At 40.4% G+C, this 72,089-nt stretch overlaps 1 protein-coding gene across 1 annotated transcript; it reads left to right on the top strand.

The window, feature by feature from the left end:
* Nucleotides 1-23,061: 23,061 nt before the first annotated feature.
* LOC112103267 (probable methyltransferase-like protein 15) lies at nt 23,062-50,665 on the top strand. Its single transcript, XM_029911544.1, has 4 exons — nt 23,062-23,258; nt 31,374-31,565; nt 33,635-33,813; nt 50,107-50,665. Exons 1-4 carry the CDS (start codon nt 23,062-23,064, stop codon nt 50,547-50,549), a joined length of 1,011 nt encoding a protein of 336 aa, XP_029767404.1. The 3' UTR covers nt 50,550-50,665.
* The last annotated feature ends 21,424 nt before the right edge of the window (nt 50,666-72,089 follow it).

Genomic DNA, 72,089 nt, shown 5'->3' with positions numbered 1-72,089 from the left:
CAAAGAAGAGGCATTGAACAGACAAAGGCTGATAACTAATCTGTCAGCAGATAAACATATCTGAGAGGTACCTGAACCACTGACTCCTGCAGAAATCCAGGAAAATGGCTGAATCTATTTCTTTACACATTTCCTCCCTCCTTCGTAAGAAGAATGCTTCAAAAGATCAGAAAGGAGAAAGTTACTGTAATTCTCAAATTGTCCAGACATAGTGGATATGTCTCAGAAGTCCCCAAACCATCCTCCTAGAAGACAGGATCTTTATATATAATTGTATTTATCTAGTAATAGAAATTCTGTGTAAGGAAGTAATTATCAGGCTTGTGGACAGAAGGGGTGTGACCAAACCTTGAAGTATCATGGATAAGTCTGAGCTGCTTCCAATGTTCTCAGGAAGAGAGGCACAGACCAAACATCTCAGACTGCAGAGGTCAGTCTCAGAGAGGAAATTTTCAGATAATAAAGTTTCCATATTTCTTCTAGATACAAAATAGTAAATATTGGGGTTAAATTTCTAGATCAAATGTTACTAAACACAGTGGGCCAAATTCTGCTCTATTTACACAGCATGAGCCCCACTGAAGTCAATGGGGGTGCACAGAGTATCAATGAGGACAGAGTATCAGAGGGGTAGCCGTGTTAGTTTGGATCTGTAAAAGCAGCAAAGAGTCCTATGGCACCTTATAGACTAACAGACGTATTGGGGCATAAGCTTTCGGGGGTGAATGCCCACTTCAGAATTCATTATGCTAAATTCATCACTGTGATAATTCCATTAATTTCAAGAGTTACATCAGTCATAAATTTGTCTGAATAGAAATTGTATTTGAGGCTTTGTATTTCAGTTATGCAAGTACTACCCCTTTTTAGTGTGTCTTTTTTATAGAAACCTTTCAAAGGGAGTTGTATATAATATCAGTATACATGGTAATTGCATTTCAGGGAAGAGTACGTTTTAGATAAAACATATTTTACACAACTGAAATAAAATGCTAAGGTATTTCTCCAGTATTTCCCAAAGGTGAATTGAAAACATTACCAGACCACATTGCGAGAACATTAATGGAGCCACCTAGTCTCTCTCTGTAGGTGGTTTTTGTAATAGAATACCCATGGTTCTTCCCTGGCAAAGAGCAATTTATTCAAAACAAAGTGGTGAGGTTTTTTTCCTGTGAAGTGTCATTATTTGGAATTATGTTGGTGCTGATAATCCAGCGTTCAAACACCAACATAGGCACTTTTGTTAGGGCTGTACAATAACAAAAACTGAACTTTGAAGTCTGGGCATTACTCTTATCAGTTGTTTATTATAGAGTTATGCTGCAATAAGGAGCTTGTGGCAAGTGCAGAACAATGAAAGGCACAACCTTATGAACGCTCACAAAGTTGACCTCACAAAGTGAAAAGCAGTAATTTTGAAAACATGCATAAATGCAGAATTCTAAAAATAAAAATGTTCTCTAAATACATTTTCTTTCGTTCCCACAGCTAACAGTAAGTGCTTATTTTAGTAAGTGTGCTCCCTTAGGCACATAGATTCATAGATTCAAAGATTCTAGGACTGGAAGGGACCTCGAGAGGTCATCGAGTCCAGTCCCCTGCCCGCATGGCAGGACCAAATACTGTCTAGACCATCCCTGATAGACATTTATCTAACCTACTCTTAAATATCTCCAGAGATGGAGATTCCACAACCTCCCTAGGCAATTTATTCCAGTGTTTAACCACCCTGACAGTTAGGAACTTTTTCCTAATGTCCAACCTAGACCTCCCTTGCTGCAGTTTCAGCCCATTGCTTCTTGTTCTATCCTTAGAGGCTAAGGTGAACAAGTTTTCTCCCTCCTCCTTATGACACCCTTTTAGATACCTGAAAACTGCTATCATGTCCCCTCTCAGTCTTCTCTTTTCCAAACTAAACCAACCCAATTCTTTCAGCCTTCCTTCATAGGTCATGTTCTCAAGACCTTTAATCATTCTTGTTGCTCTTCTCTGGACACTTTCCAATTTCTCCACATCTTTCTTGAAATGCGGTGCCCAGAACTGGACACAATACTCCAGCTGAGGCCTAACCAGAGCAGAGTAGAGCGGAAGAATGACTTCTCGTGTCTTGCTCACAACACACCTGTTAATACATCCCAGAATCACGTTTGCTTTTTTTGCAACAGCATCACACTGTTGACTCATATTTAGCTTGTGGTCCACTATAACCCCTAGATCCCTTTCTGCCGTACTCCTTCCTAGACAGTCTCTTCCCATTCTGTATGTGTGAAACTGATTTTTACTTCCTAAGTGGAGCACTTTGCATTTGTCTTTGTTAAACTTCATCCTGTTTAACTCAGACCATTTCTCCGATTTGTCCAGATCATTTTGAATTATGACCCTGTCCTCCAAAGCAGTTGCAATCCCTCTCAGTTTGGTATCATCCGCAAACTTAATAAGCGTACTTTCTATGCCAACATCTAAGTCGTTAATGAAGATATTGAACAGAGCCGGTCCCAAAACAGACCCCTGTGGAACCCCACTCGTTATGCCTTTCCAGCAGGATTGGGAACCATTAATAACAACTCTCTGCGTACGGTTATCCAGCCAGTTATGCACCCACCTTATAGTAGCCCCATCTAAATTGTATTTGCCTAGTTTATCGATAAGAATATCATGCGAGACCGTATCATGTCAGCAAGAACTTTAGGTGGCTTACCTTAACCCAGAGAATGCTTTCCATGTTATGGAAAGTGGGCGTGCGTGATGGAAATATTTAAATAATTTGGGTTTGGTATGGTTTTTTTAATTTTGTGATTCAGCTTTCTCTATGTCAAAGATTAACATAGGGTGATTTGTCTCAGAAACAATTACTTTACTACAAGGGTAAAGCTGCGGCTGCCCTCTGGTTTTAATTTGAAGAATGCCCACTATAGTTTTGAAAAACTCCTAGTCTCAAAGTAATAATGCCTTACGGTGATATTGCACTATTCATTCTAAAGTATTCAAAGTCCTTTACCAACTTTATAAGCTAAATATTTTCTAGGTGTTCATCTGCCAATGAGATGCAGCAATCTCTTGTTACATAAAAGCAGACAGCAAGAGTACAGGACAAGAAATGAATACATCTAATCAAACTACAGGGGGAATTTAGAGAAGTGTAACAGCCCCTTCTCTTGTAAAAACTGTCATGAGATATTTAAAGACCAAAATTGATCAGGACTTCAGTTTTATGTAAATTGAAAAGATGGCACCTGTAGGAGCACTGTATCCCATAATGCCATGCTGGGGTGTCACTAAATCCCAGGGAAGAGTACCCCTTTGTTGACTCACCAAGATCACTTCTTATATCACCCTGGCTTCTTTTTGGAAATCTCCTGCTTAAATAATACTTACGCTCACCATACTTATCTTATGAAACCTGATGAGATCGTACACTGTGTATTTACTGACAGTCTCAGAGGATATTCTGCTGTACATGGAAGATATTAGCTGTGTTACCACCTTAAATTATTTGGATCATAAACTATTTCTCCCTTGATCAGGATATAAAATTAATTATCCAAAATTACAAAAACTACTTAAACTGTAGGAGGAGCACTGCACTAAACAAGCCTGCATTTTATCCTCTTCCGGCTCTCGCTCTCTCTTTGTTGGTAGATATCAAAGCTACCCATATATTTAAAGATACATAATCCTCAAACTACAAAGTAATAGACCAGACACTAAAAATAGACTTAAAAGATAGGCACATCCTCCTTTATCCAGGATCGGAAAAAATATAGTCAAAATGACAGTTATGACAAGAATTCTTCGTGTATTACCGAAGCTCACTTTTATATAACAAGAAATCTTTTCTCTTGCAACTCATTTTGTTCAATGTCTGGAAAAAGAGATCAATTTTAAATACCTACTTCCCTCAAATGCACAAGAGCAGAGTGTGACGTTTACTCCATATTCTTTATGAAAATATGCTTATAATATGGATATGACATAACTGAGATATACTTCATGCAAGATGGCTCATGTAAGATATCATTAGAAAGGTTATGATTTACTGAATGTGACTATCCGCTTTGTATGCTTGTACCATTTCTGTATCTGAAGTTAGGAATATTAACTATGTATCTGTATTTTAAATGAATTACTTTGGGGGTCACCCCCAATTAGCCCTTCAGGTACAACAGTGAGAAAGCCAGACAGGGCTAATGGGCCATTAGCAAAGACAATTGACTGTAAAAGAGCTTAGTCTTCCTGTGGACCTTGGTGACAGCTTACGAGCAATGGCTGCCACAGCCCTGCAGAGACATGGGTCCGAGTCACTTGGTGCTGGATGTCCCTCCTCCCCTTTTGGAATGCCAGTGGTTTTCCACTGGAAGACAAAGGGTTCCCGCTTTACACAAGAGCTATATAAGGCAGGGGAGTGACATCTTCATTGTTCTCCTCTGCCTCCCCACCCTAAGAGACACTGAACAACAACTGGAAGCAAGACCTGAACTGTGAGGAGAAGGGTTGAGCCCAAGTTGGAAGGGCGTCCAGCTTGTTAGTAATAATAACAGGTTTCAAGCTGGAGACCGGTGCATCTGCCTTTCAAGACTTTCATTAATTTGCCTGCAACAATATCTAGGGTGAGAAATTACTACTTGTAATCTGTTTAGTGAAACAAGCTTAGTTTGCATGTTTGATTTTATATGCTTAGTAATCTGCTTTGTTCTGTTTGCTATCTCTTTAACCACTTAAAATTCACCTTTTCTAGTTAATAAACTTATTTTGTTTATTATTGAACCCAGTTTATGTAATTTCTAACTGGGGGGCAGGCAAGAAGTCGTGCACATCTCTCTTCACATTGAGGAAGAGGGCAGATTTTTATAAGCTTGCGCTTTGCAATTTTTTCTATACTGTATACAGTGCAGGACAGTATTATTTTGGATTTATCTCCCAAAAGAGGTGTGCACGTGAGTGCTGGGGCAAGTCCCTTAAGATGAGCCTTCCCAGAACTGATCTCAGTGTCTGTTTTGTTCTGCAATTGGGTGTGGCCCTGCCTGTGTGTTTGCTGGAGGGGGCTTAATAGCCTTGCTCAGCAAGACAGGTAGAAAGGGTGCCCAAGCTGGCATAACAGGCAGACTCAGTGGTATCTCAGCACATCAGGTGGCATCCTAAGGGGGATAACCTGTCACACAGAGGTCCTCAGCCCGACCCTCACAGGAGTTACAGCCTCCTTCCCTTTGTTTATGGCTAGAAATGATTGGAAGTTCTGATTTTTTCCCCTTATAATATGGAGCCACAATATGATATCTTTCCCAAGCTGAAACATTAGAAGTGAACCTGTGATTTACAGTACCATTCTCCTGTTCACTGTGGATAGTCCCAGATAATCTCTCATGGTTACAAAAATTGAGAGAAAACAGCCTTCCCTTTATCATTGTTAAATTTGATCATCCAATTTCAAGGGGACTTGGGAGCTTAACTCCTTTAGGATTTTGAAAATACCAGTTTTAGAAGGGTGTGTGTGTGTGTGTGTGTGTGTGTGTGTGTGTGTGTGTGTGTGTGTGTGTGTGTGTGTGTATATATATATATATAAATGTGGGTTTAGAACCTATTGTCAAACAAGCACTAGACAAATTATCTGGGTAAATGCCACAGTGCAGATTTCTGCATGAGGATTAATCATCACAAAGATGTTAATAGGCCTGATATTACCATTTTCTCTAGGTAACCAACTTTTATAAAAGAAAAAAGACTTTGTTATATTTTCTGCTTATGATCACTCCTGAAATATTTTGTCATGTTATATAGGACTGGGAGTTGCTTAAGGTAACTGCCGTTGATGATCTAGTAGCCCTGGAGCCATCTTTCAGCTTTATACTTCATTTCTTCTCTACTGCATCTTTGTTTTAAACTAGCAGCCTTTTGTCCCTGCCTTTACCAAAATCCTCAACCAAAATTAGAGATCCCTTTTATTTCTTAATGCAATCACATATTAAAGAAAGGTTAAGTACGTGCTCCTGAAAATCAGTAAATTTTATACAAAAAATGTAACTTTATTCAGTCACCACGCTACTCTGGGTAAACACTGAAGGATTGAGGATTGTGGAGGGTTTTGGTTTATAGATGTGCGCACTGCTCTTAGATCTTCTTTTCTTCCTCGTTCCTTAGATCTTTCGGCAGTGGATGCTTAAGAGTACAGACACTGACAAGTTTGATGATACCTGTATGTTTCTTTGTATTTCACAGGAATACTGCATTTTGCAAAATACAAACCCCGTAAGGTCAAAAAATAGTTTTAAAAACATGTTAAATGGTATCTCAACATTATAACACACAACAGAATTTATATTTACCCAGTAGATGATAATTAAGCTGTTTATAATTAATTAGATAATAATTAGGATGCCGAGTATATTTAATTTAATACTATGCTTACTTATGCAAGGAAGGGGTTGCAGGATTACTAATTTAAGGCTAGATCTGGACATTATGGCCTAGCCCCAAGCAAGGGGCAGCATGTTGTTGCACTGCCCCGGAGCGACTTGAAAAAGGGGTTTATGATTTCCAATGTCACAATCTCCTCCTCGTTTTCTGAAGAGGGATCATACTGGAGCAGACCTATAGGTGATGTTGCATTTGTTCCTCAGTGTGCCAGTGTAGTTACACTATCAGACGTAATGGGGAAATGGAGTCAAGGCTCTGCTCCTTCCAACCCACCTGCTAACTAAACCTCCACACTCCGGAAGCAGCAGTATGGTGGATGAGCACAAGGGAATAAAAGGGCACTTTACACCTATGCACAGAATTGGCTACCATCTGGCCCTAAAATAGTTTTTCAGGTCTTGGGATCAGTGTCAAGTTTTTGTATAAAACTTGGTATTGGTATGTCAGACTGTATGTTACTGGAATGGGAACATGCCATATATTTCAGTAACATCTTTGATTTAATCCATGACCTGTATGTCACTAGGAAATCATTATCCATTTAGCTGCAGTACAAACAAACAGTATATTTTTGTAGACTTGTTAATACACCTCTACCTCAATATAATGCTACCCGATATAACACGAATTCGGATATAACGTGGTAAAGCTGCGCACTCCGGTGGATCAAAGCAAGTTCAATATAACACGGTTTCACCTATAACGCGGTAAGATTTTTTGGCTCCCAAGGACAGCGTTATATCGAGGTAGAGGTATATTTTATTAATTTACAAGAACAAACTTGATTTGTAAAAATTCATTACATTCTCAAATATAATTTATTCACACTAACTATATCCATTCCGTGGGCATATAGTTCCACTAGTTCAGCAGATACAGTACAAGCTGATTAACCTTCCTTAAGTTTTTTTTCTTTATCTTAAGGGGAGAAAAATAATTGTTGTAAATTAACATCAAAGCTATGATGCAAAGAATTAAAAACAAATAAGCCCTTTTTTAAAAACCTGTTTGAATCAAGGATGGAATTTCATCTTTAAGTGAATTCCCTGCCCATGTTGGTATGTCACATGTTATGCTCTTTGAACATGTGCAGTAGCGTATTTAAACTCTGCTCTGTGACAGTATACTGCAAAATTTGATTAATAAAACTGGATTAAAAAAAAAAACTGATGGCCAAAAGTAGAAAACCATACAATACAGTTAAAAGTACTAAGACCAAATTGTGCTCAGTTTACTCACAAAAGTAACTCCACTGACTTCAGGGAGGCAGGATTGGGCACTGGGGACCTGATTCTCAGTTACACTAAAGCCCTTTTCTACTGCTCTGGCAATGTAACAGGTCCTTAGAGTAGGCATAAATGTAAATTTGCACACACTTTATGGCCCTTTACTCTGTCAGAGCAGCATACAGGGACATTAGTATAGCTGAGAATCAAATCCACAGTGTATTGTAAAGAAAATTAACACCAGTAGCTTTGCTGTATAAGATAGAAATACATCTTGTGATAATAAACAGCTGTCCTATCAAGCTTATGAAACATATAGCAGCCTTTGTCAAGTTCTGGGGAACCTTTCTCACGCTTCACTACCTCCACCTCAATTAACCACCTCACAGTGGCTAGCAGTCCACCCTTTCCTCACATCCTATTGCATTTTTTCCTTCCTAAGTAATAATGGTACAAGTCACATTTTTTATATCTATATTGTGACAGACCCAGACCAGTGGGGTACAGGAGTCTGGTAGAGGGCAAATATACTGGTCACTGGATGAGTAGTTTTCTGTTCCCTGAGTGACCAGAGCAGGGGCTGCACTAGAGTAATCAGGAACCTGCTAGAATCAGTTAAGACAGGCAGGCTAATTAGGACACCTGGAGCCAATTAAGAAGAAACTGCTAGAATCAATTAAGGCAGGCTAATCAGGACACCTGGGCTTTAAAAAGGAGCTCACTTCAGTTTGTGGTGTGAGTGTGAGGAGCTGGGAGCAAGAGGCGCAAGGAGCTGAGAGTGAGCTTCTGGACGACTGAGGAGCATAAGCGTTATCAGACACTAGGAGGAAGGTCCTGTGGTGGGAACAAGGAAGGTGTTTGGAGGAGGCCATGGGGAAGTAGCCCAGGGAGTTGTAGCTGTCATGCAGCTATTACAGGAGGTACTATAGACAGCTGCAGTCCACAGGGCCCTGGGCTGGAACCCGGAGTAGAGGGCGGGCCCGGGTTCCCCCCAAACTTCCCAATTGACCTGGACTGTGGGTTCTTCCAGAGGGGAAGGTCTCTGGGCTGTTCCCCAACCCACATGGTGAATCTCTGAGGCAAGAAAATTCACCAATAAACGCAGGACCCACCAAGATAGAGGAGGAACTTTGTCACAATATGTACATATTTCCATATCTAAATAAAAAATTGTGTGTTGATTTAATATTTGTGCAAGATGTGAGCGTGTCAGGGCTGGATACTGAACTCTTCTAGCTGCAGAACAGGTATGACAAGGGCAATTACAGTCAAAGATTCCCATGAGGGTGCCTTCACTGTGACCAGCAGGATGAGAAGTTAGGCTCTTTCAGAATGTGCATTCATTTCTTGGTCTTGCTTTTGAGACTTCCAACAATCATGCCAGTTCTTGTGATGTATTTCGCAAGCTGAACACGTCTCCACTTTGGGTAGCAAGTCACCGAACAGCCATCAACAAGTAAGTACTATAGAGCTGGATCCTGTTCCTATAAGAAAAGGATTAGGTACTACTTAGGCCAACCACAACTGGATTTGAATGTAACATCCTAAAGTTGAAAGATTCCATATCCTGTTACCAGCCATGAGTCATTCAGTCCCTTGCAATCCCAAGTCACACATTTTAAAAAGAGCAACTGCTGTAAACTGTTAGATGTTCCCAGAAACTGTCTCCTGATATCATAGTAATCCAAAATAATGTTGTTCTTGTTCATAGAAGACTTTTTTTCCAAGCATGATATTTTCAGCAGCTTTGACTTCCATAGCATTAATAGCTATTGTTTGATCTGTCTTGGTAGCATCTTAGAGAAAGTTTTTTATGTTAGTTGGGTCATTTGTTGGTACAAGTTCAGGATCTAAATTTAGATGCATTTAGGTAAGTGGAACCTCCTAAGAATATATAAAACCTCAAATTGTTAAAGTGGTGTAATAGGTTTAAGTAGTGTTGTCTTATATTTCCACAATTTATAAATATGTACATGTATTACCAGAGATGGGCAGGAAATGGTTTTCCCGTCCGATGACAATCTTACAGATTTCAAAACTTGTCCTGTTCAACATTGGGATGAAACTGAGACCTTTTTAAGTTGTTTTCTTTTTTATGAAGAGACAGTGAAAGACTGAGGCCTGGTCTACACTACAGTTAGGTCAATGTAAGGCTCCTGGCTCACTGCTCCCAGCTGGGCTGCTGCCTGGGCTCCCTGCTCCCAACCGGACTACTGCCCATGCTCCCGGCTCCCCACTGAGAGCCCGGCTGCACCAAGGCTCCCTGCGGGGAACCTGGCAGCTGCACGGGCTCAGGGCACGGAGCTCCCTGCCTGGAGCCCGGGCAGGGATGAAAGAGCCTGGGGGGCAGCCGGACTCCCAGCAGGGAGCTGCATGCAGAGCTGAGAGCCCGGGCTCTCAGGCCCCCACACTGTCCCTCCTAAGTCGGTGGAAGTACTCCTGGTGAGGATACGCACCACCAACAGAATGAGGATAGTGTGGACATGCCCTGAATGCCCTAACATAGGTCGACTTAAGTTTGTAGTGTAGACATGCCCTGAATGACTGACTGCAGAATGGGGGATTAGGACATGCTGCTGGGATGTGGGAGACCTAGGTTCAAGTCCCTGCTCTGTCATTCTCCTACATTCTGGGTGAGTGCCTTAACCACTAGGCTATTCTGGGGTCTCTTGCACTTCCGTTTTTTGGCCAGAAATTCCATCCTGGACCTGAAATTTTTTTCCGGTGAAGGTTGATTTAAATGAATCGGCATTTTCAAGCAAGCAAGCGTTTCTTCGAAAAATTCCTGACCAGCTCTGCACATAACTAACTACTTTGAAAGAGTGGCGTGTAAAGACAGTTCAGCTTGACAAATATGGGAAGTGTTTCACCTCAGATAGTGATAAGAGCTCACTCATATAAATGGAAGTTAAACTGGGGTTTCATCACATGGAGGGGAGGGTTTGGTTTTGTTAAGTTTGCAGGCTAATCTTTTTACCTAGGGTTACCAGATAGCAACTCTGAAAAAACGGGATTGGGGGTGGGGGGGGGGTAATAGGCGCCTATATAAGAAAAAGTCCCCCAAAACGGGACTGTCCCTTTAAAAATGGGACATCTGGTCACCCAGTTTTTACCTAATGAGACAGACAGACAAACTTGCCATGATCACTCTTGCTCATGCAGGGAAAGTGTAAGTTACATGCCCCTTCTTACCCCATTGTGTTCCAGTGAGGATTCTACACCTAAGGAGGGCAGCTTTAAAATACGCCAGAGACTACATAGGAGCTCTGAGGGTGGAAACTGCTTAGTGGATTCATGGAATTAGTATGTCACTAGGTTCCCTGGTCATGCCCCTTCCCTAGACAGTGTCACCTACTTTTATAGCAATGCTGCCTCCGGTGGACCATATGAAAGAGAAGAAGTTGTCATTACTGCTAATGAGTGTTCTAGTCACAGGGGGGTTGCTATCAGTCTTCAGTAGGTTCTGTGTTCAGTCTTCCACAGTTGTGTGGATCAAGCCAACTATTTGAGTTTCTGAACATAAAAGCTTGTAGGGTTTGTTGCTTGGATATTTTGCTGAAAATAAAAAAAAAGTTTTCATTTGCACATTTAACTAAAAATATTCGGTACAATGTCTGAATAATTATGCAGGAAGCAAGTCCATTTAGCTACTTCATCTTATATGAACCATACACAATAGAAATGTGAATACCATAAACTCTGCATGTCGGAAAAGCTTAGCACTAGTAAAATAAATATAGCACAACGAAGAAAAGTTCAAGAGCATTATGAATGTGAACTGTTGCCAAATTCTATTTTGTGATATTGATTTAAACTAAAGGTGTTTTTATGAAAGCAGATAAGCTACTTTTTGTATAACTCAAAATTCATCAGAATTTAACATTTATTGGCACATGCCTAAATACACATAAACCTTGATTATCTACATTCTGATTAACTGAAACTTGGTTATCTTTAAAGTTGGATACATCCTCTGAGATTTGACTAGAGTTTGGAAATGCTGACATCCTTAAGCTCTCACTCTTTTGCAACACAGCACATGCTTAAGTTCCATCAACTATAATGGAACTTAAGCACATGGCTTTCTTCTGAGTATATGCTCTGATGAAGTGGGGCCTAAGTGCTTACTCATGCAGACAGTGTATAAGATCATCAGAAGAAAGCGTAATCCCACAAAACGGAATAATTATTCTAAAATAAAAGTGACTTTTATTCTAGAATAGTGTGAGGGAGCCTTTCGAAAATAACTTATTCGCCTATACCTATTCAGTCAATAGACTTTAGTCACATTTGGGACTAAGCCCACCTTCCTGGGAGGGCCAACCCACTTTATGAAATCATGATGGAGGCATAGCTTTGGGAGCAGCGGAGTGGATTATGTGATATCTGCTATGATGGCCTTTACACTTCAGAATTTTTTGTAAAATCTTTGTGTTTTGAAATTAATTGGTAAACATCTGGTCTGCAGTTCCTTTCTATCTTGTCCAGTTTTAGGGAATCTTGTTTGTTGTCTATGCCCTTTTAATGCAATGGTTATGTGAGTACCTATAAAAGCAATCCAGCCACATCACCTGGCAGGCAGCTAATTAGCGACAGGTGGATCTAAACCAGAAGTGGGCAAACTCTGGCCCGTGGGCTACATCCGGCCCACAGGACCCTCCTGCCCGGCCCCTGAGCTCCTGCCCTGGAAGTCTAGCCCCTGGCCCCTCCCCTGCTGTTCTCCCTCCCCTGCAGCCTCAGCTCACTGCGCCGCCAGCACAATGCACTGGGCGGCGGGGCTGCGAGCTCCTGGGGCCTGACCCAGTGCTTGTGCTGCGCGGTGGTGTGGCTGGCTCCAGCCGGGCAGCGCAGCTGCCTGTCCTGGTGCTCTGGGTGGCGTGGCTGTAGCGCTGCCAGCCACCGGTGCTCCAGGCAGCGCGGTAAGGGGGCAGGGAACAAGGGAGTTGGATAGAGGGCAGGGGAGTTCAGGGTGGTGGTCAGGGGTGTGGATAGGGGTCAGGGCAGTCAGAGGATGGGGAACAGGTGTTGAATGGGGGCAGTCAGGAAGGGGGGGGTTGGATGGAGCGGCGGAGGGCAAGCAGGGGCAGGGGTGCCAGGGGCGGTCAGGGGACAGGGAACAGCGGGGGTTGGATGGGGCAGGAGTCCGGGGGGCAGTCAGGAAGGAGAGGGGCGGTGGGGGGGCTGGATGGGGCAGCGGGGGGTCCAGGAGCTGTCAAGGAACAGGGGGGGTTGGATAGGGCAGGAGTCCCAGGGGGGCCTTCAGGGGGCGAGAAGCAGGAGGGGTTGGATAGGGGGTGGGGCCGGGCCACGCCTGGCTGTTTGGGGAGGCACAGTCTCCCCTAACTGGCCCTCCATACAATTTTGGAAACCGGATGCGGCACTCAGGCCAAAAGGTTTGCCCGCCCCTGGTCTAAACCCAAATCCTTTAAAGGGCCATCCCACTGTGATACCACCTTAAAGTTGTTTAGTTATGTGAGGCAACATTAGCCTGGACGTATCAGTTCTCCCCAAACTATATTCCAGTCCCCCAGGTCCATATCATTCTTGGTGACAGCATCATTTTTGCCCAGGGAGGTCAGTAAGCATTCATGACTCAGTCAGTGCATTACAGCTGCCTTCAGAGGTGGACTGGTTGAGGGTTCACCCAGAGATCTCATGAGTGTCCCACCCCCTCGATAGGGAGGCATTGGGCCATTTTGCTCCTTCACTTGTCTCTACTTTTAAAGTGTTCTTTCAATGTTAACAATAGGGTTAGTATTAGAGGCAAAGAACATGTTTTATATTATCTGGTTTAAGCTGGTGATGGCCCTTTTAACCATTATAGAGCACTAGCCAGACCTGCTTCCTAGAGTTGAATGGGTATTAATAAATGGTACTATAGCAAGAGGAGGAGGAAGGCTAGTTGTTCTGTCTTACTAACAGAGTGCTGCACCCTACCTACCTCCTTCTTTCCTGACTTGTGTTACCATTTTGCTTTTCCTTCCATACCTCAGGTTGGTCTTCCCAGCTAGGAGGATATAGAAAAGGAATGTGACACTCTCTGTGCTTGGTGGAGGTCAGGCTATTTGATGTTGAAGCTAGGTGAAAATTAGGAATGTGGGAGTGTCCTTACCAGAGACAGATTGGGCTGATAAGAAGAAAGATCGGAGCCAACAAAACTGTACTTCTAGCCCAACTATGCTCAGACTTACTGTCCGAAGTGTAAAATGCAGTGTCAAACAAAGAAGTAGTTGGTGAAGTAAAAATCCTCTAGGGCTTTGTCAGGCAACTGATCAACTTCAGCAGTTATTGAATAAAAAAACTTGTCTAGGGCTTAGATTTTTTTTCTCAATTGTATCATAGTGCTAGCACTAAGTCGCAGGGTCCAGACCCGCATTGGTTTAACAACATGAAGGTTATGCAAATATATTCTAAGTATCAGTAGCAGCAGATCTGTCAAAGCAACAATTATGAACAATTTTGAGCAAGCTCTCTCCATGACTAAGGCTCTTTAGAATGTCAAAATTATTGATGTGGAAAAAATATTGTATAAATTTGCTTAGCTAAAGAAAATGTACCAGTAGCAACATTTATTAGTCAGTTCCACAGAGAGGATAAGAGAGTTTTACATACTGTATGATCTGTGTGTTTATAACAATCTTACAAAACGTAAATCAAATTGCAATATGAGTCAGATATTAAAACACAATTGAATGTGTAGGTGTATGAAGGAATATTCTGTTTTGACTGTCCATTTTCTGTTACTTGCTAAATCATAAAAGCATGTTTCATGAACTCCAGAGCTGTGTTTGTTCAACACACTCATCTGTGTATAAATGTAAAATAAATGCAAACTTTAAAACCTTTAGAAATAGTGCACTAAACTGATACTATAATTATAAGTAGGGTTTTTTAAATTATCCTAGGTGCAATGTTTACAATTCATATACACACCTTTTCTGAGATCTTTAAACTGTGTGTAAATTAATAATATTAACTTTTTTTGTAATAAACCTTTTTTGGACAATGGCTACTAGTGGTTTGGAGTCATGGGTTTGTAAGAGGAGCCAACCATATAACAAAACTCTGTTTTAATTTGCTTCTATTAAAAACAGTTATTTAATCTGATTTTATGGTTTGGACAGAATCTTTACATATTGATCCACACTGTGCAGACAGCAGTTAATTGTTAATGTCTGTACAGATGGACCAGTGACAGTATGCCAGCACAAAGGAGGATGGTTCAAGACAGTCAAGGAGACTGAGGGCTTGTCTACACTTAAAAGACTGTAGCTGCACAGGTGCAGCTGTTCTGCTGTAGCGCTTCAGTGAAGACACTACCTAGGCCAACAGGAGGGCTTCTCCCATTGGCCTAGGTAATCCAGCTCTTTGAGAGGCGATAGCTATGTCAACAGGAGAAGCCCTCCCAATGATATAGCACTCTCTATTCCAGGAGTTGGGTCAATATAACTGCATTGCTCAGGGATGTGGATTGAGTGCACCTTATTCCTCCTTTAAATTTGAGCAGCAGGTGTTCCTTCAAGCATTTGTTTCCTACCGTGTATAGCAAGCAGGGATTCTGGGAACCTGAGCAAAACTTCAGACTGTGAAAGACCACATTCTCTTGGTCATGATAATGTAACTGATCATTCTTAAGCAATCCTGTCCTGCTGCTGCATCCTCTTTCCCACTAACATGACCTCACATCTTCAAAGTTTCCGCTTTGGTTTAATGCTGATAAACCAAAGATATGATTTTTTTTTTTTTTTAGATTACATTGTTTGTACTGTGTGTTTTTCTGATAATAAAACAGTAGGTATGATGATTGTTGCTCTGTGAATGGCCAAATTCTGCTATTTGTCTACTTATGTGCTCTGAAAAAGTGTTGATACATAATTCTTGTTTCTTATGTTTTTGTAATTCACATTCTTTTCATGTATTTCCAGAACTGCATTACATCTTCTAGATCAGTGACTTTCAACCTTTTTTTTTTCATTTGCATACCTCTAAAAAATTTCAAATGGAGGTGCGTCCCCCCTTTGGAAATCTTAGATATAGTGTCCGCGAACCACAGGTTGAAAACCACCTTTCTATGGTAAAAACAACCTTTCGTGGACCTCTTAGACATAGTCTTCAGACCCTGGGGTCTGCAGACTGCAGATTGAACACAACTGTTCTAGATTGAGATCTTACTGTTGTTCTAAACATATTAAAGTCTTACTGACAGTAACAAATTTAAGATTTAGACACTAAAGTTGCTTTTCCATGTAGAAGTCAATTCTGGCATTAACATTAGGAGCCTAATCTTGCTCCTATTTAAGTCCAGTAGCAAAATTCCCATTGACTTCAATAGGAGCAGCACTATGCCTTTAATATTAGGGGGGTTTAAAATAACTTTTTAAACTAGTGCCATAGAAGGAATAAGGAAATATATAAGGGTTATCAATTCAAAGTGAAGCTGCTCAGTTGATGAACTAGTGAAAAATACCCACAGATAGGGACGTGAGTAAGGTGATGAATGTGTAACCCCCTGCCTGATGATGATGGCAGCAACAAGGACCGGGTTCCATATCTACATGTTCCTCTTAAAATTACAAAACAAGCCCATCTCAAGCTTCCACCCAGAAATCTTGGAAAACTAATTGCCACTCCTGGGTCCTTTGAGGCTATGCTTCCCCACTCTAAAGCACTGAATATATAAGAAGTATATAAGAAAAGAAACCTTTATTAAGAGGAGAGGGAACATAGCATTAATTTTGGGAAACACCGCAACAATGACTCAAAAATATGCAAACAATAATAAACACCCACCTCCAATTACCTTGGGTAGTAGTCCTTTGCCTCAGCTTTTAGTGATTTCACTGAGTAGTGGGGAATGTCACTTCTTCCTCCCCTGTGTTGTCTTGCACTAGAACACTGTACCCACACTATGTCTAAGCCTGAGCCCCCAAGATCAACTTATCAGTGATTTCAGCTCTCATGGTCACTGAGAAGAAACAAGGACTATCAATTGATTCTAGTTAGCTCTGTCTTTAAATACTGGACGGAGAGGGTCAAATGGCATCTTGGACCTTTTGAACAGAGTCTTTACCACTACATAAGACACCTGCATCAATCTTCCTTGCCTTTCACTTGGATCTGGCATCACTACCCCATACTTAGCAAGTAAGATTACATTTAGGGTGACCCTCTCAATTACGGCATGTTAAGTACAGGCCTCTGCTCTTCAATCATACAATAAGGATAACAATATTTCATTATCCCCGCATCCAAAATTGAAGTGAATTAACCCAAAACAGCCAAAATGGATCACTTTTTGGCAAAGCAGGTATGTTTGCAGATCACCTAGGCAAAGTAGGTGTGTCCGTGCAAATACAGCCTCACATCTTTACCCTCAGTTCATCAATAGGTGGCAAGAGTAAGCTCATTCAGACCACTGGCTTGCGAACAGTCACTTCTTTAAAAGTGACTTTACTGCTGTCAGTATGACCTGTTACAAGAGGTGAAGATGATGCAACTGTTGTTTTAACAAATGGCAAATCAATTGTTATAGACTTCAACAGATCAGTTGGTTGCTTATCAGCAACGACAGCATCTGCTACTGATGTTCTTATAACTATCTATAACACAGATTACTCGTGTAATATGCTTATATCATATATGAATAATTTATTAACTTTTTACAATTTAAAATATAATTTTAATGTTTAGTGTGACCATATTATCTAAAATGCTGGTGCAGGTTAATGTTTACTGTGTTGGAGAATAAGTTCACAAAGGCATTTTCATAGCGTGCAGTAAAAGTGTCCACATGGAAGGACAGTGAGGAGTAACTAGCATGCTGTAACTTCACATCCTAACTTGCATGTGTAACTTCTCATGTAAACAAGCCCTAAATCTCTTTAAAAATAAGTTCAGTAACATAAGAGCATAATTTACTACCCTTTATTCAGCAGAACTTTGCAGTACTTATGAAACTAGCAAATACATTTTCTCAAATTACAATGAGGCTCATCATTTTCTACTTTGAAAATTGCCCATGTAGTTACCATCTGGGATCCGAAAAGTCTATTGATTTTGAGTATACAAAAAATGTTTATCTTCTTGACCTTTAATTTAACCAAAAATAGAGACAAAGTTGATTCAGTACTGACATTTAAAAAATTTTATTGGCTAGAATATGCATGCTGTGGAATAAATATAATGTGTTCAACAGACAATTCCTGCCATAACTATGCTTTAGATTGACTAAATACATTTTCCTATTTTAAAAAAGATAAACATTTAAAAAATAGCGTGACCAGTAGACGTTTTTTGGTCTATCTAGGTGTCTGTGTGGTCTCCATCACTGTAGCATCTAAGCACGGGCCACATGGTCCATTATATAAAATCTGGATGTTTGGTGTTGTATAGCTGAAATTATGCTAGCACACTGTGATGGGGTGGACTGGAGGCCTCAGGGTCCTGCCACACCCTGCCCCAGAGAAGAACAGAAGGGAAGTCCTCCAATCAGACGAACTGTGACCAGTCAGGGTTTAGGAGGGCTGTATAAAAAGGAGCAGCATTGACAGAGTCAGTCAGTTGCTGCCTGGAGCTGGAAGAGAGAGGACCATGTTTCTGGCTGGCTGAAAGTGCAGCAGGACCATGGACATCTCAGTGTGGGCAGGGCTAAGGGGGAGGCCCTGGCTGGCTGCGTGGACTGAGTAAGGACTGAGCTCAGGGAGGCTGCAGGAAGACAGTGTCTCCAGGGAGGAAGCCCTGGGGTATGGCCCGATACCTGAGCCAGGAAAGGGTAAAGACTATATGCCCTGTAAGGGGTTTGTTCTGTTCCGCCTATAGACAGTGTGTGTGACTCGGCCAGAGGGCTGAGTCACTGAAAACCTGCCAAAAAAAAAAAAAAAACATCGACTGGGGGGGAGGGGCCACTCGCGAGAGGCAGATGCCACCCCATTCCACAAACTGAGTGACTGCAGTCAATCAGGGGGGCACTCGTGAGAGACAGGTGCTAATCCTGTTACACACATCCAGAGCATGGGATGGGTATGTGTGGAATTTATACATCTAAATAATCTACAAAGTGATTTTGTCTGAGGTAATCTTAAAATCTCAGACAGCTGTGTTTGCGGATGACTTGGCCAAGAGGTTCTATAAGCATCACTCTTTGGGGCTGGGTTAAATGTGTCTTGAAGAAGGGCAGCTGTATCCTGTAGATACTGTTGGGTGGTGTGAGGAGGAAGAGGGGAAGCTCTGTTGTTTGGAGGCTAGGGGAGAATAACTGAGGTAAGAGGAGGAGGCAGCACGAGTTGAGAGGCAGGCAGGTCAGAGGTGGGAGGAGGTAGAAAAAAGAAAATTCTCTATGCAAGTATACTCATCTTTAGTTCAGACAATGTGAGATGTTCAGTGTTCTAAATGTTAATTTAGGAAGTTGGCATGTTTTTGAATCTAGAGTCTGCCACTCAAATTCTATGAAGAATCTTATTTAACCTATACTTGGCCTCTTGAACATAATTTATTTGGGAGTATGTGATTATTAAATGTACAGTCCAGTTCATACAGGGTATCATCAAACAATTACAACCATAGTCATGGGGACCTCATACTGAACTAAATCTTTCCTGAACCCCTCTTCTGATCTTCAAAGAAACCCCCCAACCTCTCCAAACTCATCATCAGAAGCAAGCTTCCCACAGACTAGGACACACCAACTCAAAGTAGCACCAGACCCTACCAGAACAACAGATGCAATAGCTGTAGACGTATCTTCACTGTGTCAATGGACAACACCCCCACAGCACACCTTTCAAGATTCATGGGCCCTACACATGCCTATCACAATTTATAGTGTGCCTCATCCAATGCACTAAATGCCCCAAATCAACGTTGTGGGTGAAACAAAACAATCACTGCACTCTTGAATGAACTCTCACAGAAAAATGATAAAAGACAAAAACATCATATCACCTGTGGGTGAACACTTTTCACAAAGCAATTACTCTATATCTGACCTCACAGTCCTCATCTTCAAAGGAAACCTGCACAATACCCTCAAAAGACAGGCCTGGAAGTTTACATTCATAACTTTGCTAGATACTAAAAATCTTGGACTGAACAGAGACACTGGATTTATGGTTCATTACAGCATCCTCCCCTCCATGACTGGAGAGGTGTTAATAAGTCACTTCTTCTTCGAGTAGTATCCCTCTGGGTGCTTCACTGTAGGTATGCTTGCATCCCTGCGCTGCTGATTGGAAAATTTTGGTAGCAGTGTCCGTTGGTCCCACACATGCGCTGTCTCTCCTTGTGCTGCGCCACCAGGCTAACCAGCACACGCTGGCTAACCCTCCTCAGTTCAACTGCCCCTGGCTAGAGACAGGCCCATTGGCAGTCCATTAAGACTGTTGTCTTAATCTACGAACCTACAGTTAGTCTCCTAGTTGTAGTTTTTCCACCTTTTCTTTATTTTATCCTTAAAAATTAAAACAAAAAGACTTTATATTTTTTCCCAACCTTTTCTCCCCCATTGAGACCCTTTTCCCGCAATGGGATATGCCCAGTTCATCGGACTTCAAGAAGTGCCTTACTTGTAAAGAGGTGATCCTGATCCCGGATAAGCACTTTCAGTGCATTCACTGCCTCAGGGAAGGCCCTATACAACAGAAGTGTGGTCTTTGCCAACAACTCCAGCCATGATCCCGCAAAGATTGAGAACTCGGTCAGAAGATTATCTTCATGGAGGTAGCTCTCTGACCCCAGTTGCTTGGTAGATTTGCGTCTTCTCCACAGCATTCTACATTGAAGGGCTGCGAATTGAAGAAGCAGGCTGCAGACCCCTCTCACAAATCATCTAAGAAGAGAGTAGGAAGCCCCCTAGCAAGCCCTGAGATAGCCACAAGCCATCACCATCTCGCTCGGTATCTTCAAGACCATTGGCACTGAGGCCATCTCAGTCCAGGATCCATAGCTCACAGAAACAAACAGGTACCACTGACAGGCCCACAGACCCAATAGGCACAGGCACTGAGTCATCGGCACCAAAGGACAAGTAGTAAGCGCTCATCTAAGAAGACACTTCCAGTACGTGAGCCGACATTGGTACTGCCAGCAATAGTTCACCCAGCACAGGATCAACTAGTGCGGACAAGGTCCCCGGCATTGATACCAGGATGATCGGTAAAGGCAGAACTCCGCCATTCAAGAGACCTCCACATTCCGGCTGCATCGGATTCTCTTCCTCTCGGCACTGAGCCTCTACCAAGCACGGGAAGTATCCTTGCTGCCATGTAGTGCCCCTTTGCTCTCTAGCAAGGGTTCAGACAGCGAGCTTGAAGAGCTAGTGTCCCAGTACTCCTCCCAAGCTCCATATAGTGCTCACTACCAACAGAGGCCAAGTATATATACACACAGATGGTTTCAACACCACCATCCTGGTACAGCCACCTACAAGCGCCATCACCACCCCACTGGCCATATTAGGACCTTTGGGTGGCGTACCGCCACTTCTGGAGTTCCAAGCCTTGTCCAAGAACCCTTGAGGCACACTCCCTCGGCTGCACCATCCAGGGCTTTGGAAATACCTCAAGATTTAGAGGAACAGGAAGCCAGTACTGAGGAGGAAGTGACTCCAAGGACCATATCCTCCTCCTCTCCAAATGAAACCATCATGCCTTCTCCACCATCTTTGGACAATTTTCATCTCTTTCAGGAACTGGCAAAGAGGGTGGCAGACACTCTCCAGATTCTATTGGAGGAGGTCAAGGATACCCACCATCAACTTCTTGATATCCTCCATTTTTTGGTCTCCTCAAAGATCTCCCTCCTGATTAATGAGTCCATTTTAGACTTGGCAAAGACCATGTGGCAAACCCCAGCATCAGTGGCCCCAACCTGCAAGAGAGCAGACAAAAATACTATGTCCCCACCAAGGATTTTGAATTTCTATTCTTCCCCCACACCAACTCCATGGTTTTGGACACTGTCAACTCTTGCAGTTGACCACACCAGTCTAAGGCTTCTTCCTACCACAGGGATTGGAAGTGCCTTGATCTGTTCGGTAGGAAAGCATACTCCTCAGCCACCCTACAATTTCATATCGCCAAGTACCAGGCCCTCATGACAAAATGAGATTACATAAATTACTCAAAGCTGAATGACTTTATTGAAAATATGCCAGAAGCACATCATGACTCACTCAAGGCCATTATACAGGAATATAGTAGTGTTGTATATACGGTATTATATATACAGTCTGCCCTTGATGCAGCTGATGCAGCAGCTAGGTCCATCTCCACTGTTGTGGTGATGCAACAAGCATCATGGCTTCATTTGTCAGGATTCCCAAAAGAGGTGCAGTCCACAGTTGAGGACCTTCACTTTGAGGGCACAAAGCTCTTCACTGAGAAGACTGATTCCTCCCTTCACACCCTGAAGGACTCCAGGGCTACCTCCAGTCACTAGGTGGCTATACACCAAGGGGAAAAAAAGACTATTTAGTCCCCAATCCCAGATAAATGACACACGTCTCGGTACCAGCCTCAGCGCCACTATGAGCAGCAAAGAAAGAAAGGGAAATTCCCTAATGCAAACCCTGTGGCCCAGAATCTTCATCCCAGCCCTCTACATCTAAACACCGATGGGCAGGTCAAGGCACTATTAGACCACTCCTCCCGACTGATACAGCTGATCATCATTCCACACCCATTTGGCCACCAATTCGCAGAGTTCCACAGTCCCTGGGAATGCATAACATTGGACTGATGGGTCCTAGAAATTGTCCAAACTAGGTACTCCATTTGTTTTATCTCCCTACCCCCTCCACAACACCCCTTCCGATCCCCCTTCAGGGACCCTCCTCACAAGAGTATACTGCGACAAGATATCACTATCTCCAGCTAGGAGCCATAGACCCAGTACCTCAATATCTACAAAGCAAGGGGTTCTACTCTTATTTCCTAAAACCCAAAAGGAGGGGAGGTTGCAGACCCATACTAGACCTCAGAGCTCTCAACAAGTTTGTCAAAGTTCAAAAGTTTAACATGGTTGCCTTTATCAACAAGCATTCCAGCATTGGAACAGGGAGACTGGTTTTTGGCCCTCGACTTCCAGGACGCTTATTTTCACATCTCAATCCTACTGGCTCACAGACAGTTTCTCAGATTCATGCTGGGACACAACCATTACCAATACAGAGTGCTCTCCTTCAGGCTATCATCGGCCCCAAGAGTATTTTTCAAGGCTCTCTCAATGGTGGGCACTCCTTTATGCTCTCAAGGGATAATGATTTACCCATATCTGTACGATTGTCTCCCCGGATCCCAGTCTCTCTGGGAGGCTCACAAAGTCACCGACACTACGATATATTTGTTTACAGAACTGGGGCTACAGATCAACACCCAGAAGTCAATCCTCACTCCAGTGCAATGCCTGGAATTCATAGGGGCTAACCTTGATGTGTTACAAGCCAAAGCCCTCTTACATCAACACAGGTTCCTATCCTTCAACACCGTTCAAAGCAGCCCACAATAACGGCCAGGCTTTGCCTCCAACTCTTGGGACAGATGGCAGCAGGCACAGTGATGATACTTCATGCCAGGCTTCACATGTGATGTCTCCAAATGTAGTTCAGACCAATCTACAGACCAACAAGTTGGACAAACCATTATCACTTCCCCCCAGGATCAGAAACTCCTTAAACTGGTAGAAAGACCCAGCCAACATTTGCAAAGGGACCCCCTTCTTGCAAACATCATAGTCATTGCTCCTCACCACCAACGCATCACTCATAGGCTGGGGCGCACATCACAATGGTTTCATGACACAAGGCAAATGGTCACCTGTGGAGATATCCCTCCACATCAGTCTCCTTGAGTTGAGAGTGGTCAGGAATGACCACGCCCATTTCCTCCCACTGATCAAAGGATTGCACACAAAGATCTTGACAGACAACATTGACTGTACGTACATCATCAGTCGGCAGTGTTGAGCCATATCGCCCTACCTATACGCAGAAACAATGAGATTATGGAATTGGTGCATCTCCCACAACGTTACACTGTCCGCGGCATACCTCCTCAAAACTTGATAGCGGACAGTCTGAGTCCAAACTCCTACACGGCCATGAATGGGAGATACACCCGTCAGTACTTCACGATTTATTCAGATGATAGGGGACACCATCTACAGATCTGTTTGCCACTCACCTGAACAAGAAGTCCATGCTACTGCTCCAGAGTGGGGATAGGACAACATTCCTGAGGTGATGCTGTCCTCCTCCCCTGCAACAGGGACCTTCTCTACTCCATGGGTTCTCAACCATTTTCTTTCGGAAGCCCCCACAACATGCTATAAAAATTCCACGGCTTGTCTGTGCTACAACAACTGTATTTCTGCCTATAAAAGCCAGGGCCAGCGTTTTGAGATAGCAAGCAGGGCAACTGCCTGGGGCCTCACACCACGGGGACCCTCTGAAGCTGTTTCTCAGGCTTCCGCTTCAGCCACAGGCTGTGGGGCTTCAGCTTTCTGCTCTGGCTCCCAGCAAATCTAATGCCAGCCCTGCTGGGTGGACCCCCTGAAACCTGTTCGTGGCTCCCCAGTGGGCCCCAGACTCCTAGTTGAGAACCACTGCTCTATGCCTTCCCTCCACTTTCTCTACTGTTGAAGGTCCTGCTGAAAATAAAAAGGGACAGAGCTTGCGTTGTTCTGATTGCTCTTACTTGGCCAAGACACACCTGGTACCCTTACCTGTCACAGCTTGTGACATGTCCACCGATCTCTTTCCCGGCCATTCCACACCTCCTCTCACAGACTTTCTTAATGTTCAACCTAAACAGTCCTTACTGCGATTTAAGCCCATTGTGTCTTGTCCTATCCTCAGAGATTAAGGAGAACCTTTTTTCTCCCTCTTCCTTGTAACAATCTTTTATGTACTTGAAAACTGTTATCATGTCCCCTCTCCATCTTCTCTTCTCCAGACTAATCAAACCCAATTTTTTCAATCTTCTCTCATAGGTCATGTTTTCTAGACCTTTACTCATTTTTGTTGCTGTCCTCTGGACTTTCTCCAATTTGTCCACATCTTTCCTGAAATGTGGCACCTAGAACTGGACACAATACTTCAGTTGAGGCCTAATCAGCGCCTGATTAGGAAGAGAGTAGAAGAATTACTTCTTGTGTCTTGCTTACAACGCTCCTGCTAAAACATCTGTCAAGGCTAATTCCCCGCTCTGGCACTCCAAGTGCAGAAGGTGGGGGGCCTGCAAGGATTCTAAAAATTAATTCTGACCACTCCAGGCTTGTATTAAAATCCCAAGATTAAATTTTTTTCTGACCTTGGATTGGTAGATGCTGCCACCACCCAAGTGCAGAACCCCTTTGAGAGCCCAGGAAGGCGCCCTTGGGAATTCCTTCCTGTGGAGGGCCCTCAAGCCCTTTCATCCCCCCTCCCACCCCCCCCCCCCCCCCGGGAAGAGCTGAGAAACAAAGAAAAAAAAGGAAATCAGCTGTTGCCACCAGTTAATTAAACAACATGTGCACAAACCTCTTAAGAAACAAAAAGCCAATTCTGTTCTTAAAAAGGTAAATTTTATTTTAAAAAAAAACATACATCTGGAAACTCAGGCTATTGATAGATTTTAAAAGAGTAACTACAAGGATTAAGCATGAAGAATAGCCGTCTTGAGGTCTCACTTAAAGGTTACAAGCAAAACAAAAGCATCTGGGGTTAGCGCAGAGGAGTCTACAAGCCATAAAGAAATAAAAAGAGATAAACCTAATCGCGTCTTCCTAGACATTTCCTGATCTACTTACATATCTGGGGTTTCAAATGAATAGTTTCTAGGTATGATACCAATGATTTTTCATATCTGGCCCCAAGCTTTTTACAGCATAGCTGTTGCCCTGTCTGCCTCTCCCCGGAAGAACAACCACAGACAGACAAAAGGGGAGTCTTGTTTCAATTTTAAAAAGTTCTAGCCTTCCCATTGGCTCTTTTGGCCAGGTGCCCACTCACTTCTTTTTACTTATGCATAGCAGTGAGACTTTTTAACCCTTTACAGGTACAGCAATTAGAGAACAGCTACTAAGAGGGATTTTATAGCTACTGGCTGGCTGGGGGTCCATAAAAGGGAGCTACCCCCTCCCTTCATTTATCACAATATCCCAGAATGATGTTTGCTTTTTTTTTGCAACAGTGTTACTATTGACTCATATTTTGCTTGTGATCCATTATTACCCCCCAGATTCCTTTCTGCAGTACTCCTTCCTAGGTAGTCATTTCCCATTTTTTATGTGTGCAACTGATTATTCCTTCTGAAGTGGAGTGTTTTGCATTTGTCCTTATTGAATTTCATCCTGTTTACTTCAGACCATTTCTCCAGTTTGTTCAGATCATTTTGAATTTTAATCCTGTCCTCCAAAGTACTTGCAACCCCTCCCAGCTTGGTATCGTTCACAAAGTGTACTTTCTATGCCATTATCATTGATGAAGACATAAATGGTCCAGGTTTCATTGGGTGCATGTCCCAACATATCTTCCCCAGCTTCCGCGACACTTTAACATATCCTAGACTATGCTTTAACCCTAAAACAGTCCGGACTGTGAATATGTTCTCTGTGTCCACCTAGTGGCTATTGCAGCTTTCCACCAACCTGTAGAGAGGTATTCAGCGCTGTCATGCCCAACTACTAAAAGTTTCCTCAAGTAAACCCCTTTTCACAATCTCAACTTCCTATCCCCAGGTGGGACCCAAACCTGGTATTGAAAGGACTGACTAGGCCTCCCTTTAAACCCATGACCCAACTAGTCGCTGACGTACCTATCAATGAAAAAGGCCTTCCTGGTAGTGATTACCTTGGTCATGAGAATAGGAGAGATATAAGCCCTCCCTACATGGTATTTTTTCCAGACAAGGTTACCCTCAGACCACACCCAAATTTCATCCCTAAGGTAACTTCTCAGTTTCACATGAATCAGTTGATTCACCTTCTAATCTTCTACCTCAAGCCTCACCGAGACAACAGTGAGGCTATATTACATACCCTGGATTTCAGGAGAGCCCTGGCCTTCTACCTGGATAGGACAAAAGCCTTCAGGAAGTCCCCTAGGTTTTTCCTCTCCATGGCAGAAAGATCCCAGGGTTCAGAATATCAGCCCAAAGACTGTCCAAGTGGGTCCCAAACTATACCACACATTGCTACAAAACCCTCCAGATACCATTCGTACATACGCTACAATATCAGTTTCCTCATCCATTGCCTTCCTCAAGAATTTCCCTGTCTCAGGGATCTGTAGAGTTGTGACGTGGGTGTCAGTCCACACTTTTGCAGAACACTATGCAATCACTTGGGACTCCACCTCCAATGCCATCTTCGGCTCCACGGTGTCATCAGTAACTGACCGGACTCTGAAGTCCCGGCCATCTAGAAGTGGCACTGCTTGGGAGTCACCTACAATGGAGCACCCATAGGGACACTATTCGAAGAAGTAGTTACCTTGTGCAGTAATGATGGTTCTTAGAGATGTGTGTCCCTGTGGGTACTCCACAACCCATCCTTCCCCTTTGGAGTTCTTGTCTTGACTCTACAGTAGAGAAGGAACTGAGGAGGGTTAGCCCGCGTGTGCTGTCTAGCCTCATGGTGCAGCTCAAGGAGAGACAGTGCATGTGCTGGCCCAATGGACACTGCTACTGAAGTTCTCTGATCAGCAGCGCAGGGATGCAGACACACCTACAATGGAGCACCGATAGAGAGACACATCTCGAAGAACCATCGTTACTGCACAAGGCACGTAACTTCTTGATTGCTCCTTTGAAACAGGTGTTAACTATGTATGCTAAACAATGTATTCCACCTTCTATTTAGCTTTAACTACATTTCCCAGACTTGAAGAAGAGCTCTGTGTAGCTCAAAAGCTTGTCTCTCTCTCATCAACAGAAGTTCGTCCAATAAAAGATTTTACCTCACCCACCTTGTCTCTCTAATATCTTGGGACTGTAGCTGATATAGCTATCACCACTTGTTGGGGTGGATTAATTATGTCAACAGGAGAACGATTCTCCCGTCAGCATAGAATGACTACACGAGAGAATTTACAGCGGCGCAGCTGCATCGGTACAGCAGTGCGCTGTAAGATCTCTAGTGTAGACATAGCCTAAACTGCTGCCTAATATTGTATGCTGTTATACAGCTGCCAAGCGTCACTCCAGGTTGATTACATTTCACTGTGTGAAGGGATCTCTACAGAGCATTTCTTATAAAACAAAACAAAAAACTTCCTTGGGACGTAAGATGTTATGTAAATCATCATTAGAAATTCTTTAAAGCCATTGTTTTTAGGTAACAGTCTTTCAAGAAGATTTAAATTAAATAGAAATTCTTTCAAGAATGTTAAATAAGATTGGCAAACAACCTTTTAAAAGATTAGATGTTTGGAATATGAGTAGAATAGCCTGAGTAAGCAGCATCAGGATAATTGTAGAGAAGAGGAATGATGTTTTCACAGTTACAGGGCAAACTGCACTTAACACCCTTTTAATCCCTCTTGAGTTGCACCCCTTAGGTGACAGGACTGGCTTCCTGCACCTCACTCGGTGTGGTACCGGATGGTCCAGCCACCTGGGACTGAGTCACTGGGCCGCAGCCTCTTAATGTATCAGGCCCATCTGTGGTTGGGACCTGCAAACCCTTTTCTTTCAGGGACCTGTGACTAGTGAGTTGATTAAAGCAATTCAAAAACAGTGTCTTCAGAACAAAGCATTATTTATTAGGGCTGTCGATTAATCGCAGTTAACTCATGCAATTAACTCAAAAATTAATCTCAATTAAAAAAATTTATCGTGATTAATCACAGTTTTAATCGCATTGTTAAACAATAGAATACTAATTGAAATTTATTAAATATTTTTGGATGTTTTTCTACATTTTCAAATATATTGATTTCAGTTACAACACAGAATACAAAGTGTACAGTGCTCATTTTATATTATTATTTTTCATAAAAAATATTTGCACTGTAAAAATTATAAACAAAAGAAAGTGTTTTTCATTTCATCTTATACAAGTACTGTACTGCAATCTCCTTGTTGTGAAAGTGCAACTTACAAATGTAGATTTTTTTTTTGTTACATGACTGCACTCATAAACAAAACAATACAAAACTTTAGAGCGTACAAGTCCACTCAGTCCTACTTCTCGTTCAACCAATCGCAAAAACAAACAAGTTTATCTTCTATAAATGTAAACCGTGCTTCCTGCTTCTTATTTAGAATGTCACCTGAAAGTGAGAACAGGCGTTCGCATGAGACTTCTGTAGCTGGCATTGCAAGGTATTTACATGTCAGATATGCTAAACATTCATATGCCCCTTCATATTTCAGCCACCATTCCAGAGGACGTGCTTCCATGCTGATGATGCTCGTTTAAAAAAAAAAAAAAAAGTGTTTATTTAAATTAAATAATTAAATTCTCCTTGGGGGGAGAATTTAATGTGTCCGGCTCTATTTTACCTGCATTCTGCCATATATTTCATGTTATAGCAGTCTCAGATGACGACTCAGCACATGTTGTTCATTTTTAAGAACACTTTCGCTGCAGATTTGTCAAAATGCAAAGAAGGTACCAATGTGAGATTTCTAAAGATAGCTACAGCATTCAACCCATGGTTTAAGAATCTTAAGTGCCGTCCAAAATCTGAGAGGGACAAGATGTGGAGCATGCTTTCAGAAGTCTTAAAAGAGCAACACTCCAATGCGGAAACTACAGAACCCGAATCACCAAAAAAGAAAATCAACCTTCTGCTGGTGACATCTGATTCAGATGATGAAAATGAACATGTGTCAGTCCGTACTGCTTTGGATTGTTATCGAGAGGAACCCGTCATCAGCATGGAAGCATGTCCCCTGGAATGGTGGTTGAAGCATGAAGGGACATATGAATTTTTAGCGCGTCTGGCATGTAAATATCTTGTGACATCCGCTACAACAGTGTCATGAGAATGCCTGTTCTCACTTTCAGGTGACATTGTGAAAAAGAAGCGGGCAGCATTATCTCCTGCAAATGTAAACAAACTTGTTTGTCTGAGCGATTGGCTGAACAGGAAATAGGACTGAGTGAACTTGTAGGCTCTAAAGTTTTACATTGTTTTATTTTTGAATACAGTTATTTTTTGAACATAATTCTACATTTGTAAGTTCAATTTTCATGATAAAGAGATTGCACTACAGTACTTGTATGAGGTGAATTGAAAAATACTATTTCTTTTGTTTTTTACAGTACAAATTTGTAATAAAAATAAATAGAAAGTGAGCACTGTACACTTTGTATTCTGTTATAATTGCAATCAATATATTTGAAAATGTAGAAAACATCCAAAAATATTTAAATAAATGGTATTCTATTATTGTGTGACAGTGCGATTAATCGCATGATTAACTGCGATTAATTTTTTTTAATCGCTTGACAGCCCTATTATTTATTCCTTCCTCCCAAGGTACAGAGCACATTCAGCAAGGGGTAAAAACAATAAAAAAGTATAAACCTAACCCTAAGCCTGGATCTTACTTATCCTTAATCTTTCCTTGCCAGCTTTTGCAAGTTTCTCTCAGCATAGCTAACCCCCATCTCTGGCTGGGAGAAACAGACTGTCCTGTCCACAGCAGGCTCCCCGTCTCTGTCTGTTTTTTCTGACACTCTCTGAGTAACCTCTGGCCACTCACTCAATTTCCACTCTTTTCTAGACCCTGGGTATTCTAATATTTTACCATTCCCTTTGATCTCTGTCATCTCAGCCCTAGCAAAACAGCTATGTCACCACAGTTGGAGTGGAGGAGTCTTTTCTTGGCTATGATGTTTGAGTGTTTGTTGGGATGAGCCTTCGCCATTGTTTTACCTTTCCTGCTTGTTCCTCTAACAACCACTTTTGATGTAACTCCATAGGAAGTAACCCATCATAAACTCACACACAGAGGCATGCACCATATTCATAACAAATAATATAGATATTCTCACTTTGTCACATGTCTAATTGGTTTTTGGATGATATTAATATGCTAGTTGGAAAGGGTGCTGGGGGTAAATGATAAATTTCTCAGAGTTGTCTTAAATGTAAGTTAAAATATTGAATGTCTGAGTAGGTATATCAAATGAATCACCACGTTTTTCAAGGCTATGAAATCCTATTCCTATTATGCTGAACATCAGTATACGCATTTAATGGTGTATTGTACAGTTTTATATTTAGAGTGCTTGTGTGTGGGCAAATAACCTTCATGTAATATTTGTTTGTTCCCTTTTTTCTAGTAGTAAGGAACTGTGATCATAATTTTTGTTGTGATAGAATTTTTTTTAATGATTTTTGTTTGGTTTTTTTAATGTTCTTGTTTTTATTCCTTGTTTCTCATTTTTCTTTGGGTTAATAAAAGTAGTGGGCCCTTCTCACTTATACTAGTTGAAAACTGGAGTAACTCTGTTGCAGTTAGTGGAGTTGCATTAATGTAAATCTGGCCTGAGAGGAAAACTAGTCCTAAGGTAAAACTTTGAAAAGTGCCTGAGTCCTGTTTTCAAAGTGACTTATGTGTCTAAGTGTCATTGAGACTTTGGCTCCTAAATTCCTGAGTCTGTTTTGAAAATGGGACTGAGAAGCCTAAGTCACTTATATGGTTTGGCAAATTTTACTCCAATTTTTTGTTCATTTCCTACTTTAAAAGGGAAGAAATATTGCACTATTAACATTCAGATTGACACTTTTTATCTGTGATTCTCTTATAGGAAACAGATTCAGGCTCTTCTAGGGCAGTTTAGCCAAGCAGAAACCTTGTTAATCTCAGCTGGAGTAGAGCCAGGAATGCTAGATGGAGTTCTTTTGGATGCTGGGTGTTCCTCTATGCAGCTTGATACTCCTGAAAGAGGTTTTTCCCTGCGAAAGGATGGCCCTTTGGATATGAGGATGGATAGTGGCAGGTATGTATTGATCAAACATTTCTTCTCACAACAAGAAATCAATTTCTCAACAACACTCTGAATTTAATTTCCTTTTTAGGTTGCAGAATTCCCATCACACGCCCACATCTAACTCTGCACATACATAATAAATCAGCTTTGTTCTTTTGCCATAGAGGCTCATCTAGTTCTCAGGATTTAGGGCCAGATTCCAATCTCGCTTACTCCAGCATAAAGTGAAGGTACTTCTGGGTTTCAGTGGTGGAAGCTCAGAATTTGACTATTAGGCTTTCCATACTTAAGGTTAAAAGCAATGAATAATAACAATAATTAAAACAAGCATCTTTAATTTTGTTAAGCAGACCATGATGTAGGATATAAATGAAATTGTAACTGAGAAGGTAGTTTATCATCTAGGTGAAATGAGGATGCTTAAGTATAAATAAAGTTCTAACAGATTTCTTTTAACCTTGGTAGCTACTCTGAAGATGGGCATGTGCTAACCTCTACAAAGAAACGGCAGTGAGCCTGTCAATTAAATTACAATGGCAACACTGCTTTCAAGGCATTAAATATTCTACCACTACTTGCATGCTTACTGTAAGCAATTCATTAACGTTGTTCTATGTTTCATAGCAAGCACATCAGAATGACTTACTTTATACTCAAATTAACAAGTAGTAAAAAAAAAAACTTTATATTTAATCGATTAGAGTCAGTGCTGAGTATAATCTGGAAGGTGGAATGCAATGCTAATCATAAATAGTAATGTTTTCTATGTATATAGCAACTGTCACCTCGAAGGGACCCAGTGCCTTTCATGGGGAATATGCCTTATTACAGAAAACACCAAATATGCAGTCACCTCTGTTGTATGGATGATGGTAATTAACTGAGACATAGCATGCTGCACACCTATAAGGGAATGGGAAATTCTGGCCAAAAATAGTGGGACAAACTTGTGTTCTTAGAATATGAGCCATGGTATTGTTAATGTTCACACATAGCCAATGGTACCTCAGTTTCTAAGAAACTATCTCAAAGACTGACACAGTAAACTGCATGATACGCAATTTAGTCAACTCTAGGATGAACAGCTGAGATCTTACTGGGTTCAAGCCTGTGGTTTCAAGGAATGTAAACCTGAGGTTTTTGCCACTAAAATATCCTTGCTGGTATATGAACTTGCATGATAAGAATAAAGAATGACTGGGATAAAACGGGCATATATTGTACAGTTGAGGATAAATATACAGGGCAAATAGTATCTTAAGTTTGGTTATTTTCTGTAAGATATTGTGGGGAAATAATAAAATACTGAGAAATATTCTGCCTATCTGTCCCTTTGTAGAAAAGGCAAGTCTGTGAAATAGTTGAATTAGATTGAGCAGTCTCTGCACATTACTGAATACCCATGCAGTGTATATCAAAGACCTTGAACGATTTCAATAAAGAAAGTTGTACAGGTGAAAGAAATATTGATGACTATGGGATATTTTGTTTGCCTTTTGGTAGATAGTTACAAATATCCTTTTCTTTCAAAATACTTTTGAATTTAAATTGAGATACCTTTAAGTGACAGTACAGGAAATTTATCTTCATAAGGGATCATTTTTCATAGCACTGCATGTAAGGGGAAAGATCCTTGAGATTAGTTCCTCTGTATTCTGAGTGGGAAAACAGAACAAATAATGCAAGATGACTAAAACCAACACATAAGAAATGAGTTCATATTTTGAAGATATCTAAATAAAGGCAATCTTACAGCCTTTCAATTTTAGAAAAATACTTGAACTACAGCTAATCTTTGTCAACTCATTAATGTTAAAAGTTTATGGTAGTACCTGAAGTTTCAGCTATTCTTTATTGCTAATTAATGTTAAGGAAGACACTCCATCTGAAGTAATAAGACGGGATTTAAAAGGTAGAAGCTATTTCCGTTTTCACAGGATTGCTTTCTCTTATTTTAAAACCTCAAAGGCACTTGCATGCAGTGTGTGTGTTTGACTTTATGTCTCAATGCTATGAAGCTTCACCTCTTGTCAATGAAAACTGACGTCAGTGAACTAATTGGCTCTTCTTGTGCGTAGGTATCCTGACATGCCCACCGCTGCTGATGTTGTGAATGCTTTAGATCAACAGGCGCTTGCGTCCATCCTGAGAACATACGGGGAGGAGAGGCACGCCAAGAAAATAGCTTCAGCAGTCGTTCAGGCACGCAGCATCTACCCCATCACCAGAACTCAGCAGCTTGCCAGCATTGTTGCAGGTACCCTCATTAATTCTGAACAGTGTCTGAGAGAGAAAAAATATTAATCCCCAAAGTCCCAGAGGGATCTATTTGTTCTTGAAATCATGCAGGATCTAATCCTGTCTATCCTTCTCTGATGTCAGCTTTTTGTGTTGTTTTGTTTTGTGAGCTCCCTTTTTTTATATACTGTGGCTTCCTGATTAGTTTAATAATAGATTTTACATGAAGTGATTTATCATTTTTGCCCACCAAGGTGAAACATTGAATGACAACCACAGAGGGAATTCTTTATCACTACTGTTGATAAGCCCTCAATTATCAGATCTACTTTATATTTTTGGGGTGTGGGGGTGGTAGTACCATGACACTGCCCAACAGCTGAAATAAAATAGATTAGCTCATATTTTTCTTCTAAACAGCCAGCTAATGAAGAGTAAAATGATGCGTAGGTTATTTCACTTTGTGAATGCTAACTAGATCAGCCTGAAGGGCTTAATGAAACACTTCATCTTAGTTGCTGTTCACCATAAACCTCCTGAACTGAATGTAGCTAGGAGGTGCTTTGTTGCAGGCAGAAATTGTTTCATAGCTGTGCCCTATGATGAAAGTTTTCCAAGCCAAAATACAATTTCTGTAGCTGCTTAAGACAATTCCATTGGAGAATCCCTAGTCTTGTCAGAAATACATCTAAAGGAGTGAAACTCTTGTATCTGTAGCTAGGGAAACTATCTTCTAATGTAATGAATTTTGGTTTATGGTTGCTGTTGGCTTATTAATAATGGAGAAGTTCTTAAGTAATCTTAGAACTCTCAAATGAAAGGTTTAGCACCATTTTAATAATATAGGCTGTTTAGGCAAGTTATATGGTGAAATCAGATACACCTGAACTTTAGCCATAAAAGACGTGAAATGATTAAAGCTCTGGAAGAAGTATGACGATACTATTGCTGTAGAAAGATCACATTGTAAGCATGCTATATGAAAACAATGTAATGACAAAGAGGTGGATCAGTTGATCAATATATAATATATAAACCTTAAATAAAATCTGACAATTCTGTATTTAAAAAGTAGCCATTTCCATCTACATTTAGTGGTAGTGATTTAATTTGCTTGTCAGACACATGCTTCTTTCTAGATCTGTTAATTAAAACAGTATGTCATTGTTTATGTACTTAAAGCAGCTACCCTGATGCTGTGTTAAATTTTTAATAAGCTGTATGTCTTAAAAATACTATACAAGTTAATATTGTAGCTCTTATGACCTAAATAAAAGTGTCAGCACATTAGATTACCAGTTCCAGGTAAAAGACAATGGTCAAATTTGCAGCAGTGTTGTATCGGTTACCTATGAATCATAGCCTTAACTGCCACTTCTTCTGTCATTTTAAATCCCTTGCTGTACATTATGTAGTTTTGACAGGTATATCAATATGATAAAATGCATGCCAAAGAAATTTATCAAATGATATTTTATATCAGGATTTTTCCTTTTAATAAGTACAGTTTCTGTCTACCAACATGTACAAAACACATATACTTACCAAACATCTCTCTATATAGAATAGGCAAGTAATTAAAATTGGTTTAGCCCATTCTTTCAGTCTATGCTTAGGGAGAACTCCCTGGATTTCAGTGTGAATCTGCACAGAGTAAGGAGTTCAGGACTGGCTCTTATTAAGCTTTCGTTAATTGTTTATACCTTAAGGTATAACGAACAGTATTACATATAGTATAGAATAGTACATGTAATACTATAGTATAGTATACATAGGTATAGAATTTTTTTAAATGATTTCTTTTAATGTTCTTGTTTTTATTTCTTGTTTCTCGTTTTTCTTTGTTTGGATGAATAAAAGTAGTGGGCCCTTCTCACTTCTCAGGGAATTCTACTACCTAATTCTAGGAGCTTCCATGGCTTATAGTTCTGATGGTCTCCTGCATGGCCACAAGGGGCCCTACAACACATGAGACCTCTTGGAGCCTTCCTCCTATTGAAGTAGAATCTTCAGGAGAACTCCCTCCCTTTTCCATTCACTCTCCCTACTCTTATCCTGAAATTGTTGTGGGGGTGTCAACATACAAAAACCCTCACCACAAAGAATCCCCTCACAGAGACTCCTGCAATGCAGATCACTGTGGTTGCTTTGCTATCAGGTTGAAGAGCACCTATGGTGCACAAATATCACTGAGTAAATGGTCCAAATGAGAGAGAAAACAGAACATCAGAGGGTTAGAACTGACAACAATTAGCAATACTGTAGTTTAATCCTTTACCTGACATCCAAATCTGTCCTTCTACAAAATGACTGCCATGCAGTGTTTGTCAGGAAACCAGAGCCTGAGGGTCAGGAAACATACTCACAGAATCCTTCTCTAGATAGAACAGAAGAAACTCTAGGTATCTAAGATTCATGTCCAGGGTAAATGCATGTACAATTAAATTGGTTAAGCCATCTAGCCTTCTGTCTAGAGGCATAAAAACTCAACCAGATAATTAAAAACTTGATATTCAGGATATTGGGGACTGCACCTCCAAAAGCAAGAAGAAACTAATCACTTTTTGCAAGGCACTGGAACAAGAAAATATGTGACATTGCTTGAATGAGAAAGAATCTATCTGGAAAATGGATGTACATCCTCCCATCTTTTTCTCAGCTGGCTTGAGTGGCCAAGAAAAATCAGGACAAACAATGCTATCGTAGTCCTTGAAACTACCTATTAGTTTCATGGGCCCTCCACAGACAGCTTGTCTCCCAAAACCTTCTATATCAGTGGTGGGCGAACCGCAGACACTGGAAACTGCGGGTGGCCGTGCAAATGTAAACAAACTGGCGGCCTGCCAGCGGATTACCCTGATGGGCCACGTGCGGGCCACAGGTTGCCCACCACTGTTCTATATTGAGAACATAAGAAGATAAGAATGGCCATACTGGGTCAGACCAAAGGTCCATCCAGCCCAGTATCCTGTCTGCTGACAGTGGCCAATGCCAGATGCTCCAGAGGGACTTGGAGGGACTTAACTTCCATGAATTTATCTAGTTCTCTTTTAAACCCTGTTATAGTCCTAGCCTTCACAACCTCCTCAGGCAAGGCAAGGCGTTCCACAGGTTGACTGTGCGCTGTGTGAAGAAGAACTTACTTTTATTTGTTTTAAACCTGCTGCCCATTAATTGCATTTGGTGGCCCCTAGTTCTTATATTATGGGAACAAGTAAATAACTTTTCCTTATTCACTTTCTCCACACCACTCATGATTTTATATACCTCTATCAGATCCCCCCTTAGTCTCCTCTTTTCCAAACTGAAAAGTCCTAGCCTCTTTAATCGCTCCTCCTGTGGGACCAATTCCAAACCTCTAATCATTTTAGTTGCCCTTCTCTGAACCTTTTCTAATGCCAGTATATCTTTTTTGAGATGAGGAGACCACATCTGTACGCAGTATTCAAGATGTGGGCGTACCATGGATTTATTTAAGGGTAATAAGATATTCTCTGCCTTATTCTCTATCCCTTTTTTAATGATTTCTAACATCCTGTTTGCTTTTTTAACTGCCGCTGCACACTGCGTGGACGTCTTCAGAGAACTATCCATGATGACTCCAAGATCTCTTTCCTGATTAGCTGTAGCTAAATTAGCCCCCATCATATTGTATGTATAGTTGGGGTTATTTTTTCCAATGTGCATTACTTTACATTTATCCACATTAAATTTTATTTGCCGTTTTGTTGCCCAATCACTTAGTTTTGTGAGATCTTTTTGAAGTTCTTCACAGTCTGCTTTGGTCTTAACTATCTTGAGCAGCTTAGTATTGTCTGCAAACTTTGCCACTTCACTGTTTACCCCTTTCTCCAGATCGTTTATGAATAAGTTGAATAGGATTGGTCCTAGGACTGACCCTTGGGGAACACCACTAGTTACCCTTCTCCATTCTGAAAATTTACCATTTATTCCAATCCTTTGTTCCCTGTCTTTTAACCAGTTCTCCATCTTTTACCAGATCCTAGATAAGCCCCAGGTAATAGCCAGAAATTTAAAAACTAGAATTTGGATTCACCACAGGCTAGTGGATATTTTGTTCCAAACCAGAAAGCTATTTACCTTTAACTTTTAATACAAGACCTAGGAAGGGCATGTGCGGTTGTGCCCATGAATTCAGTTCCACAAAAGTAAATGTGAAACATTTTCTTCAACTTTCTGCTGGGAGGCTACCAAAAAGAACTGTGTTGTGGTTGTGTAAATGGGCAGGTCACAATACCAGAGGCTCTGCAGTTTTTGTAGGAAAAAGGGAGACTTGCAGGTTTTGCCCCTCTCTCTCTCTAGAGTCAATAAAGCTATTGATGATGTCTAACCATCTCAAACATCTGGTAGCCCACAGGTAATCTTACTCTTGATCTTAAACACCTGATGAAACTCACTTTGAAATGTCATCAGAAGTCTCCTTTACTTTTTATAATATATGGTGTCCATCATCTCTTCCTGAGAGCAAGCAAACTTCATGCCCTGTCAGCAAAAAAAAACATTTTTACAATTATTTGTCTCAAACACTGATATCCTACTGCAATAGGCACTCTATAAATACTTTACATCATGGGTTCTCAATGAGGGGGTTATGAACATGTCCACAGGGATGAACAGGAAACACTGTCTTAGATTTTTGCCACAGCTACTTGGAGGTTAATAGATATACATTAAAACTTACTGAAAAATATAAAGGGTTGAACCTCTTAAAATGTAGCTTTAGTGTTCTTCTATTCTACTGATCAACAATTCTTATTTCATATCAGTGGGTGATATGCCTTGTTACCTATTAGCTTAAGCTAGTAACTTAATTTTGCTTGGTTTCATTTAGATTTGTAACCCATTGACAGATCATTGTGAGATCATGTAGTCATCTGGATTTAACTTGAGAGAAGTTGGAGATTAGATGATAAAGAAGTTTATCCCTTAGTGGGTAAAGCCAGTTTTATCCAGATCTATTCAAGTTCACAGACTTTAATTAACAGTTTGAAATTTGTAATATTGCTTGAATTTTAGATGGCTGTGAATTAACACTGTATTAAGGGAGCCTAGACAAAAGGACATGAGTTGCGTCACAGAAACTTATTAAATGTGATGCAAATTCAACAGATGAATTCCAGCAAACAGGTGCACGATCTGAATTAATTTTTAAACTCCACCACTCTCATACACTCAGGGGACTTTAATGCCTCACATTGACAGCCACAGCACATTGCTAATTTCATTCACAAGCTTAAAAATTTCAATACATTTTAACATATGAATCTATTAGATTTTAAAAAGTGTAAGTAGCATCAGGGTATCCCAAAACTAAAATGATAATTTCTCTCAGCTGGGATTTCAAATCAGTAATCTAGCTAGAAGCATAATGTTTTTATGAATGAAATCAGTTTTACAGACTTCCCATACAAATTTTGTTATATTATTATACATAGCAATGCCTGTTACCAAGCAAGATTTTCTTTTACTGTTAGTATGGTTTTCATTTGTGACTTAGCAAAAAGCACAGGATTTCCTGACTCCAGAAACGTTACTGACTCAGGGGACTGAGAATGGGATAATTGTAGCCTTTCACCCCTGGATTGCTGATTCAAATCCAGTTTGGATTGTTAACAACTGTTCCAAATAGATGGCTGTCCATATGAAAAAAATGACCACCATAAAAAACATTCATTAGTTGTTGACAGTCTCAGCAGAGAAACCAAGGATTCATTGGGCTTGGAGACTGAACTGTCTTTTCACTACATACAGCTGGTACATGATCTGAGCATAAACAGAGGCCTTTTCTCTAGAGTTGTTAGACAAGCACCTTTCACTTTGTCATCAGCAACATTTGTATCATACCCTGCCCTGGACAGCTTACAGTCTAGGTCAGGCATGACATACAAATAAGGGTAATGGGAGTTAATAGGATGGGAACAGGTCAGGGTCACATATAGAAGATCACACAATAACTTAGATTAGTCATGCATAGTTCCTTGAAACATTTTGTTTGAGCTTCATCCCCATCATCAATTTTCACTAAACTCATCCACTTCTAAATAATGCTGCAGCACTAAACTCACAGCTACTGTTAAACAAGCATATACATGTACACATGCACAAATACATTAAAAAACTGGGATAATTGAAAGAGGAAATATTAGCTGCAAGTTTGATAGTAAAAATGCTGTATTTCTGGCCTCAATGTGGCAAATATAAAGTATCTCTTTCTGATGTAATGTGGCTATATTTTTTTTACTGATTTACTGAATTTTAGTATTACATACTATAACATATTTTCTGCCTTGCTATTTGTGCATTGTCTTCCACAGATGCCATAGGGGATTGTGTTATATATGAAAAAAATATATGTTGGCAGTATTTGCTTATTTTTATTTCCTATGTTACTATAATAGATTTTTATCCTAAGGGCCTGATTTTCAAAACCAGGTTCTTTTTTTGCTCATGCAAATATTTATAGGCACTGTTAATTGTCAGAAAAAATTATGGTATCTAGATACTGCATTGAAATATCATGGTGATAGGGATTATATAAGATCCAAGATAGATACAATTTAGATATATCTCTAACTGCCATATATGCCAGCACAATCTGGTAGCTGGCTATCTAACTGCTTTCATTTGCCTGCTCCAAATTTCAGTTTCAGAATCAAAGACTAGTTTTCAAGATCAGATCAAGTCTTGCTAAAAAGCTGTCTAATTACAGCAGCATCCACAAAGTGGTACAAGTGGGCTACAATTGCATCTTTCTTTTTTCATATACTTCTAAATTTGTGAAGCTTAAGATTCCTATTCTACTCCCTTCTGCTTTTTCTTTACCTCCCAGGGGATAGCAGTGTGTCCAGTTTATTTAGGTTTAAAAAATAGTTTTGAAATAATACAAACGTTTGTAGGAGACTTGTTAGTGCAGATAAGTAAAAAGACAAAGATTCTCAAAATATTTTGATGACATAGTCATAGAAGATAAAGCTGTTGTTTTTTTTCAACTGAGTGTAAAAGAAAGCTCAGTTAGACTAGTATACAATAAAGATGGGCTGAGGAAGCCAAAACCAGATATGATTAGAAATCTGTTTCCATTTTACCCAAACTACCAAAGTTCAAGAACATCTGATAAAAGGTTCAAGTTTGGGCTTATTTCTAGTGCTGGGATGATTATTTTACTTTTGGGAACTGATCTAACAGTAAATCATGCCTTAATTTAGCATAGATCCAGATTAGTTTGTAATAGACATTAGACTGGAACCTCTTGCCCCAGCTTCATGGCATGCGCTATAGAGGGTGGATCCAGAACGTTTTATAAAGAAGTTCAGATTTGCATCTGAATTTTATCTGAATTCTGTGGCTTGGCTCCATCTTTAATTGTGATCCTTACAAGGTTGCCTTTTCTGGGACTTGGGCAGTCCCTGGGCAGCAGAAGTGAACCGAACCCCAGCAAACCATCAGCAAGTTCAGAGAATGTTTTTATAGTCCTGATCCTACTCTATGGTACATATCAAATGTGGCTTTTTGTTCTGAGAGGTGAAAATCAGCTCTGCAGAATAGAGTCCAAAAGTATTACTGTTTATAGAGCCTATACCCTAGAACAGAGGTTCTCAAACTGTGGTCCATGAGCTCCATTCAGATGGTCCATGGATAGTTCCCTCTAAGGTGCGCGCCTGGGCGGCCGCACACAAGAGAATGAAGGGCCACCCACCTAATTAGTGGAGCCGCACAGGTGTGGCTCCACTAATTAGGTGCCTGGACCTTGGAGTAGATGGACATGTAAGATGAGGTGGTGGCCTTCGGGGGGGAATAGGGGACAGGTAGCAGGGGACAGTGGGGTGAGAAGAGGGGGCGGGGGGAATTTGGGATGTGCAGGGCTGTGGCGGCCAGAGAAAGAGGCGACTTTCCCCAGCTCGAGGGCTGCTGCGGTGTGAGAGACTCCCCTCTCCTTCCCAGCCCCAGCTCGGGGGCTGCTGTGGTGGGGGAGAGAGGGAGACACCCCCTCCTTCCCAGCCCCAGGTCGGGGGCTGCCGTGGTAGGGGAGAGAGGTCACATCCATCGCATTAGAAAGGTAAGACTACTGATATTAAAATATGAGTTGTGTGCTTTTATTTGTAGAACAAAAAACATAAATTTTTATTAAGGTTTTTATATATATATATATATATAGTATATATTTTTTTTTTATATATATATATATATATATATATATATATATATATGTGCTTTACAATAGTTAGCTAATGGTACAAACAACATTTGGAAAGATGATTAAGTGGTCTGCTGAGACCCCCAGCAATTTTCAAGTGGTCCGCAAAAAAAAAGTTTGAGAACCACTGCCCTAGGCCTTGTCTTCACTACCTGCCTGGATCGGCGGGTAGAAATCGATCTCTCAGGGATCGAATTATTGCGTCTCGTCGGGACGCGATAATCGATTCCCGAATCGACACGCGTACTCCACCAGTCCAGGTAGGAGTAAGCGCCATCGACGGGGGAGCCGCGGCGGTCGATTTGCCGCCGTCCTCACAGCAGGTTAAGTCAGATAGGATACGTCGAATTCAGCTACGCTATTTGCGTAGCTGAATTTGCGTATCTTAAATCGATCCCCGTCCCCAGTGTAGACCTAGCCCTAGAATCCACAACTGGCAATGTTTTCAGCAAATGGTACCAAAAAGAGAGTGTGGTACACGGCTAACAGAATAATAGACACTAGAACTGAAATGGCTAGATTTATCTAGTCCACTCTCCTGCTATTTGTTCCCTACAGTATTTGTTAATGCTTTCTTACCCTAGTTTTTAAATGTTTCAAGCAAGTAGGCATGCTTTTATTTTTTTATTTTTGTAGTATTTGGAGCAACTGGAAAATTAGATTCTTGGTATAAGGCCTGCTACAAAATTGTAGTATTTCAGGAAATCTTGGGGTATAATTAAAGTTTTTTGTAGCTGTAAATTAAAAGAAAGGGGGGGAGGGGTTGATTCAGGAACTATAAATTCTGTTGAAGAAAAAGCTTATTTGTACATGGAAACTAGGGCATGTATTATTGGGAAGCGGGGAGCTGTGTATGTCTAATGACTTAGTGAATGTATAGATTGAAAGAAGAGTATCTCTGTATTCTAGTGAGCATTGCTATAGAAACATTCATGTCCTATGGTATTGCAGGTGTACTCCATCTTTAGTTTTAAACCGCGCTGTTTCATCTAATAATACCTCAGGTGTTTTAACCAAGTTAATGGTGTTAGTAGCTGTTAGTTGCTCATTTCAAAGAAAACAATATTTGTTTTGGTTAGCAAAGCAATCTTTTTATATTATATATTGAGAAGCACTTTTCTCCACAGATAAACTACTATCAATATTAAGCTCAGGAATTTCATTTTCAAATCAAAACTTATTTTTAGATGCATTAGCGATAAGGAGAGGTAGCATGCAGTCTTTCGGAAACCTTTGTATCAGTTTGCTGCCTGTGAGAGCTTGCCTTTTGACCATCCTAAGAGTTCTCCTCACCCAATTACTTCCTCCCAGCAGGCATTTTGGCCCCTAAAAAGGGAGATTAGAGACCTTTTTGTTTTTACAGTATGTGCACACAGTGTGATTTTTCAAAGGCCAAAATGGCAGTTAACTACTTAGGGTAACATTTTCTAAATTGCCTTAGTGACTTGACCCAAGTCCCAAGGAGTTTCAATGAAAGCTGTGCACCTAAGTCACTTAGGGGCTTTTGAAAATTTTATCCCTGACTACTGTTGACTTTCAGTCAAAGTTGGATGCCAAATTGCTATTTGTATCTTTCAAAATCGCAATATAATATAAACAATTACTTAGCTGATATTTTCATTTATTTAAATGTACTAATGCATAAAGGAATGGAGCACACACTGTTTCAAAATTGCTACTGTGGGATGATAAAAACAAGTCTATCAATTTTTGGATGGTGCAGGTTTAGTGTATGTGTGCTACTTATTCACAAGTACTGCATCTCTGCTTTCCCATGCCCCTTTTCCTTCTCTTGCTCTGAACTCAATCCTAATTCTTCTGCCTTATCCCTCTTCCTTTTGTGTCCTTTTCCACAGCCCTCTGTGCCTGGAACAATCTTCCTGTCCTCATCCATCAAGTGTCTTTCCCCCCTTCCCTCTTCTCAGCTTTAGTAGCCATGTGTTGTGCTTGTTTAGACTTACATAGATTGTGTAAGCTCCTCAAGGCAAAAAAAAGTCTTTCTCTGACTCAAGTTGTCCCATGGAGAACACATGAGGGAAACCACAAGAAAAGCAGAACTCCTACAAGTTCTTTTTCATTACATGGTTTCAGTACTGTACCATGAGTTCCATTTGGAAAGCAAACTTGCAATTCCCCTGGGGAACTTCTTGCTCAAGTTACTTGTGTTGAGCAAGTTTTGGAGATGCCCTGTAGAGCTTTGAAATTTTTTAATAGGCACTTACTCAAATCTTGGTGTCCTTGTTGCCCATCCTTTCTATCACAGATCAGACTGATCATCACCTTTCCCCATACGGGAAAGAAATTAGTCTAGTCAGAGCCTCATTCAAGCCCTGTTAGGCTTCAGTGGGTCCCTTAAAATGAGACAATTCACAAACCACAAAGTAAAACAGATTAAAAGGCAGCAGGACTCCATCCACATTCCAGAGACGCCATCTTCAGGTTGCCCACCTGAGAGTCGACATCCAGTTTATTCCTCTGCCCTTATTCCAGGGCCCATTCTCCAGGCCATCTACCTTAGAGTGAACAGACCCCCGTCTCCTAATTCCTGTGTCTGTATTCTAAGGCCTCCACACTGCTAGCCATTCTTTGTGCTTCTTATTACTGTTCTGCTGCAACCTTCACTTCAGTGCTTCTATGAGAGGGCTCCCTGCAGTGTTCCACTCCACAAGGTCCTTCACCTGTGAGACCTACCTCTGCTGCATTCCTTCAGAATCACTCGCTTGCTCTTGGGTTCGGCCTGTCCCTGGCTAAGCTAGTTCTTCCGGTTTACCTAGGGGCCTCCGCATGAGCCTTCTTCCGTGTTTTCTCTGTCTCTTCTTCCCAGTGGCTTCCAGCTACTGCTGTCTCTCCAGGTTCATGCAGCTATCCCTGGGGAACTCCTACCAGTGCCTCCTGCTGCTTCCTTCCAAACTACTGCCTGGCTCTTTATGGAGGCAGGATGCCCTCTACCATGCCCATTATGAGGTCCTAATTAGTCACAGATGAACTGGACCCATCCCCTTTAAAAGTGGATAGTCACCCTATGGCAGCAGGTCAAATAGTTGTAGATGCAACTCATTTGTCCTTCCTGATATTCATTCTTGCTATCACTTTACTCTTTTCAGACATACATTATATGTTTTCTTGCCATTGTGTTACTGTTTCTTCACGGCACAGAATGAGCATGGCTGAAATATTCCATTACCAGAGGCAAAAATCAGATGATTTGGTTCATGCCAGGAAAGAACGATGAGATCACAGTGTTGCTGCTAAGTGTTTGGGGGTGGGTAAAATGCTGCTTTCTCTAATATGTATATTAAACAGGATGCTGCACATTACATCAGTAGCCAGTGACCACATTTCTGGCTCCACCTCAATCTATAGAACTCCCCACTTTGTCTCAGGTAATCATTTATACAGCTCAGCAGAATTTCTGTTTTCTTACCTTCAAATCTTACCAGAGGAATGTACAGCAGAGCCAGTAGTGTAGAAACATGTTATACCATCTTGGAAATTATCCCAGACTGGAGCTGCTGCTGAAAGAAGCTTTGCAAGGTGCTGCTGACATCACTTGCAACCACATAGCCACCCCAACTGTAAAGGTAGTGCAATCTAGCGTTTACATCTTTAGACATTTTAGTCTGCAAATTATTGTAGGTTTGGATGGCATGCAGCTGTTTCCTGAGAACCTTTGTCTCTGTTCTTCATTTCCACCCACACATTTGCAAATACACAGTTTTCAACATGCTTCACAGCTGCAGGTTGGCTCCTTGTGCAGGGAAAAAGAGAAGATGGGAAAACACGGAGGGGACAATGCTGAGTAGGTTTCCTGTCCTCCATGGAAATTTGAGGGAAGTTAGTTTATGAAGTCCACAGTACACAGCTGAAACCATGGACCATCAGGCCTTAGTGTGTAAAACGCTGTACTTACCTAAAGCACTATATAAGTAATTATTGTTGATAGAAATGTGTAGTGAGACGTGCAACAGTTTTAAAAAATGGTACCTCTCTCCACCTTTACATGTATGCCCAGTCATCATTTTTTACACATGCATACAGAATGCAAAGGTTTTGTTATTTTCATAGACTCTGGTGTTTCCAACCCGTAGCAAAGAAAATTTGGAAAGAAGAGTGGGCTTACAGTATGGGTTTGTTTTGTTTCTTATCCCCAGTTAATATCCTCTCTTCCAGATCAAGAATGGAGTGCCTCGTGCAGTATCATGAGATGATGGAAAGGGTTCCTCCCCGCCCCCATTAGTTTTAAATTCTTAAAGAAAGTTATCAGTAGGGAATACCTTTGTGCCAGAGCCAGCGCTTCAAGTATCATCCAAACTAGTGCTGTTTTTTTCATATAACACAAAGCAGAAAATCCTTTCCCCCCCTTTTATAGTTGATGTTGAGTTTGATTAAGGGATACACTCAAACCCTTAGTTCTTCTTTGAATGCCTCTGCATATTCTCACATGTGGAATCAAGGTCCCTGAGACATGGGGTTCCAGAATCTTCTGGGGTGCAGTGTCTATCATGGGCTGCCCATCCCCGAAGAGTTCAGACAGTATCAAAGGGGAAGCAGCCCCAAATGCTTTTCAGTTCCTGCCATTAATTTAGGGATTCCTAACCTAAAACTCAGAAGAAGTGGGAAATCTGGATGTGGAGTTTGGATTAACCAGTTGCAAGGAACAGTTCTGTCCCTTTACCAAATAACATTATTGCTTTCACTTTCCTGAATCAGGCTTCTGCATTCACCTGGCATAGTGGTTTGTAAATTGGGTTCAAATTCACATCTCTTTTAAGACTCTCTTGCACATTTAATATGCTTTTTTCTTTAGCCCAGGCTTCATTAGCCTTATTTACCCATGCATAGAGACTGATGATATAAAGCTAAATTTTGTAAGGTGAATAATGCCACAAAGAAGTCCAGAAAATATTACCTTGGTCATCTTTGTCTTCTGAATAGTAAAGAGAATGGTGCAATTCCTCCAAGAGTCAGTGGACAATATAGATTAGTTGGCAGTATTTGGAGCTATTTGTCCAACAAATTCACACAGTGACACTGTCACATTAACCAGAAACAATCTAACTACTTGAGGTGGGAACAACATCAACTGTTCCTTCTTAACCCTTCTATCTTAGAAAATCAAAGAATAATCAAAAAATAAGGTTGGAAATTTAGCAGCAGATGCATAGCATGAATGCAGCAAGGATGCCTTTTGTAAACCTCAGGCAATTAATACAAGGTCAGTCGGTCACTTGCCTTATCTGTGCAAACAGGTAATGTGAAACAGAGCAATGGTCTCACCCACATACAGTTTAATCAAATACTATGCACTGGGGTTTCCATAGTTTCAACCTATTTAATTCAGCTCAAAATCTGCAGATTAGGTAACCTCCAAAAAATCTGATTGGGACATTTTCCCAATGGATGCCTTTTTGTTTAGTTGGCATGGCTACTTCACATAGACCCTCTTTCCAGATTTCTTATCCATAGAATATAATCTAGGAAGAACAGAAGCCCTATAAACAACACCTTTTAACCTCAGTACTCTCTCACATGCTGACAACTCAACATTAGATTTTAGACTTGCTTTCCTTCAAATACCATTTGTCCCAGTTCAAGCAGACTGTCGCTAATACCAAAGTATGAACTGTGAGACCATGGAAAATTTAGGCTAAACATAGTAATAAACCTGCCTTTCTTATAATTTCTTTTCTATCTAAAATTCATGATCTTGTGTGGAAGTTACTATGTGGTATGAGGAGAAAAATATGAACTTTAAATAATCTAAACCTGCATTTTTCTCTTTATTTATACACTTTAAATACATAACGAGACGATAAAGATAAGATCTTAGTAATATATAATAAATCTGTATTCTTGATTCTTTGTATGTGCCCATTTAGGCATAAACAATGCTAATTAACATATGATTATCTTTATATAAAAGATTTGCCATGAGAAATATGTAATATTGAAAACAAACAGGAAATAATGTGTGTGTGGTAATATGTGACACAGTCATTTTGTACTGTAAAGAGGAAGACTGGTTGTACTATACCAGTGGTCACCAACCGGTCGATTGCGATCGACTGGTCGATCCTAGAGGATCTCCCAGTTGATCGCAATCTACGGCGGTGTAGTGTGGCTACCACTAAGGCAGATTCCCTGCCTACCCCAGCCCATGCCGCTCTTGGAAGCAGCCACCGCAGCCCCGTGGCCCTGGGGGCGGAAGTGGCGGGGGGTAGGCAGGTAGAGCTGTGGGGACGGTGCTTGCAGAGAGGGGCAGCGCGCAAAGTCATGTGCCCCCCCTGCCCCTCCCCAGGGGCCGCAGGGGCACGTTGGCCCCTTCCAGGAGCGGTGTGGGGACAGGGTAGGCAGGGAGTCTGCCTTAGCGGCAGCTACACTCAGTCTTGCTGCACCCACTGCCGACCGGGAGTCGCCGGAGCTATGTGCTGCCCGGCGGGAGGCCGCACCCCAGCCCTGAGCCCCCTCCCGGATCTAGCACCCGAACCCCCTCCTGCACCCCAAGCCCCACCCTGAGCCCCCTCCCAGAGCTAGGACCCCAAACCCCCCTCCTGCACCCCAACCCCCAGCCCTGAGCCCCTTCCCGGAGTCAGCACCTCATACCCCCTCCTTCACCCCAAGCCCCAGCCCTTACCCCCTCCCAGAGCCAGCACCCTGTACCCCCTCCTGCACCCCAACATTCTGCCCCAGCCCGGAGCCCCCTCCTGCACCCAAACTCCCTCCTACAGCTTGCACCCCTCACCCCCCTCCAGCACCTCAACCCCTTACCCCAGGCTCAGCCCAGAGCCCGCTCCCACACTGCAAACCCCTCGGCCTCAGCCCAGAGCCAGCACCCCCTCCCGAACCTCAACCCCTACCTCAGCCCAGTGAAAGTGAGTGAGGGCAGAAGAGAGTGAGCGACTGGGGGGAGGAGGGGGCGTGGAGTGAGCAAGGCGGGGCTTTGGGGAAGGGGTGGGATAGATCCTGGGTTGCCCTTAGATTCAAAAAGTGATCTTGGGCATAAAAAGGTTGGAGACCACTGTACTATACTGATGGATGAATTATAGTTTCTGCAATAGCTACAATCAACTATATTCAAATTCATATATAAGAAATTATCAATCTGTGAAGTCTCTAAAGTAGGATTTATGAAAGCTAGAGATCCAGCTCTATTCAGTGTCTTCTTATTAAAATGTAATTATATAAATACTTAAATGAAGTTCATACACTACAAGAAAATAATATTTCCTTTTAATGTTTTATTGAGTGGATAAAGTAGTTTTGTAGTATCACAATTAGATATCACAAATAGTATCACAAGTTTTGTAGTATCACAATTAGATTCACTAAGCTTTTAATACCGTATATGGTTTGCTCATTAAAGTTTAATAAGTAATAGTCTTATTTCTTTAAACTAGAAAAAGTATTTAATTGCATTTAATTAAAATAGAATAATTATTTAAATCCCGCCTCTGTGAATTATTGCACAATAATCTAGACGATGACACTTAATATTTGCTTCTGCTTCTGCATAAATTATATAACCTGTTTTAAGAATCTCAGACAAGCAACCAAGCATGCATGTCTATCTACAGCTAAATATGAATGTAGTGAGTACTATTTCTAATGAAGATATAGAAAACTAATTTTTACTGCAGAGTTTTAGGGCATCTTATCTGTCTAACCTGTCTATACTTTTTATTTATCGCAGTTTCATGGCTATTGCTTTGTATTCTAACTTGCAACTTTATTTTTCAATTCTTTGAAGGATTTGAGGTGCAGTTTGTGTGAATGATTCTGTAGAAAAAGGGCCTGATTCCACAATAGGACTGCTCAGTTGAACAGGTCTTACTCATGTAACTAAGGCTTTCAAGGACAGGTCTTAAAGATGTATTATAAAGGGAGGAGGTCACTATTCATTGTTCAAAGTATCCTTTACTTGAAAGTCAGCACACATCACTGGATTAATGTCAAAAGTAGTTAATGGCAGGTACAAAAAGTTTATGGAATTACCAGATTTTTTCTAAAAGGTAGCAGGTTCCAGTACAGGAGAGCAGTATAAATGTACTTGATGACCAAACTTTAATCTCCTTTCTCTCTTTCTTTAATCCATAACAGGTGCTTTTCCAGCTGGAGCTTTGTATGCCCGAAAAGACTTACTTCAGAGACCTACACATGTTGCCACCAAAACTTTCCAAGCCTTGCGTATATTTGTGAATGATGAGCTCCGCGAACTCTATGTAGGGTTGAAGATAGCTGAGAAGTTTCTGAAACCTGGAGGTCGACTTGTAGCCCTTTCTTTTCATTCGCTAGAGGATCGTATCATCAAACGATTCCTTCAAGGAACAGATGTTTCAGAAAAGTTCAACCTTAACATAAGACAAAAGATAAGACAAGGACAAAAAAATTATTCAGAACAAGATGTGGAAGAATTCTTCAGTGAAAATTCCAACTCAAGGTGGACATCTATACAGAAAAAAGTGCTTACTCCCCAGGCTGCAGATGTTCAAGAGAACCCAAGAGGGCGGTCTGCCAAACTAAGAGCTGCTATCAAACTGTGAAATAAAATCAAATACTCTGATTTTCTCTTTATATTAAATATGCTTTTGTAAATGTTCATCTTTCAGACTGTACAGAGATGGTCAAATTGAAAAATAAAAGGAAAGAAAATAATTGATATCTTAGGATAGAGTCTGACTTCTATCTTCAGTATTCAGTTTTAATTAAGCTGTGGAATTGAAACATGGAGCATCACATGGTAAAGCAAGTCTAAATCAATGGGCATAACTAATATTATTAATTTCTTTAGAAAAACAGTTCTTGAAACACAAGGCTCAGATGTCTATAATAGCAACACTTGTATGTACAACTTAAACATATAGGGTTCTATCCACAACATCAACTCCCACTGAACTATTCCAAATTCAGTCCAACAATTGATCATGTTGTGCCTTATTGTTTTAACATATACATTCTTTAATACAGCTAAAATTTGAAGTCTATTTAAAACTTCTTGTATGAGAAACATCATAGATTGAAAATTAATATTGGCTCCTTTTATACCTTGTTAAACAATTCATTTTTTTAAATGATATAAAAAGTAGCTTAGGTTTCATCTACTTTAACTTCTTCCTCCCTTTACAAAAGAAAAAAGAAAAGAAAAGCGTTCTCTTTATTTGGACAATCAAAATGTGTGGCAGAATTTCACTTCTGATGAATCAGTAGATTGGTTGACTAGAGGAGGAAACATGATTTCTGTCTCTGAATTTGAATGCTTGTAAAAGAAAACTGACTGGCTGCTTTTAAAACTCCAGACCTGATTCTGATCTCACCAATTTTATACTGGTGTAAGCCCAGTGACATCAGTAGACTTATTCCTGATTCAGATCTGAGCAATTGAGATCAAAATTGCGTCCTCCATGTGTAATGAATTGAAATAGCAATATCCTAATTAATTCCTTTGGTAACATTACACTAATATTGGCAAATTTCTCATAAATACCCAGAGATATGACATTGGATGATGCAAATCACTGATATGGAGTAAGAGATGAATAATAATGGGCACGATAGACTTTTCTGAAAGTGTACTGTTTTTCCCAGTTTTCATTATACATAGTATTAAATATAAATACAAACATTCCACTTCAAATAATAATACTTAATGTTGACATCTGTTAGAAACAACAGACTGTATTTAAATAGAGCTTTTCCCCTCCAAACATTATATATGAATAGTTTGTTATTTTTGGTTAAGGTTGTACCTTGAACTGCGTCCCCATTTGAAGTTTTTAAAAGATTTTTATGGCTGAAATATTTAGGCTCAGAAGAATGTGGTGCTGTGTTGTGGTGCAGGTAGACGCACAGAGAGACATGCGATTGCAACAAAGGTAAGTGCTGAATTAATAATATCCCAGAAGAGATATGGAAGAGTCAGTGCTGCTTCTGACTATTTGCATAGGGGTATCTCCAAAAACCCAGCCCTCCCATTTCCATAAGTATGGTTGCTCATACCAGTTGGGTCAATACATCATCAACATAGGGAGAACATATTTCCCACTGCAAATATTCTTTCAATCTGGCTTATTTTGTGCTCGCCTGGAGTTTGCCGAGCCCCATAAAAATCTCTGGGTACGGTTAGTTGAAGCATGCTTGTGTATCTTGAACTGTTTCAGTTTCACTCAGTAGATAGGTGGCATATATTTGGATACCACTTTGAACATCTTGTTTTATTATGGTGCAAGTAGGGGCCCAGAGCACAGAGAGGATGTGGGGTTGCAACAGAGTTAAATGCTTATTCAGTAACAACCTTGAAGTGACATGGAAGAGTCAGCACTATTTCTGGGGATAGTGAGGCCTAATATTCTCTCTCAGATTAAGTTCTGTCCAGTACACAGAGATGTAGTAGTGTATTTTAATTCCCTTACAGTGGTGTGATCCATTAGTAGGACTAAATGTATTTCACTTGTGGAAAATACCACCTCATTGAAAATCAAACTAGACTTCTCAGAGGATGAAAATTCATATACGTCTTTTCTGCAATTTTTACTTGAAACCTGAATAACATGCATTTCAACACAACCAAATGCAGTGTCATACATCTAGGAACAAAGACTATAAGCCACACTTACAAGGAATGCAGATATACTAAGAAGGTCTTGGGGGACATAATAGATATCCATTTGATCATGAGCTCCTAATATAATGGTATAAAGGGCAAACAGGATCCTCGTATGTATAAGCAAGACAATAACAAGTAGGAGTAGAGAGATGGTATTACCCATGTACTAAAGTACTGCGTCTCTTTCTGGTGTCCACATGAAAAAAGATGTTGAAATATTGGAAAGCATTCAAAAAACAACTACAAGAATGATTTGAAATCAGAAAAACATGCTGTAAAGCAAGAGGCTGAGGAAGTTCAATCTATTTTGTTCACCTAAAAGAAGGGTAAGAGGTCACTTGATCAAAGTCTGCAAATACCTACATGGAGAAGAGACAGCTCTTTAATCTAGCAGAAAAAGGCATAGCTAGCTGAAGCTAGCCAAAGGTGCACAATTTAAACTGTGATGGTATTTAAACATTGGAAGAATATACCTAGGGATGTGGTAAATTTTCCATCACTTGAAGTCTTTAAATTAAAACTGAATATCTTGCTAAAAGATATGCTGTAGTTCAAACAGAAAATATAGGTTTGATGCAGAGTTTATTGGGTAAGGTTCTTTACGTCTTTGTTGAAGAAGGGTCAGATTTAGATGATCATACTGGTCCCTTTCTGTCCTTAAAAATCTATGAATCTATGACAGCCCGATGAGAACGTATCCTATTTTATTGTTATTGAATAGATTTTATTCAAACCTTTTGGGAGAAATCCTGGGCCAGTTGAAGTAATTTATGGTTTTATTGACTTGAATGGGTAAAATCCTGGTCTCATTGAAGTCACTGGGGGTTTTGCCATTGACTTGAATAGGGTCACGATTTCGCCCTTTCAGTTTTGTAACTGAAAGCATTTTTATTTATTATAAAGACTAACATCATATGAACTGCCTAACTTCAAGATGGTTTGTCGTTTGCTAGAAAAATGTTTATATTTACCATTTGATATTAATTAATTTTGCTGCAGTACACGTGTTCACTAAGTCACATAATCAGTTTTACTGACTAAAAAATTAAAGGCTCGATCCTACAGATCATATACAAGCAAAGAAAGGAATGCATGTATTATCCATGTTTGTATTTGTTGTCCATTACTTTGGATAAATTACAGTCAGTCATTTGCAAACCTATTTACAAAGTTACTAATAGTTTGGTGAAATTATAACCTAAAATGTCAATATTTACCCATAGTAATTGCACTGTGGTATCTGAAATACTTTACAGAGTAGCAGCCGTGTTAGTCTGTATCAGCAAAAAGAACAGGAGTACTTGTGGCACCTTAGAGACTAACAAATTTATTTGAGCATAAGCTTTCGTGGGCTACAGCCCACTTCATCAGATGCATAGAATGGAACATATAGTAAGGAGATATATATACATACAGAGAACATGAAAAAGTGGAAGTAGCCATACCAACTGTAAGAAGCTAATTCATTAAGATGAGCTATTATCAGCAGGAGAAAAAAAAACTTTTGTAGTGATAATCAAGATGGCCCATTTGAGACAGTTGACAAGAAGGTGTGAGGATACTTAACATGGGGAAATAGATTCAATATGTGTAATGACCCAGCCACTCCCAGTCACTATTCAAACCCAAGTTAATGGTATCTAGGTTGCATATTAATTCAAGCTCAGCAATTTCTTGTTGGAGTCTGTTTTTGAAGCTTTTCTGTTGCAAAATTGCCACCTTTAAGTCTGTTACTGAGTGACCAGAGAGGTTGAAGTGTTCTCCTACTGGTTTTTGAATGTTATGATTCCTAATGTCAGATTTGTGTCCATTTATTCTTTTGCGTAGAAACTGTCTGGTTTGGCCAATGTACATGGCAGAGGGCATTGCTGGCACATGATGGCATATATCACATTGGTAGATGTGCAGGTGAATGAGCCCCTGATGGCGTGGCTAATGTGATTAGGTCCTATGATTAGGTCATTTGAATAAATATGTGGACAGAGTTGACATCGGGCTTTGCTGGAAGGATAGGTTCCTGGGTTAGTGTTTTTGTTGTGTGGTGTGTGGTTGCTGGTGAGTAATTGCTTCAGGTTGGGGGGCTGTCTCTTCGCTTACAGGTGCCATAAGTACTCCTGTTCTTTTTGAAATACCTTAGTTTCCCTATTCATAGAGACAAAAAGGGGAAACCATGCTATTTCAGAAACTACTATTTGTAAATTCCTACTTTTTATAGCAACTGCAGAACAAGGCTTTCTATGCTCCATTCTTCCTAGAATAGTGCTGGTTTTATTTACTATAAATCATTTATATTACAATGGCACCTAAAATATCCCTGTACAGACATATTGGAAGACACATGGTCCTACTCAAACGGCTTATGCTCTAAGGAGACAAAGCAAAAGAAAGAAAAATTGGGAAAGGGTTACAGCACATAAACATTGGCATGTCTTGTTAGATCCATGTTGTTGTTGGCTTTATTATTATAATCTAAAGTAAAGAAATAGCTAAATGTCAGTGTTGACTCATTTATTGTAGGTATTAAGTAGAAGTATGTCATGGAGGGGAGGGGGCTCTGAATGAGGAGAGAGTAGTAACTTTACACAACGATTGGTTGCCATTATTCCATTCTATGCTTAGTTCTGGAAATGGTAGTAAAGGGTTCATTCTTGCATTTCTTGAGCTCCTAAACCTCCCCGGGCAGGGCCTTCAATGGAACTTTGACAATTTATACCAGCTGAGGATCTGCTTCATATTCAATTACATATGTACATTGAAAGACCATGAGAGACTATCTTTTGATCCAGGTGCGTGGGTGTTTTTACATGTAACTTACTTACACTGTTATGCATATAATTATAAAATAAATCGATTGGAATATAACAATTGTACTCACATTTCAGCATATAGTATACAGAGCAGTATAAACAAGTCCTTGTCTGTATGAAATTTTAGTTTGTACTGACTTTGCTAGTGCTTTTTATGTAGCCTGTTGTAAAACTAGGCAAATATCTAGATGAGCGAATGTACCTCTGGGAAGACCTCTGCGTATCCCCACGGGTATGTGTACCCCCGGTTGAGAGCCACTGTGCTTGAAGAAACAGTAGAATGATGTACTAGCCAATGCATATGAGTGAGGAACGTGGTTTTATATGCATAATTTAAGGCAATGGTGGAAATAAATCTGGATCTTTACATCCAGGTCCATGTTTACTTTTCCCTGCCTCTATACATTTAGAATTGTTATAGTATTTCAAATTCTATTTTTTTGACATTTCAGTTTGTGTAAGATGATCACAGACTAAATGAAGAAAGCAGAATCTTTTCTTCCTCAGAGAGCTATAATAATAATTATCTGCCAGTTGTTAATCAGCATGCTATTTAATATTTCTGCTTTATGTAAAATATTCTGTTTTATAACATATGTCTTACTATTCCTAATGCTGTCATTATATCATTGAAGAATAGCATAAAAAATGCATTTATTATTCAACAGAAGTCTGGGGTAAAAAATATTTACTGCCTAGGAATTTGTTACTGTACCAGCCTACCCAAGTCAAAAAAATGTAAACAAAGTTTAATTTTCATTTTGTTCTATACTGATCTTCGGGCAAACAATTTACTTGAGACTTTTTAAAGTTACTTTGATAGTTTACATTGCATACAATCAAAAACAACCGAAGGATTTTTTTATTTTTCTAATATTATTTTGAAAATTGATAAATTTGACAATAAATTGTTTACAGATATTTCCTTGAAATGCAAAACTGGAGATACAGCTCCCTCTGTCTTCCTTGGGAATATGTAAGTTTTTTGCTTCTTTACCTGCAAATTATCATGAGTACTGTTTCACTTTTAGAGGTGGGCAATTAGTTACTGATTGTTATCACAAGAAAAAACAAGACAAACACATGTAGGTGCCTTCCTATACAGGACTGGTTTTTTTTAACTTATTGTATCCGGAATTGAAAAAGACAAAGGTCACACAACAAATGAGAGCTGTTTTGCCACCCAAAAATCCTTCAGTTAAGGTGTCTAACTCAAAAGGCCAAAAACTAAGGTACTCAATAATAATCACAAGTCCCAAAATAAAACTAGATAGAATATACATTAGTGAAAATGTCTAGCCACTTCTTAGTACATTGGCTGTCACTAAAGAAGTAACATTAGAAAATTTGTCTTTTTTTTATAATGACCGCTAGCATTTACAAGAGAGGCATTTTTATGTTGCTGGAAGAGTCCATGTAAACAACAGCATATTAGGGCACATGACTGATTTTGAAATCAAAATAAATGGCACATGATGAGGTACATCTTAGAACACTCATTTAATGCCAAAATATTTGATCAGAGACTTGTGTCACTGTACTCCTGTGTCAAATATTTGATGTCAAAAAAGACACATTTTGGGCAAATCATATCGTACAGAGATGTGGTTGTAGCAAAAGCAATGTGAACGGTTTCCATTGTACTTTCTCAATTTCAGCTTATGTGTAATTCATATTTGCAATTAATAGTAGTACTCAGAATAATGCACTAACTTCATCAGTTTTGTGAAACTTATTAAAAACCAATCACCGCAAAAACAAAAAAAAATTTAAAGGATAGCGTCAAGAAGTTTAGGCTCAAAATATTGAGGAAGCTAAATGATTTCTTGTATTACAGAAAGACAGCAGTCTTTCCACAATTAAGGTTTAAACCAATTTTCTATTTTAAGCCATGTTTTATGCACATCACAACCCCAACATCCTTCTAATTTCTGGATTTCTTTTTCATTTTAAAAGCCCAGGAAATTCTAAGTTAAGTTGACAACCTCAAATATGCGCTTACATTTTTTATTATGTGATTGTACTGTTAAAATTAAGGTAAACCCATCTAGAGTATACAATAGGCACTTTTCTGTTCTTGTAGTTGTTAATAGGAATTGTTTGCCTGCCGCGTCCGCAGGTTCGGCCGATCGCAGCTCCCACTGGCCGCGGTTCGCCGCTCCAGGCCAATGGGGCCGGCGGGAAGCAGCGCGGGCTGAGGGATGTGCTGGCCGCCACTTCCTGCCGCCCCCATTGGCCTGGAACAGCGAACCATGGCCTGTGGGAGCCACCATCGGCCGAACCTGCGGACGCGGTAGGTAAACAAACCGGCCCAGCACACCAGGGTGCTTACCCTGGCGGGCCACATGCCAAAGGTTGCCGAGCTCTGTATTAGATATTCAATTCAATGATTCCATAGAGTTTAAAATCATCACATTTTGGTGTAGACCCGTTTATAAGCCGACCCCGCTCTTCGATGCATCACTTTTTTACCCAAAATATTCGGCTTATGAACGAGTATATATGGTAATTTAATGTTCGCACTAGTGATACAGAATAAACATTGACTACGGAATAGGGCTACTGAATATCACACTCCTTTTTAAATATATTAACCTGTCAACTTCCAACCATTTCATTACAGGTTCATGAGTTTAATGATCCTTCCTAAACATATGTCCACCTTTTGTCTGTCTTAATTTCAAAACAAGACTTCACAGCATCTTTGCTTTAAACAGTTCTTTCTTTTGTCCTAAATGATTTTTAGTAATTTTATTATAACCGTTCTATATTTAAAATCATGGACCAGCTCCATGCTGCTCAAGTGAGCATATCAGATTCTGTGTTGATGATTCTTGGGATTGTATTACTAGTCTAGCTATAATTGCCCTTTTTCTTCTCCTGTAGGCATGCCAATACATGGAAATTTCATCTGTCTGTAAAAAATAGAGTAAGTTTCTAGTTCTTGTGCTTGCAGAAAAAATCTTAAAAATGTGACCAAAGTATATCCTAAAGACTCCCATATGAAATAAAAGAACCCCAAATGTATAACTTAAAAAAAACCCTCGTGATTTTTAAGCCAACCTTATGATTTTTTGAGCGGAGCTCATGATTTTTGAATGTGTGGGGTTGGCAATGCCATAGAATTAAAAATAACATTTTAGGGAAATAATATGTGGGTACTTGAGCAGTTGCCCATTTCTGAATGCTCCTTTGCCTATTAACATACTTGTTCCCTACTGGATTGTTCATCTGCAGCATGGGGCCCAGGTCGCTTGCTAGGATCATCGGGCATATTTCACACAATCAATTTCCTGCCATTGGGCATTGGTGCACCTCAATCTTTTCTTTTTTCTGCCCCGTAGCACACAGAGCATAGTCTCCTGAGGGTTCATAGAATCATAGACTATCAGGGTTGGGTAGGGACCTCAGTCTAATTCCAGCTATTGAGCTCATTGCAGGGGTAACTGAATGGGGATTAGTGTCCTAAAATGTGCAGTAACTCAGACTAGATGATCTGGTGAACCCTTCTATTCTTAAGTGCCATGAAACTATGTGCAGGATTTGTGTTAGAAAAATGTATCAGACAGTGGAAGAAAATGCAAAACTGTTTGTGTAATTTATCAGTTCTGTGTATTCTGTTGTTTCTCTCATGCTATTCACTTGTACTGTTTCAGTTACTAAAGAACACCAGCATCAATTAATTAACAGTTTAAATGGAATTGTTTAGAAATCATATAATTAGGAAAATGCCTGGATTAAATCTGAGTGTGTAGTTAGATACCTAATTATGTTTAAAATGGTTGTACACTTACATAGATTACTGGCCCTGGGCCATCCCAGATGTTTTTATGTTAATTTGTCTGTACAAATTAGCTGCTCTTCTATGGTGCACCATCTCATGGAAATTTTCAAGCAGTTAGCATTGCCGTTGTTGGTGCATAGGTTACAGATGTAGACATTTTGTTTAACTTTAAAACTTTTGTTTTAAAATTAGTCCACGGAGTTTAAAAACAAAATGCAATGCTTACGGTTTTCTTTCAATCGTTTTCCTATGAAATTGAGTCCTGAAGCAATATACTTAGGGGGAGCACCAGCAAAGTCTAGGGGCTCAGGTAAGAGTGAGCAGTAGGGTACCACAGGCCTCCTGGCCTAGGATGGGGGTGCTGCCACCCCAGGGGTGGAGTGGCAGGGGAAAGGAGGACACAGGCCCGCCTGACTCCACCGTGTCCCAGCCCAGAGCCCTAACAATGGCGGAGTGGTCCACCACTGGGTCAACGGGGATCTGCCTGCAACACGCTGACCTAGTATCAAGTCAGTGCTCAACCAGATGGTCATCTAGTTTCCCTGAGCTACTTCCTACTTCCCCGGGGTTTGGTACCTCTATACCATGGGGTTTTCCTGTTGTCTCAGGGAGCTCTGGCCAATCCTCAGGCGGCAGCCCTGGCAGCTCCTTGATGTCTTGGTCGGTCAGCGGCCCCAGGAGTTCTAGCCAGTCCTCAGGAGGCGGCCCCGGCAGCTCCTCAGCCGGCTCTAGCAGCAGGCAGGATGCATCTGTCTCCCATGGCAGCTCCCGCTTAACTGAGCTGTAGGGCCCGCCTTTTGTACTTCCACTTTCTGTTCCACCCTTCCGCTTCCGACAGGGCAGACATGGCCCTCCTGGTTCCGCCCACCGGGGGCAGGTTGTGGTCCCTCCCTGTCACTCTCCAAGGGAGGCCACGCTTCCTCGCTACAGTCTGCGTGATTTATTAAGTAAGTGTGTCCTCTTCAGCATGTAAATTTTTTTACACTATCTGTTGTATCTTTTAAATTTCAGCTCAAAAGAATGGAATCTAAGAACTTCTTATATGTGTAATATGCCAAACAAGCTGACAGATTGACTAGGATATTTTCTATGCGTAGTACAACCCCAAATTTATTACATTCCTTATAATACAAAATGCCTTTGTGTGTCAGAACAGGAGTCCAGTCCATTCAAAAATCATGAATCAGAACTCAAAAATAATGAGATTGCCTTAAAACTCATTATTATTTTTTAAATAGTAAATGTTAGGTTCTTTTTCTTAGCCTTCTGGTTTCTGAACTGTAAGGGTGCCTGCAGGTCATGTTTTCCTCTACCATCATAAATGTCACTAGCTTACTTTAGGTGCATTAGGAAGCTGTGTTGAGGGGTTGTGATTGGGGAGCCTGGTTCAGCTCACTGGAGGGGTGAGGGAACCTGGGACCAGTATTTGACTCCTTACCTGCTGGTACTGGCTGTGATGATCTCCATAGGCTGCTACCACTGCGAGCCACTCCACACTGCTGCTCCTTCCCGGCTGGAATTCAGCGAGGGAGCAGCCTGAAGGGAGTCGAAGAAATGGCCTGGATGCCTTAGCAGTGGGTGCCACAGTGGCCTCATATGGCAAAAGCAGCAACTACAGGCAAATGTCCACAACCTTCCCACAGCTCAGCAGGATGCATGAAAACCCAGCTGAGATGCAGGTGAGTGTGACAGGTTTCCAGATCTGTGAGTGTTATGCAAAATGTTTGTTACCTACCTTTTAGGAATTACATTAGCAGGGAATCAGGTCTTTTCCATAGTGAACCTCAGGCTTGGTCCTATCTCCTTTTTGATGTCTGTCTCCATCCACTTCATCCCCATTTTTAGGAAACACATTAACACATAGGGCTGGTCTACACACACACAAGTTGCACTGGTTTAACTTAAATCAGTTTAAAAACTGATTTAGTTAAACCTATGCAAACCTTTGTGGGGACATTCTTATGTAGATAAACCTGGCTTATATTGTTTCATAAGTTTGTAAGGCCAGAAGGGACTGTTGTGATAATTTAGTCTGACCTGCATAACAGAGGCTGTAGAATTTACCAAGTGATTTCTGCATCAAGCCCATAACTTCTAGCTGAGCTAAATCCTATCTTTTAGAAAGACATCCAGCCTTGATCTGCAAATGTCAAATGACTGAGAATGTACCATATCCCTAAGTAAGTTGTTCTAGTGTTTAACTATGCTTACCGCTAAACTATTGGTTTAGCTTTTATTTGTTAGTTAAACATGCAAGATAAACTGATATAAGCCAAGTTTAAACTGATAAATGCCCATACAGAAAATGGCAAGTGGTTTAACTAAGTCGGTTTAAAAATCACACCTTTAATTAAACCAATACAGCTGTGTCTGTAGACCAGGTCACAGATTACTCTTTAGAATGATAATTGCTGGGTCCCTATTTATTGCTTATCTCTCTCTCTATCCACCTATCCTATGGTTATCATTGTACCTCTTCCATTTTACTGTATTGGACAATCCTGTTCAACTTTTACTTGTTTAATTGTTAAGGTTAGCTTTTATCATGTTTTGAATGGTCAGTGGTACAACTCCCGCTCTCTTCAAGAGGGTCAGTATTAAGCCAGTGATGAACATTTGAACCCTCCCTCCCCCATATGCACATTTAATGGGCCAGTTTGGGGCATTAATATTCTTCACAGCAGGACAGACTAAGGAAGTATTAAGATTGCAAGTTCATGACGTTTAAGGTAAATCACCGGTCTAGTGACTAACATACTGGAGTGGTAGCCAGGAGATGTGGGTTCTGTTCCCAACTCTGCAACTGACTTCCTGTGTGGCTTTGGGTTACTCACCTTAGCAATTTTCCGGTCTGTGAAAGGGGATGATAATACCCCCATGCACACCTTGGGGGTTGTCTGAGGCTAACACTATCAGTGTTTTTATTAAAGTTTTTTGAGATCTTTACATAGAAGGTGCTTCTGAAGACAAAGTATTATTATTATTATTCACTTTCAGACAACAATGGGTCCTTGTAAGGGATTAGGTTGATGGTGAATGGCAAATAAAATTTAATTATTTTTAATGGCTTATCAATAGAAAAATATAAATCTATAAAAAGTATTTCAAGCTGTCATTGAATTCCAAGGCACACTGTCTACTCAGCTACTTTCTTGTTGTGCTTTGTTCATGAATATCTTTAACAGTTTTGTCAGGTCCCCGAGCATTATTTAAAAGGCTGTTTGCTGAGTGACAGTGGAGTACACCTGTAAAGCTACATAAAATCAATCTCCCATCAAGCCTACAGATGTAATGTTGGCAAATACTAGGCTCTTTTTGTCCCGCATGGTTGGAGACTAGTAGAAGCTGAATCCTTTATGGGAAATGGTAATGCAACCAATCTCTAACAGCTTGACGATGACTATTCATCAGTTCTTCTGAGGTTTAATCTACTGGAGGATTTATCATCCGTAGCAGATGTCTGTAAATACGCAAATGTATTGACGTAGTGTTCATTTTCTGCAAAAATATTGTACCACTAATTGGCAAGGGTGCTTATTTCTCCTGTCTTAGGGATGTCAGGGGTGCAGAGGAGTATTTTGAATTAAAATCTAGTCTATTCTGTATGAAGTTTGCAAATCTGAAGGTTTGGAAATGTGTTGAATATCATCAGATAGGCTTAGGCTGGGAGTGCGAAAAGAAAAAGCCATTTCTAAGTGACTAAGTCCCAGATCTTCAAAGGTATTTCTGCACATAACATTGAGTTCAGTGGGAATTAGGTGCCTAAGTGCAACATCCTTGGGACGGATCACACCCTCTGTAAAAGGACCACTCCTGACTCATCAGGCACAGGATTAAGGAACAGAAGCCTGAGCTTCAAAATGTTATACACTACTACAAGGTACAGGAGTTATATTAGTGAACGAATACTGCTGCGTCTCCCCCCCTCCCCTCCCCCGACCTCGACATCATTTGGCTAGTAGAAGCATGTAATGCAGGACCACATTAAGATTTTCTTATGGGGCCTTTGCTTACCATGCAGGAGAGGTAGGATAGAAATCCTGAGCAAGAATAGAGATTAGAGCTGGGCAAAAATTGTGGGGAAATCCCCAATGAATGTTTAATCAAATTCTGACTCATCTGGGAATTTGTCCATGTTCACAATCAGAGTTGGTTAAAAAATATTTTATTTCCCATGAAAAACTTCTATATTTCATCAAATTTGAACACAAAAATATTTCAGCTGAAAGCTGGTTGCCTCATGTCCCCATTCTCTATGGGCTGGGTTCCCTGGTTGGACTACATCTCCCATGGTTACTATGGTCTCCCTTCTTGGCGAGGCAGTATAGTGCATCATGGAAGGTGTAGTCTGGTTGGAGAAACCTGCCTTTAGAGGAGAATGGGGACATGAGGCAACCAAACTACAACATGAAGCACTACGAGAGCATATCCAAATCAAAAATTTCAGTTTACCTGTGTTTGATTTTTCAAAGAAAAATCAAAATTTTCTGTGGAGACAAGACACTGAAAATTTTTTGCTTCATTAAAACCCAATTTTTCATTGAAAAACAGATGGAAAAATGTTACCTAGTCTTATTCGCAGCCCAGTTTTTTGTTTTGCTTTTCCACAAACATTAATGTGAGCATTCTTCATTCATAACAGTTTGGGGAGGAGCTGCTGTTCATGTGTTTGTGGGCAAACAAACATATTTGTGCAAAGGTGCTCTCCCCACTGTGCTAAAGTGGATTGTCTTTGTGGGTTTGAGAAGTGGGGGTGGTCAGAGATTGTATAACACAATCTGTATAACAATTGTATAACACAAGGTGATTTATGTCCTAATTTCCAGAGGTGTTGAGTGCTTGAAGCTCCTGGGGAAGTCAGCAGTAGCTGTGGGTGTTCAGCAGCTCTGAAAATCAGGTCAACAATAAATAAATAGACAACATGGATCAGCCTGAGCAACAACATGACTCCATCCCCTTAGATGTAAGATGAGGAGGAGCACGTCATCCAATAAACTGACAAAAACATTTTGCTCCTAAAGATGAAACTAATGCTGCAGCTTTGCTTGCAAAACATATATCAAACTCCTTTTGGTATTCAGCCTATTATTTAACTTGTCCACTAAGTAAACAAATATAACATTTTATACATAAGTTTTAAAGATGACTTATGTGCAGAACCCACATCTTTCCCCATCTCAGCACAGGGTTCCAAGGTTAAATATTTTAATGACATTTCTATGTGCATTTTCATTATATACAATGCTCGTTAGAACTGGAGGGGTTTACTCTGCGCAGATTAGTATGCAATCAAATAAAAGTGCCATCTACCACAGTGGGTGGGCTTGGTGGAATAAACTTTGTTGGCTATATTTAGCTGCATAGAGCAATGCTCGCTAACCACAAAAATGTGTTTTCTGAACACTAAATTTGAAAAGGCAGGAATGTTTATTTCTTAACAAGCTTCACTCACCAAAGAATTGAAAACACTTGAGGGATGTAATTTATCTGAAGTCTTTTCAGCTGAAATGTTTTCATTGGACCACGACATTTAAGCCTATACAGTGAATGAAAATTAGTTCATGCAAACAGCTATCATGAGGAGGTTGTTATCCTTTTTTTAAAATTTCACACAATTTCATTAGTAGAAGAATTGATTCAGACCTGTATAATCGCCGTTTTAGAATAACAGACCCAAACAAAAAGCTGACCATTGGTATGTTTTATTGTCCCTTTTTAATGTTGATGTGAGCCTCCAGTTTTACAATGCAGTTTCATAATTTCCTTTCATTTACCGTAAGTGCCTGCTTTGGGAAAGTTTCCGTTCTTTGAGAACTGGCACAGGAGCTAGTTTAACATGTTTCTGAGCAAAACCTATTATTTTCTTTTGTCATCTTGACAGAGAACAAAACGCAACCATGTTTCACCAGTTACGTCTTCCCTTCCTTATTTACGATAGCTTGCCTACAGCATTGAAAATAAGTCTGTTAACACCTGTATACGCAGATTGCTTTCTGTAGGGCTCAAGGTCTGTGTTTAAAAATATGCTTTTGATCCTTCTGACTGTAGGAGAACATCCTAGACTCCTTATTTATAATGATATTAGACATTTCCAGTGTAGCATTCACAGTAGTAGTGAAGCTCCATGTGTTCTCAAAACTGAAGTACTGCCCTCATGGAATAACGCATAGGAAGTAAACTATTTATTTCTAAACAAAACAGAATGTGTATTCCAAGATTAACATTAGCAGTAACTTTGTGTGATTCATATCACCCATGTTATGTAGAAAAATCAGTTATCTGAAATGTAAAGATAACCAATTAGGAAATACTGTACTGTAGAATGTAGATCTGCTATAGCATTGAACGCAGATTAATGGTGTAAGTAAATGCATGCAAATTGAGTGTTGGTTGAGCACTAAGCAGTGGAAATCTTCATTGGTTAGAGCATCGCCTTAAGAGCCAGGGCTCTGGGTTCTACTCCCGGCTTTGTTACTGTCTCACTCTGTGGCCTCAGTGAAGTCATTTAGGTAAAAATGTTCCAATACAGGTGTTAAAGGTTAGCAATTTCAATCCAAATTGAGGATCCTAAATAAGTGGCCTGATTTTTCAGAGGTGCTGAGCACTCACAGTTTCCACTCAAGGCAAGTGGAAAATATAAAATTGTAATTCCCAAACACAGAGTCCTAATATTTTTCTGGCACTTTAACCCACTTCCACCTTTTAATTTATTTTTTTAGTCATATTTGTTGACCAGGAAAAAGTGGTTCATAAATATTGTACAGTAAATACTAAACATGATTCTAATTGCATGTAGCTGTCAAGTCATCTGAAAACAAACCCTTCGTTAGTGTAATTGGACCACAACTCCTGCCTGCAAAGTTGACATAACAACAGCATTCTCCATGGGGTATCTTTTCTCTAATTCGGTCTCAGTGCATGTGGTACATTACCTAAGAATGAAGACAATCACCATTTGATTTAGTAGTTTTGTTGTTTATGTGAAAGTTAAATAGTGTAGTAATATGAGCAAAATATAAGTTGAGGACTGAATTATCAAATTAATGGAGTCTGTTAACAAGGGTACAAATTGTTGGGGGTCCGGGTTATGATGTTGACACTTGGTCCTTTGGATATAGACTGAGACAGTCAATTCATTTCACATAGGTCACCAAACATTTTTATATTATTTATATTCTTGTAGCACCTATGAGCCTCAGTCATGGACCCAGACCCTATTGTGCTAGGCTCTGTACAAACACAAAACAAAAGGACTGTCCAGATTTACACCCCAGCCTGCCACGCACTACCTCACCCTAACCTGCTGTGTATCGTCCTTGTGGACCCCACTGCACTAAAAGTTCCCTGGTGCAGTTTGATCTACTCCTATTTCAAAGCGGGGTAGTTCAAAGAACTTTTAGTGCACAGTAGCAGGGTCCACACAGACACTAAGTATGTGGCAGGCTAATGCAAGATAGATTTACGCCGCAGCCTGCTGTGTTCTAACTTTTCATCTAGACAACCCCCCCTCCAACCCCCGAAAGCGTACAAGTGAAGTATAAGACGTGAGACACCAGAGGGATGCAGACAAACCAAAGGGAGAGGTCAAGGAAACAACGAGACAATATTGGTCAGCATGATAGGCAGTGGTCAAACAGCCATCATATGGTAACACCTTCCAATCAGTGCTAATGCAGAGCTGAAATATTGTTTCTCCCTACTGCCCATCACCAGTGCTATCCTCTGTGATGACCATTTAGTTGAAACAACATAAACTGATTCTCCACTGCCCTTGTCCCTTGTGTGGACATTTATACCTGTGTTGGTTAGGAACTGGTAATCATTTTCAGTCCAAAAATTGTATAGAAAATGGAAGAGATTGTGGGTTTAAAAAAAAAACAACCTGCAGATGTTTTTCTGATTTTAGGACAAAAACATTTTTTCAGTTTTTGTTTTTCATTGAAAAACAAAGTTTTCACAAGAAGTGAATATGTGAAAATGTTCACTTCCCAGCAAAGGATAATTTGTTTAATAATTTTAGTGAAAATATTTGACCACCTCAAATGCAAAGTAGGGGTCAAACATTTGTGGTCTAATGTGATAGCTTTTTACACCCACTTTACACAGGCGTGAATGGCCACACAAGGGGCAGTGCAACAGAGAAGGCGACCCCATGCCTGGAAAGTTTGATCTCAGGTCATACACACTGTGGGGCCTGGTTCTCCTTTTCTTTACTTACATCACTTTGACACTGGGATATTCCACAGACCTCAGTGAAGTTACTCCTGATTTACACCACTGTAAGTGAGGAAAGAATTGAGATGTGCAATTAGCATGATATCTAGAAATTATCTTAGGCATTTCTAATGTGCCCATCCCCATGGTATCTAGGTATATTAGCTACAGTTTACTTGATTATGGTCTTGACACCTAGTGAAGAAATGAATGGAGAAATCCAAATGTGTCAGTAATACAGCATAGGAACACTTCCTATATTATCTGTGTAATTTACAGAGCCATTGGCATTAAATTCAGCATGCTCTTATCTCTACAAATTGTCACACGTTATCTTTATTTTCTTGTTCTGTATCTCACCAAAATCTCAACTTCTCATCCTACTGCCTTAGGCTACTAGTGTTATACAAAATTCTGAACTGAAAACCATCTAAAAGATGGGAAAAATGTGAAGTGCCTTAGTAACAGCTTCTTCCATAGGTGACACTTGGTCAGACGTCACAGGATTGGGACTGTCAAGCTGTCCTGCAGTGGCTCAAAGTACAAGTACCAACCTCAGGGCAGACTGTTAAGAAGCATAGCACAAACCCCAAATTGGTTGTGAGTTCTGTACTTACATTTCACCAACCAAGTATCAAACGTAAACTCCTAGGAACTATCACAGCCTTAACATGGAGTCACAGACAGTCCCCTTGGGTACTCTGATCTATCTTGCAACCCAGATAAGCTTACCTTTGTGATAGATGGTCCCTTACACCAAAGATTTCAACAATGTGCAGGTGACTCCCAGTCCCAAAAGACCAGTCCCTTATCTCAGGTCATTTGCACCTTAGATCTGACACCAGACACAATGCTTGTATTCAGTCCTATAATAATTTATCTAAAGATTTATTAACTAGGAAAAGGAAATGAGAGTTATTAACAAGGTTAAAGCAGGTAAACCTATATACACACAAATGAATTCCAATCTTAAGTTTCAAAAATAATAGAAAGTTCTATAATAAGCAAAGTCTACATATCCTTTAGGGGTGTATGTGTATATATATATATATATATATATATCCTATCTCCTGGAACTGGAAGGGACCCCGAAGGGTCATCGAGTCCAGCCTCCTGCCTTCACTAGCAGGACCAAGTACTGATTTTGCCCCAGATCCCTAAGTGGCCCCCTCAAGGATTGAACTCACAACCCTGGGTTTAGCAGGCTAATGCTCAAACCACTAAGCTATCCCTCCCCCTCTTGAGCTATCCCTCATGTTAGAAGGGCCGTTGGTGCTTACATGGACAGAACTAGGTCTTTTAAGTCATCATCACAGTTGTTCATCTCAGGTAGGGTGACCAGATAGCAAATGTGAAAAATCGGGACGGGGGTGGGGAGTAATAGGATCCTATATAAGAAAAAGACCCCAAAATCGGGACTGTCCCTATAAAATTGGGACATCTGGTCACCCTAATCTCAGGTGTGGACAGGATGAAAGGCTTTTCAGTTTCAGTGCGGAGAGGTTTCATCCTGGATTTTGTCCCTCATATGCCTGTGCTATTGCATTGCTCAGTGTACCCCTCCAACCAGGGTGGACTCTACACAATCTCATGCAGCTTCCACAGACATTTTTAGCAACTTGGTCTTCAGTACATACTTTTATTTCTCATTATGCTACATCTCAGCATTCCAAATATGATGCCAAGTTTGGAAGAGTAGTTTTTCAATCCTTGTTCAGGTAGACTCCAAAACCTACCTACAAGTTTGAACTGCTTGTGAATCACCTGAAGTGAAATGGACGTGTGCAATCACTTGAAGAAGAAAAACTGGTTACTATTTTGTAACCGTTGTTCTTCAAGACATGTTGCAAATGTCCATTCCATGACCCAGCCTCCTTCCCCTCTATATGGTGTCTGTCTCATAAGAAGGAACTGAGGGGAGTCTGAGGTGGCTCTGCTCTTTATACTATTGCACAGCAGCATGAGGCAGCAGAGGCCTGCATGTGTTGCCTCAACAGAACCCGAAGGGAAAAGTCTCCAGTGCCGGTGCTCTGGATGCACAAATACCTGAAGTGGAATGGACGTGTGTAACACATCTCGAAGACCAACAGGTTAGTGGCCATGCTTTCTTTGATTGTGTGGATATATTGTCAGTGCATGTGGCTTAGCTGAGCAACCTGGCAACTTGCCTTCATGCTACTCACTGGAATCACATAAGCTGGAGACAGAAAATAGGTAACAGGTCATTGGCTCTGTCCCTGCTCTCTCTCCTATTTTCAGAATAAAAAAGAAAGAAGCATCACAATCATCCCCTCCCTCAGAAAACCAGAGACTCTTTCCCTACCAGTTGTGATTTTTTTTTAAAGAACATTTGTTAACATCTGTATTTCAGCTATTGTGTCACATGCCTGTCGTTTGTCTGAGAGAGTGATGCATGTATAGATGGGGTGGGGGAGAATGAAGATGAATCTGGGTGAATAATTAACTGCTGAAGATGATTAATGGAGTAACTCAACTATTCTCTTCATGAGTAATGTATTGGCAGATACATTATTGTTATCACTAGAAAGGGTGCCTTGCTTTACACAGCTTAATTTTTAACAATTTACTTAGCATATCAGAGGCCAGAAAGAGGTTCCAGTCCCTACTGAGTTCTCTCCTAACGTGTAGCAGAGCGGTGCCCCCATTTACGTGTGTGACTGGTGCAGTGGAGGAAGATGGATTATGGTAAGTCATCAAGAAGCACAAACGAGATTAGAAAGTGTTCCATGCTCTAAAGACGCACTCTTCATTTCATAATGCTCTATTATATACATGCTTCATATTTTTAATAGAGCCAGAGAGAGCTGTTTTCTGAGACTCACTACCGAACAGTCCATTTGAGTCACACACTTGAAAAATGCAGGCTTTGCCTTCCTATTCACTGACCAGGCTTGTGTCCATTGTTCTTTCCCCTAGCTGTTACTTAACAATGCGCCAACTCCTTCCATGAAGGAGCCTCTGAATCAATGCTTACATCCCATTGTTGCCCTTGAACTATTCTTGTTCTGAATGTCAGTTTGGAGATTTAGAAGAGTTTATTAAAAGATTTATTTGAGAAAATCAGACTACTAGGTACTTTTGATATTAGGTTCCATACTGAAAAGGGCACTTTCATTTAGAACACAGAACATTTTTAGACTTGCTATTTTAAAGTCAATAATGAATTAAACCTCATCAAAGTCTTGGTGATTCACCTCAGATAAGCACCCAGAAGTTCAGGTGTTCAACCTAACCTCTCTGTTGCAAGCAAGCTGTAAAATTGGGCTGGGAATCATATGGGAACATATTTTTCTTTTGATGTTTCCATTAATTAGTGCTTTAAATTAAGCCAGACGTATTGTGAAATCAGCTCCATAGTCTGATATTTCAGCATTTTTTATTCTAACTAGAACCCAGAAGCTAGAGAAATAGACAGCAAGAACTAGATTTTTAGAGATATTTAAGTGCCTAAAGATGCAAGTAGGTACCTAATGGGATTTTCAAAAGCAACTAGATGCCAAATTCCCATTGAAATCAGTGGGAGTCAGGCATAAACTCAATGGAAGTGAGGCACCTAGTTGTTTTTGGGAATCCCACTAGGCACTTTCTTGCATCTTGAGGTCCCTAAATACCTTTAAAAATCTGGCCCTAAGATATCCCCTGTGAGGCAATCTGAAGTGTCCTGAATGTATGTTTGGGACCAAACCTGGGTAAAATGGTGGTCTATCCCTAAAGCAATTTGGCCACCTTTGCAATTTGCCTGGAAACCTAAGAGGCAAATAACTTTCAACTCCAGATTCATGAAGCTGGATAACTTTATGTGCCTGCACCTCTTCAGGGGTGGGTGTTTGAGGCTTAATTTCCATAGTTAATATTTGTCCAATGTTTTGAAGATGTACAGTGCTGTTATGTATGTAAGTAAATGCTATGTACTATTTTGTTACTTAGTGCTCTCAACTAGGCAACATTTTCCAAGATCACACAGATCTAATATTTTAATGCATTCTCGCATATCCTCACCTACAGTAAATCAGTAGACCTCAGTTGAAGTCAATGCAAATATAAATGAATGAATATTAGAAAATATACAGGATATACATATGACTGTGCATCACATCTTGTCCTTGTATACATGCTATACATGTCCATTATAGTAGTTTGTGTGTTCTTGTTAATGCACTCAATATATGTTAGCTTCCAATGAGCTGCCTACAGTACTTGTTAGCAATATAAAGGAATACAGATGAATATAGTTAAGGATTTTTCTGTTTTAATTCTGTATCTCCCATTCTCTTTTAATTACTGTACTAATGGGATGGCCAATAATGCACTTTGTAAAGTACCAAATAAGATGATGGTTTTTTTTTCAGAATATACTGGTTCTGCCTCAATGCACTGAGTTTCCACAAGGGAATCCATAGTACATGTTGGTATTTCATTATGTACCCAGATATGACTCACATTTGTTTTAAATGAAAAAAATCCACACACTATTAATTCTCATTCTAGACAACACTAGTAATTAACCAATGTATGCTAACAAGCTTTTTATGTTGTACATATGGTACTATAATATCACTTCGTACGCAATTTCATTATTATTTATAGTTTATAGGCATTGTAGTAGCACCTAGATGCCTTTTCATTTTGGGGGGAGATTTTATTTATTTCCTTT

This window comes from Terrapene carolina, unplaced genomic scaffold (genome assembly GCF_002925995.2).
Source record: "Terrapene carolina triunguis isolate 2854851 unplaced genomic scaffold, T_m_triunguis-2.0 Scaffold96, whole genome shotgun sequence".
Taxonomy (NCBI): domain Eukaryota; kingdom Metazoa; phylum Chordata; order Testudines; family Emydidae; genus Terrapene; species Terrapene triunguis.
The sequence above is the reverse complement of the archived record's forward strand: the minus strand, read 5'-3'. Positions and strand labels throughout refer to the sequence as shown.

Bases quoted from the DNA above. Each gene is read 5' to 3' on its own strand.
- LOC112103267 (XM_029911544.1), top strand. From the start codon at position 23,062: ATGTGTTACAAGCCAAAGCCCTCTTACATCAACACAGGTTCCTATCCT. The intron at 23,259-31,373 runs GTTGGACAAACC...ATTCTCTTATAG, and splicing joins ACCAATCTACAGACCAACAA to GAAACAGATTCAGGCTCTTC. The intron at 31,566-33,634 runs GTATGTATTGAT...TCTTGTGCGTAG, and splicing joins ATGAGGATGGATAGTGGCAG to GTATCCTGACATGCCCACCG.